At 36.7% G+C, this 72089-nt stretch overlaps 2 protein-coding genes across 2 annotated transcripts; one reads left to right on the forward strand and one right to left on the reverse strand.

Annotated features, from left to right (window-relative positions):
• Positions 1–44977: 44977 nt before the first annotated feature.
• Positions 44978–46179, reverse strand: LOC145002662 (uncharacterized). The gene is made up of 2 exons (XM_078961885.1): positions 45304–46179; positions 44978–45226 (listed from the first exon to the last, which is right to left on the reverse strand). The coding sequence occupies exons 1-2, from the start codon at positions 46177–46179 to the stop codon at positions 44978–44980; spliced, it is 1125 nt and encodes a 374-aa protein (XP_078818011.1).
• Positions 46180–49616: 3437 nt separating this feature from the next.
• On the forward strand, positions 49617–51050 carry LOC145001070 (NAC domain-containing protein 67-like). The gene is made up of 3 exons (XM_078960404.1): positions 49617–49969; positions 50062–50354; positions 50461–51050. Exons 1-3 carry the CDS (start codon positions 49750–49752, stop codon positions 50905–50907), a joined length of 960 nt encoding a protein of 319 aa, XP_078816530.1. The 5' UTR covers positions 49617–49749; the 3' UTR covers positions 50908–51050.
• The last annotated feature ends 21039 nt before the right edge of the window (positions 51051–72089 follow it).

The raw sequence follows: 72089 nt of genomic DNA on the forward strand, positions 1-72089 counted from the left end.
TGAAAATTCTACCAAAGGTAAATGTTGATCCCAATTACCTAGGAATTCCAAGGTACATGCTCTCAGCATATCTTCAAGTGTTTGTATCGTCCATTCGCTCTGATCATCAGTCTGCGGATGGTAAGCTGTACTTAAACACAACTTGGTACCCAATTCCTCTTGTAGACTTTTCCAAAATCTCGAGGTGAAATGACTATCACGATCCGATACAATCGTTAACGGAACACCGTGAAGCCTCACAATTTCCTTCACGTAAGAATTCGCAAGCCTTTCTATAGACCATTTCTCCTTGGCTTCTATGAAATGTGCACTCTTAGTGAATCGATCAACGACCACCCAAATCATGTCGTGACCATTCTTTGTTCTGGGCAGTTTAGTGAAAAAATCCATAGCAATGTCTTCCCACTTACCCATAGGCACAGGCAATGGTTCTAAACTCCCGTATGGTTTCTGATGTTGTGTCTTGACTCTTGCACAAGTCACACACTCAGCCACATACTTTGCAACATCAGGCTTCATCGTCGGCCACCAGTAGTAGGGTTTCAGGTCCCTATACATTTTAGTGCTACCAGGATGAATCGAGTACATGGTCTTGTGAGCTTCTTCCATCAGAAGATCTCTGACTCCTCCTGTCTTCGGTATCCAAATCCGATCTTGGATCACCTTCAGTCCATGAATGTTTATAACGAACACCAACGTTTTGCCCAAACGTTCCTCCTTTCGGTCATTCTTCTCAGAAGCTTCCTCTTAAGCTTTCTTTATACTTTCCACAATGGTCGAGACAACTTCAATTCTCAACGCTCTTGGCCTTTTTCTTTCAAGATTAACTTTCCGACTGAGAGTATTAGCAACAACATTTGCTTTACCAGGGTGGTAAAGTATCTCACAGTCGTAGTCCTTAAGTAATTCTAGCCAACATCGTTGACTCATATTCAATTCCTTCTGATTAAAGAGATATTAGAGACTCTTATGATCAGTGAAAAGTTTGCACTTCGTGCCATAGAGGTAATACCTCCATATTTTCAAAGCGAAAACTACCGCTGCCAACTCCAAATCATCAGTCGGATAGTTCCTTTCATGCTCTTTTAGCTGTCGAGATGCATACGCGATCACCTTATCTCTTTGGGTCAAAACACAACCCAATCCAACACCAGACGCATCGCTATAAACAACGAAGTTTCTTCTTTAGCTTCTTGAACGCTTCTTTATGCTTATCACTCCAAGCATAAGTAGCTCCTTTGTGGTTCAAAGCTGTTAATGGACTAGCGATCGAAGAAAAGCATTGGATAAACCTTCGGTAATATCCGGCTAATCCTAAAAACCTTCGGATCTCCATGGGACTTTTCGGTTGTTCCCACTTCATCACAGCTTCGATCTTCGTTGGATCAACCATTATCCCTTCTTGGTTGACCACGTGACCCAAGAATTGGACTTCACGAATCCAAAAATCACATTTGGAGAACTTTGCATACAACTTCTCCTTCTTCAGAACTTCTAACACTTCTCTCAAGTGTCTGCCATGCTCCTCTTGGCTTTTTGAATAAATCAGAATGTCATCTATGAATACTATCACAGATTTATCAAGGAACGGATTACAAACCCTGTTCATTAAATCCATGAATGCTGCTGGAGCATTAGTTAGTCCAAATGATATAACCAAGAACACGTAGTGTCCATAACGCGTTTTGAATGCAATCTTCTCTATATCCTGCTCTCTTACTTTTAGCTGATGATATCCTGACCTAAGATCGATCTTCGAGAAATAGCTCGAACCTTGAAGTTGATCGAACAGGTCATCAATCCTCGGCAACGGATACCTATTCTTTATCGTTGCCTTATTCAACTCTCTATAATCAATGCACATTCTCATACTTCCATATTTCTTCTTCACGAATAACACCGGAACTCCCCAGGGTGATGAACTAGGTCTAATGAAACCTTTGTCCAATAACTCCTAAAGTTGCATCATCAGCTCCTTCATCTCCGTCGGTGCTAATCGATAAGGTGATTTTGCTATTGGCATCGTCTGTAACAGCCCGGATTCCCATGTATTATTCATTCTTATATTTTTGGCATTTTGTGAGGAGACTCGGCGAGTTGGAGCTCAAACTCGCCGAGTAGGATCGCGATTTTGGATGCGGGTTCGCGTCTGGACTCGGCGAGTCCAAGGAGTGGACTCGGCGAGTCCATGCTATTTAATGAAACCCTAATTCTCCGGGTTTGAAGCCTAATTAAGGGCACTTATAGCCTCCCATTGTGGCTACCAGTCCCTTGAGAGAACCCTAAGAGAGCTAATTCATTTTGGGAGAGAGGAAGTCACTTTTGGGCCTTTGTATTCCTTGTTTAGCAAGAGGAAGGTGGCAAGAGCAAGGAGGAGGTGAGATTCCAGCAGATCCAGAGTCCAGAGGCTTCATTTTGAGGTAATGGTTGGAATCTCCTTCAGTTTTAGGGTTGATCTTTAGAGTTAGGGTTTTATAACCCCTTTGGAGAGTGATTATGTGAAGCAAATGGTCCCTCTTCGAGTTTGTGCCTTGGATCTGGACTCAAAGAGGTTTAGAGACCATAACCATTGGAGCTTTTTGGGTTATTATGGAGTCATTGGACGTAGGTGGTTATTTTTGGGACCAAATCTCCTTTTGATGCCTTGTGGGGGTTATACAAGCATCAAGCTTCGAACTTTACGTGACATTCATGCTTGGGAAGGCCAGATCTATGGTTTGGGAAAGCAGATCTGACCTCAGAAGGTCAATAGAGTTTGTGCATGGCATGAACTCGCCGAGTTGTTCTTGAGACTCGGCGAGTAGGGTTGGGGTTTCACGTAAAGTGTTCAGCAAGTAGACTCGCCGGGTTGGGGGATGACCCAGTGAGTCAGGGAGAGTCAATATGGGGCTGAGTCAAGCAGGAACTCGCCGAGTTGTTCTTAAGACTCGGCGAGTTAAGTCGTGGTTGCCCCGCGATTCATGCCAGGTGGAACTCGTCGAGTTAGGGAAGTACTCGACGTGCCAAGAGAGGATCCGAGGGAGTCAGTGAACGCGTATAGACTCGCCGAGTCACTTTGGTGCACTCGCCGAGTCCGGTCAAAGTTGACCGTTGACCAGAGTTGACCAGTGTTGACTTGATAGGGTTAGTCAACCTTAGTTGTAAAAGTGTTAATTAGAGATATATTGTATTATAGGAAGATTATACCTCGGGGGATCGAGCACGAGTAATTATAGGGATTCGCAAGTTATCGAGATACATGAGGTGAGTCTTCTCACTATACTTTATCTTGAGTAGGTAACCAGAGTTATGTGACAGAGTATTTTTTTGCTATGTATGTTATGTTTTGTACTGCATTATTTATATGTTATTTATGTTGTGCATGTTTACAGAGTTAGAACCGGAAGGTTCCCAGAGTTAGAACCTGAGGGTTCACAGAGTTTGGGTGCACGGACCCACAAAGTTATAGCCTCGAGTGGCTAATATGTGTTATGTGTGGTATTTTGGGGAACTCACTAAGCTTCGTGCTTACAGTTTTTTGTGTTATGTGTTTCAGGTTTCCTTCAGGATCACGAAACGGCACCGTCTTGATTGTACACAACAGCGAAAGAGTCATATTTTGAGGATCTTGGTTTATTATGCAAGTGAAAACGGAGTTATGTTTTGTAATTTGATTATGAATGAGATTTTAAGAAAAGTGTTTTTAAAAGTTAAACCATTGTGTTTAAATGAAAAATTGTTTTGAAATTTACGGTGTTACATCGTCTCTGGTAACAAGTCTATTCTAAACTCCACTTGTCTATTAGGCGGTAATACGGGAAGATCTTCGGGAAATACTTCCGGATAATCACATACAACATGAATTTTTTGCCTCACCTTTTTCTCCTTCTTAGCATCGATCACGAATGCTAAGTATGATGTACACCCCTTGGTCAAACATTTTCTAGCTTTCATTAGAGAAATGATTCCAGAACTTACTCTGCGTTTATCTCCATACACCATAAACGATTCCTTCCCAGGCGGGTTTACTTTCACTATTTTCTTCTTGCATAAAATTTCAGCATCATTGGCGCTAAGCCAATCCATTCCCAAAACGATGTCGAAACCATTAAGTTCGATAGGCAAGAATTCTTCGTGGAACTTATTCTCATTCAGATCAATTAAGATGTTTTTCATACGATGGCTAACAGGTACAAACTTGCCACTAGCAACTTCGACTAATAAAGCATTATCTAGTCTATCAACAGGCAAAGCTAGTTTTCTACCAAATTAATGCGAAATAAAGGAGTAGTTGGCTCTAGAATCAAATAAAATTTAGGCAGGAAAATTGTTAATGAGAAAGGTACCTGAAGCGACATCAGCTTAATCTTTAGCAGCATCCAGTGTCATCTGGAATGCTCTCGCCTTCAGCTTTGGCGGAATGTTGGGTCTACCTGCCTCCTTCTTCTTCGGGCAGTCCCTCGACATGTGTCCCTCCTCACCACAATCATAGCAGACTTTCTTAAAGAGGGTGCATTCATTGGCATAGTGCCTTGGCTTTCCACATTTGTAGCATGTGGCCACTACCTCACATTTTCCATGATGCTTCTTCTTACATATGCCGCACCACTTGGCTTCACCTCCACCTCCCCTCAAACCAGACTTCGAGAACTTGTTTTTCTTGTTGGACCCTGAAGTTCCATCGAACTTCCTCTTTTCACCAACATCTATCCTTTCCAGACCCTTTTATTTCTGTTGGGCCTCCACATTCTTAGCTGCTCGAACAGCTGTTTTCAGAGTGGTTGCCACTTGACTGTCGGGACAAAGTTGGCAGGCAGTCCATTAGCAAACCTCTCAATCTTGGAGAGTTCTGTTGGCACTAGGTATGGAAATAAATTCATTTTCTCAGTGAATGCAGTAGCATAGTCATCTATGCTCATCCTCCCCTTCTTCAGGTTTTGGAACTCATTGTTCAGATCAATCAGATCTATCTCTGAACAAGACTGCACCCTTAGTTGTTCCAAGAACTCCTCCCACGACATTTTCAGGGCTTCCCCTCGTGGCATAGTATCTGCCAACAGCTTCCACCAACTCAAGACTCTAGTCTTCAGTTGTTTAACTGCAAAAATAGTCTTCTGTTTGTTGCTATAGTTGCAACTTTCAAATACCATCTCCATTTCGGAGATCCAATCCATAATTTCAACAGGCTTTGGGCTTCAAGAAAGACTTGGCGGCTTGGCGCCCAAGAAATTCTTGTACATTCGCCCATCCTTGTTGTTTCTCCTTTCCGGGTCATTCCTTCGTTCTCCTTGAGTCCCAACTTGACTCATAATGCGACTATTGTTCCCTTCCTCCGATTGCTCGGGAATCCATTTAGGTTCCTCAATAGGTATGATAGGTGCGTCCCTATTATCATGCAACATCTGTCGCATTTCAGGGCTTCCCCTCGTGGCATAGTATCTGCCAACAGCTTCCACCAACTCAAGACTCCAGTCTTCAGTTGTTTAACTGAAAAAATAGTCTTCTGTTTGTTGCTATAGTTGCAACTTTCAAATACCATCTCCATTTCAGAGATCCAATCCATAATTTCAACAGGCTTTGGGCTTCCAGAAAGACTTGGCGGCTTGGCGCCCAAGAAATTCTTGTACATTCGCCCATCCTTGTTGTTTCTCCTTTCCGGGTCGTTCCTTCGTTCTCCTTGAGTCCAACTTGACTCATAACGCGACTATTGTTCCCTTCCTCCGATTGCTCGGGAATCCATTCAGGTTCCTCAATAGGTATGATAGGTGCGTCCCTATTATCATGCAACATCTGTCGCATTTCATCCCTTTGTTCGGCTAACATAGCCCGAATCATGGCTTGCACCCCAGCCATCGTTATTGGTTTTGGTGCTGCTGCTATAACAGGTGCTTGCTCAATTACTGGCGGTTGATTCCTGTTTTCATCCGCGTTTCCAACACCGCTTCTTGTTCTCACCATTTTTGATCTATACACCGAATAAGATTAATTAGATCCTCATTCACGATCGATATTCAAATCATCCTTATCACTCTGAAACGTTTACATGTTAGTTCTAATACTGTAGACATACGCTTAGAATCCTACACACATAAGGTTTCCAGATCCGGTCGACAACAGACCATAGATCCGAACAAATAATATCATATATGGCAACATATAACATTTAGCACATAAAAGCATTTTAGGCAACTTTCCTAAAATAAACTAGTGCTTGTGTCCAAAATTTAATAGATACACACCTCACAATCTCCACTTAGCATTCTGAGTTTAAGTCTAGAAATCTACAAATTCCTATTTCGCTTAAACTAATGCTCTGATACCAACTGTGACATCCCCAAAATCACGGACAGAAAAAGACCGATTTCATTTATGCTTTTAAAATAATTTCGGAGTAAATCCTTTTGATTTAAAAGAGTTGCGGAATTTGTTCCCAAAAACAAAATATGATAAAAGTAATATTTATCAAATCATTTCATCAAGAGATGCATTTGATGGGTTTTAGTCATAAGAACATCCTATGTGCTCATACAAACCCTAATACTTGGATCTAGGTTTCTCTATTGTACATGTAATTTATCCAAGACTATAAACCCTAATTCTAGCATATGATAATCGATATTAACATAATAATGGGTTTACGATATTACCTTGATTGTTATGTAGCAATAATAATCACAATTCCTTCTTATAATTACTTTAGAAAGCTTAGAGTCACAAATGTCACTCCTCTAATGGTTCAGAAACACCAAGAGCAAGAGGATGAAGAGGAGAAGAGAAAGAGGTTGCCCAAAACCGTCCAAAACCCTAGAAGGAAGCTTGTCCACGTTTTTGGGGCTTAAGGGTGCTATTTATACATGTAGGCTATTAGGGATTTAAACTAGGAAACCCTAATCTGACTGCTTAAGCCCTAAGCAGCCCATGGATTCCTTTCTTAAATGCCTTGGACGATTTCTAATGGGTTTCCCCATAGAATTCGTCCAACCTTATAATATAAGGTAATCCATAGCCCAATTGCAATTATCATATAATTACAATTCCATTCCCTTAAGTTTAATTAATCTCTTTTAGTCACAAACTTAATTCTTATTAATTCTTGACTAATATTAATTAAACAATATGATTTGTCCTTTAGTATATTAATCTCATAATATATTAATAAATCATATTTAATCCTTTCTCTCCATAATTCATCCTATCAAGTTGCTTTGGTGAAGGCAACCCAAAAGGACCATGCACCATCGGGTCAAGTACATACCAAAATATTTATGGACTTAGACACTAATCCAACAGTCTCCCAGTTGGATAAGTCTAATAACTATTCTGCGTATGACTTTAGATCCTGATCTGCAATCGTAGCTTTCCAAAGCCGCTGTCAACTCTGATCCTATCAGATATGTGTGTCCTTTATATAAGGGATCATATATTCCTCCATTCTAGATATCGTATGAGACGTGATTTCTAATCATTCTCTCTGTACTATTTCTCGACTTCCGATTTATGATGACTGACTAATTGAACAAATCAAATTCGCCCTAGCCCGGCCGAGCATTTACGTTTGTCATCACTAAATCATCGAGGGGCCCAATGATATCGCTTTTATCATACTTTGGATAAAAGGAACAGATAAACTTTGATGCAATGCTTGCTTGCACTTACTCACCGAATCACACACAACAATATGTTTTATAACACCAAGTTACTGGTGCGTTTACATATCATCAATATGTAACCAACTAGCAAGATACAACTCACACATCTCGGTTTCAAGAATATAAGATGTTATCGTCTCACCAATCACTCGTGATAAAATTCATGAAGTGATCCAAGCGAGCGTGGGTTTAATCCAATGCTCAAATCATATTCATAAGCACTCATGAACGTTGCAGCAAACATTTGCTTATGTCTAATAATCTTTAGACAATCCACACACCAATTCACGACAGTCTTCATTCATAACTATTTCCAACATATGAACGACTGTGGCCCGTTTGAATAATTTGACTGTTCTTAACCAATTAAATTATTCAGGATGTCAAAACATGCAAAGTGAAACACAAGGATAATACTAATCCCATATGGCCTCAAACCTTTGAGTATAAATAAAACACATTTTATTTATCACCATATCGATTACTCATTATTTGTTGTTTCGGATAATCAACTTCTTACTTGAATTATAACACTTGTCCCATGCTCTCAGCATGCATACAATGTTTACCTATGGTTCTTACTTTTGTGAAATAGATCAAATGAACACATTTCCAATCATACTCATTTCACAACTTTAAATCCTTTTTCATAAGTAAAAGAATATCAAATTCTTGCCACTTATAGAATATGTTAGATTCTAACATTTTATGCAATGATCTTTTTCGTAATTTCATAGCACAAAAAGTCACAAAGACTATTACCAATGATATTACAAAGTCCTCTATAGGAGATTGTTACAATACAATTCCTTAGATATGATGTCTCTCACTCAAAGTACATTCCTTTGAACATCCTTTGCATAAAAGTTTCTAATCTAGACATAGATTTTCAATATTCAATTCCCAATATGGACACGTTTCCATATTTTCCATATGACAACTCATTCTTAATAGAATCTTATTTATTCATCATAATGTCGATATACTCCATCCAATACTATACTTCCAACTACTCACAAGCGACCAATCCTCGGCGAACTTTGGATTGTCCTTTGATAGTTGTTTAATTGTCTTAGTCAAAACCAATTCTTGTCCTTTTTCCCTCTAAATGCGCTAGACATTTGGAAAATTTTAGAATGGTCAAATATTATAGCATTTGCAATCGATCCTATACCCGAAGCGTATGGGACACGATGCATAATGTCTTACATAAAGATTCGATACTTTATCAATCTTCTGCCATAATATTTTATGTGCTACATTCTCACAATTTGAATTATGAAGAGGAATGGCGTAATCGAAATTTGAGAACACACTATGTATCCTTGACTAAATTATTAACATTCCACAACCTAAGCCTTTAGATTTTAAATGAAGCATAATATTCTCTCCCTTAATTATAGCAAAACAACTATTCAACCCTTACAACTTTGCAAAGTATGACTCTTGTTTTCTATAATTAATATTGCTATCTTGCAATACTTGCCTTAATATTCATACAATCATAACATTTATGCTCCCACTATCATGATGATTATTATAAACATAACACGTATGCTCCCACTAGCTTTGACATGTATTCAGAAACCAGCTTAACTTCCAGAAAAACAATACTTATTGAATTTCTTAAGTTCATGTTTCTAATACCTAATACTTTGATAATCCTTTATCTAAGCTTATACACATTTCCCTTAGATAGCTTATATGTGTGTCTAAACAATTCAGACTAATTGTCAAATCTCACAATTCGAATCAAGGAAAGGGATACAGTAACCATAATCGAATTCGAGAATACAATTTCACAATCACTATTTTCTTAAAATCTCTATTAGTGAAAGCATTTCCTCACAGTCATTTTCACGAAGGAGGAAATCTTATGACACTTAGATTTTAATGGTGTATGTGTTCCTATCCATGTGAATTTGTCAAAACCAAAGTTTGCGACAAATCCAAACTCATATGGACTGAACATTCTCAATCTTGATTTCTTGCCTTATGGTAACACGGCTGCCCACCATGTCTTCCAAGTAGTCAACCAACTCACCTTTTCCTATCAATGTACTTTTCATTGATCAAGGTCCTTGCCTTTTATGCATTCAAATGAGAACTCATAGGGCTCACATGCATAATTAACTCAATTGGAATAGCACAGAAACAATATAGTGTCAACACAATAGGTTGTAAACCTCAACTCGTGTGCTAGTGATGATTAATGAGGTTTAATTTGATTTGTTCTTGAAACCTTTCAAGACCATTAAGACTCCCACTAACTCCTCAACATATAAGATTCTCTTGTCAATAAACATTTCTTGACAAACAAATATTCAAGAGTTAGTGCAGTTTTTATCAAAACACTGCATAAATAGGTCCTAGTTGGTCTTTGTCTTATCCAAGACATCACAACTTTCCTCATTTGATGAATGTTATAAACCTTCTTAATACTTATCACTCAATGTCACAATCTTAACTCTAAGACTTGTTTTGGAACGAAGTATGATTGACTTCTTGATTTAACCATTTCTTCAATTCTTGATTCCTCTTCTTAGACATACAATTGTACTAAGACTCACTTAGAGGATCAATTGAGATATGGTTTTTAATCATTAAGACCTATCATAAAGCGTAAAAGATACTCTCCCTTCTTCTTAGAATGGAGAAACTTTTATATTTCTGCCTACTTTATTCTTCTTATTCGTTGTGCTATTGATTTAAACCTTTTCAATCAATTCAGAATTACACTTAATCTAATAAGTATAATCATATTTACTAAACCTTTAGTGAATCATGATGAATATCTTTGTTATTCTTATGGTGGACATTGATCAACACACAACTTTGTGTACTCGATCTCCTAGTCCTTCACATGACACTTTGTCAATGAATTAGTCTAATTTCCAAATATGAAATTTCTCATTCATCATGCAACCAAATTGCGTGATTCCAAATTTCTGTCCAACTGAAACTTGGGTGATGAGAAACTCTCCTTATTTGGTAAATTTTCTACATTTCCATAATTAAGAATCAAATCCATTATTGCTAATAATAGAAAAATTCAAACATCAATTTTTTCATACACGCCATTGCAAGGATAAATAAATAATATAAAATCAAAATTTATTTTATTGCGGAAAAATTTGTCCTTACAATGCAATTCATTGAAAAACTATGCTAATACATATTTCTTAGCAATCTAATTCTAACTCTAAGTAGTAGCTCAAGAATCTAATCTTCAAGTAATGTGATCGAAATCCATTTCTTCACGGTTAGATTCTGCTCACTTCTTCCCTTAAGCTTCCTCTTCGTTCTTCGATCCTACAAAACATCAATTGTAATCTTATCACATTATGTATAAAGAATCTAGAATAGGAGCTTAAAAGAGTTAGTCAATGGATTTTACCTAAAGTGGAGCCATACGTTTTGACTCTCCCATCTCTTAGATCTCGTAGGTAAATAGGGCAGCTTCGTCTCCAATGCCCCTTCTCTTGGCAATAAAAGCAAATTGACTCTTTTGGAACAAGACATGGAACTACTTCATACATTTCCTTTTTCTTATGATCAAACTTTTTGATCATAGCATGTCTTCCGTTGCCATTGTCTATATCCATAGAGGTCTTGAATGCAAATTCACCAATCAACTTTGCTTTTCTATTGCGCCAAACCATTGCTGATTCAGTAACAATAAGCATATAGGTGAGATCTACAAGGGTCACGTCGCAGTTCATCATATAGTACTCTCCTACGAACCCACTATACGAGTTAGGAAGTGACTGAAGAACCCAATCAATAGCCATCTCTTCACAGACAACGGATCCCAACATTCTTAACCTATCAATGTGTGACTTCATCCCTAGGACGTGTGCACACACGGACTTTCCCTCTTCATGTTTACTTGCCAAAAGGGCTTGAGTGAGCTTGAACTTTTCAAGCCTTCGAATTTGTGGGTTAGGGAGAATCATTGGATGAGGTGGAGGAAGTGAAGCATGATTTCTCGTTCCTCGATCGAATCGTGGAATATCATCTTCATGTGGAAAGCTTGTTCCCTGGGATTTGGGAAGACCATAGTTGTCGTACTTTGACATCTACAAAATGGGAGAAAACAAATTCAAGTTAGTTGCTTGATTGAGTCCTTAGTAAATCACCCAAATTAGATACTAAGGCTAGGATCCAACACAATACGCTACAACCTAGAAAAGGGATGTCGTAATCTATTTGCAGAATATTTGAAGGTAAGTGAATGACGATTCACTAATTTCCACCATTAAAAAACGAAAAAGAAATTTAAGTTTTAAATCTATGAAAACTCCTAGATCCTTGAGATTCATTGAACATTTCAATGGCATGTTTAAATCTCGATATGCCCCTCTTGTTTGTGACTGGGATGCCGAGGATCACAAAGCGGGTGTGAATAACCATGCAAACTTACATGGTGCCCTCACATGTTACGATCACCTCTTCGATGTGCCGGTAAATCACACACGCTCCACAGAACTATGACAAACATTGAGTCACCCTTTGTCACCTTTGCTTAGAACCATTTAGTGTGCCAGTAAACCACACACGCTCCACTAACGTCTTCGCAAGGGCACAAAGTGTAATTTCATGGAATTGCATCAATTCACTTTTGCCTAAGTAACTAAGATTGGGAATTTGTAAAACATTTAGTTACTTATGTACTTCATTATACTTATAATGGAAGGTTTTGTCCTATCCTATCCGTTCGGCTAACGACCCTCCACTAGTCAAGAGTGCGGTGGGTAAGAGTGGATACCCATTCAATCGTCATTTTATAGGCAAATTCCTTAAACACACCTTATAGACCAGCTTCGTGAATGAGGCCTACTAACGGTAAAACTGACTTTCACTCATACATATATATAATGTTAGACTTTTAATGTTATATATAGTATAGGGTGTATTTTACACTTTTTAAAATACTAGGTGGTCAAATTTAATGATTATACTTTTAATTCAATTAAATGTAAACCAAAACTTTTATGGATTTATTAAACATCTTTTAATTATACACCTTAATTAATTAATAAAACCATAAGGGTGTGATTTGAACTTTTCAAAACAATACTAGGGTTTTAGAATTTAACATTTCCACGTTAAACTTTTAATCAACTTTTAAATTCCAAAAACTTGAGGGCAAGTTTTGAAACATTTCAAAACATTAGGGTTTTAACTATTTAAATTTCAAAACTAAACTTTTGAGTTTAAATTTAGACTATAAAACCTAAGGGGAAAATTGAAACTTTTCATAACACAAGGATCAAATAACAAATAATATAAATTAAACAATTAATTTTATCACTATCTATATTTGACCTAATTTCAATTACTTGCAAAATAAGTTACCCAATTAATACAAATAATTCAATCTTTATCATATAAGGAAGTTATTATCTAATCAATTGGTAATTATCTTTTGTTTAATCAAGGATATACTCATAAAATTGATTAAAATCGGATTTTATTGATCTAAAATAGATAAGGCAATTATCCATGAGAAAAACAGCAAGAAATCCCGAAATCCCCTCTTTCTGACGCTCGAACTCGCCGAGTACCCATATGGACTCGCCGAGTAGGGGCCTACTCGCCGAGTCCATAATGGGACTCGCCGAGTTCATCAGCCAGTTTCACAAAAATCGAATTTTTTAACTTGAAAAAACATACAAGGCATCAATACAATAGAAACCAATCAAGGCTCTGATACCACTGATGGGTTTTAGTCATAAGAACATCGTATGTGCTCATACAAACCCTAATGCTTGGATCTAGGTTTCTCTATTATACATGCAATTTATCCAAGACTATAAACCCTAATTCTAGCATATGATAATCGATATTAACATAATAATGGGTTTAAGATATTACCTTGATTGTTATGTAGCAATAACAATCACAATTCCTTCTTATAATAACATTAGAAAGCTTAGAGTCACAAATGTCACTCCTCTAATGGTTCACAAACACCAAGAGCAAGAGGATGAAGAGGAGAAGAGAAGGAGGCTACCCAAAACCGTCCAAAACCCTAGAGGGAGGCTTGTCCATGTTTTTGGGGCTTAAGGGTGCTATTTATACATGTAGGCTATTAGGGATTTAAACTAGGAAACCCTAATCTGACTGCTTAAGCCCTAAGCAGCCCATGGATTCCTTTCTTAAAGGCCTTGGACGATTTCTAATGGGTTTCCCCATAGAATTCGTCCAACCTTATAATATAAGGTAATCCATAGCCCAATTGCAATTATCTTATAATTACAATTGCAGTCCCTTAAGTTTAATTAATCTCTTTTAGTCGCAAACTTAATTCTTATTAATTCTTGACTAATATTAATTAAACAATATGATCTCTCCTTTAGTATATTATTCCCATAATATATTAATAAATCATATTTAACCCTTTCTCTCCATAATTCATCCTATCAAGTTGCTTTGGTGAAGGCAACCCAAAAGGACCATGCACCATCGGGTCAAGAACATACCAAAATAGTTATGGACTTAGACACTAATCCAACAACATTTTCATTATATAATCAAAACTCGGGATGTCATGTTCCGATACAGACCATAAAGCATAAACGCTAACATTACAAGTCATTCAACAAATATATACATATACAGACTTGTAAACAAAACAAAACAACTCGATGGTTAATCCACCTTATGCCCTTGCGCCACCTCCTGTAATACAAATAAAACTGAGTGGGTCAGGCTTGGGAGCCTGGTGAGCATATAGGGTTTTCAACCCACAATAAATAAATTATATTTAATTTCACCAACTAACAATAACCCGATTACCCATTCCCGTTATCCTCACTTTACGTCCCTAAAACAACATCTATCTCAAGGGACCTAATCTAGGATTTTCATCGAGATGGACATTACTGCTTAGGGGTTTCCTCAACAATAGATATCATAAAGGCAACCATGAGGGGGATAGAGTACACCAGTGAACACATCGTTCACAACACCTACAGGTTATGAACGTGCTAGCGTTCCACTGGACTGTCTAGAAAGAGTCTGTGGTCGTCATCCATACTCTGCTAGATGACTAGGTCAACATCAACAACATCGAGGCCTCTCATCTGTTTCTCACACATCAACTATCTACCCATGTTCTACCCAACATATTAGTAGATAAAAATATATATTTTTATACATAGTTTAAAACCTGTATAGCATGTTCAATCAATACATATTCCACATAACAGATGAGGCACACACACATAATACATATTTCATAGAGAATAAATCGGATCTATGAGATAGAAGAAAGTAAATATACATTCACGTATATAACAACCAAACATACACCTAACACGTATTTCGTATAAAATACTTTATAATTATGCGTTAGAAGAAGGTAACTACACACTCACTTGATCAGAAGATGATCGGGCAGCACTACGACTTGTAGAAGTAGTATTTCTCCGTAGCTCTGGAAGATCTTCACAAAACCGGGTTCATTGCGGGCAGAGCTTCGGCTCAGGAATCGCACTTCTTGGGATCTTCGGGGCTTCGGGACTTGCTTCGGGGCTCGGGAACATTATCGGGGCTTCGGGGTATAAACGGCACACTAAACGACGCAAAAGATGAGAGAAAAAGGAAGAGTTGGTAAAAGAAAGGAGCTGGCTTCGCATCCCCTTTTATAGGGCTGATCCTCGGTAGTACGTTGGGCGTACGGGAGTTTTACGCGGGGCGTACTCCTCCGGAGGTGTCACTGCGTACGTCATCGGCCCTCTTAGTCATCGCATACGAACTTCGAACACTCGAGTGGTACGCTGGGCGTACTTCGGATGAGTCCGGTGACTCCCCTTCGGATAATATCGGTTATAATAAATAAATATAAATATTAATTATTTAATAAACTTTGAAAATTCATATCTTATTCATACGAACTCCGTTTTCGACGTTCTTTATATCCACGCGTAGGTGAGACTACGCTCTATAACTTTTGTTTAGACTCCGTAGGCTAATTTTGAATTTATTTTTATTATTTATTTTTAGGAGGCCGGGACAGAAAAACTTTGTTATAAATTCATAACTTCTTCGTCCGACGTCCGTTCTCGCCTAACTTTTTATCTTTTCGCTACTAACAACGAGATCTTCGATTCTCGTTTAGACTGTTTCGGCTAAAAAACTCTCGATCTCCAATCGAGTATTCGGGTTGCATACTACCAAGTCGAAATTTCAGAAAATCATAACTTCCTCATACGAAGTCAGATTTGGGCATTCTATATATATTCGGAAACCTCATTTCAACTACTACAACATTATCCAAAGATATCGAGTTTATTTTACACTTAAATTTTGACGCTCATTTTATTCTTAATTAATCATATCACATAATTAAGCAATTAAGCAAGAAACACATAATACTCAAATAATACGTTCTTATTATTTCAAATTGGGTTACAAGGGTTAACCTAGACTATTACATTGCTAAAAATGGCAAGCCCAGAAACACAGGCGCCACATAGTGTGTCTAAGAAGAGGAATCAAGAATTGAATAAATGGTTAAAATCAAGAAGTTAATCATACTTAGTTCCAAAACAAGTCTTAAGAGTTAAGATTGTGATATTGAGTGACAAGTCTTAAGAAGGTTTATAACACTCATCAAATGTAGAATATGGGAAAACTTTTTCTTATTCTTGCACATTTGAAATTGGAAAGTTGTGTTGTCTTGGGTAAGACAAAGACCAACTAGAACCAATTTTATCTTTTGTTTTGATAAAAACTACACTAACTCTTGAATATTTGTTTGTCAATAAATGTTTTATTGACAAGAGAATCTTATATGTCAAGGAGTAAGTGGGAGTCTTAATGGTCTTGAAACGTTTCAAGAACAAATCAAAATAACCCATATCGAACATCACTAGCACACGACTTGAGGTTTACAACCTATCGTGTTGACATTATCTTGTTTCTTTGTCATTCCAATTGAGTTAATTATGCATGTGAGTTCTATAAGTTCTCATTTGAATGCATAAAAGGAAAGGACGTTGATCAATGAATAGTACATTGATAAGATAGGGTGAGTTGCTTAACTACTTGGAAGACATGGTGGGCAGCCGTGTTACCATAAGGCAAGAAATCAAGATTGAGAAAGTTCGGTCCATATGATTTTGAATTTGTCGTAAACTTTGTTTTTGACAAATTCACATGGATAGGAACACATACACCATTAAAATCTAAGTTTCATAAGATTTCCTCCTTCACGAAAATGACTGTAAGGAAATGCTTTCACTGAAAAGAAATTTTAAAAAAGATAGTGATTGTGAAATTGTATTCTCACATTCGATTATGGTTACGGTATCCCTTTCCAAGATTCAAATTGTGAGGTTTGGCAATTAGTCTTAATTGTTTAGACACACATATGAGCTATCTAAAGGAAAGGTGTATAAGCTTAGATAAATGATTATAAAAGCATTAGATATTAGAAACATGAACTTAAGAAATTCAATAGGTATTGTTTTTTTTCTGAAAGTTAAGTTGTTTCTAAATACATATCAAAGCTAGTGGGAGCATAAGTGTTATGTTTATAATAATCATCATGATAGTGGGAGCATAAATGTTATGATTGTATGATTATTAAGGCAAGTATTGCAAGTTAGCAATATTAATTATAGAAAACAAGAGTCATACTTTGCAAAGTTGTAAGGGTTGAATAGTTGTTTTGGTATAATTAAGGGAGAGAATATTATGCTTCATTTCAAATCTAAAGGCTTAGGTTGTGGAATGTTAATAAATTTAGTCAAGAGTAAATAGTACGTTCTCAAAATTTCGATTATGATTGTGGCATCCCTCTTCAGAATTCGAATTGTGAGAATGTGATACGTAAAATATTATGACAAAAGATTGATAAAGTATCATATCTTTATGTAAGACATTATGCATTGTGTCCTATACGCTTTGGGTAAAGGATCGATTGCAAGTGCTATAATATTTAACCATTCGAAAATTTTCCAAATGTCTAGCACATTTAGAGGCAAAAGGACAAGAATCGGTTTTGAATAAGACAATTAAACAACTAGCAAAGGACAATCCAAAGTTCGTCGAGGACTGGTCGCTTGTGAGTAGTTGGAAGTATAGTATTGGATGGAGCATATCGACATTATTATGAATAGATAAGATTCTATTAAGAATGAGTTGTGATATGGTAAGTATGGAAAGGTTTCCATATTGTGAGTTAGATATTGAGAATCTGTGTCTAGATTAGAAAAACTTTATGCAAAAGGACGTTCAAAGAAATGTACTTTGAGTGAGAGACATCATATTTATGGAATTATCTTATAACAATCTCCGATAGAGGACTTTGTAATTTCATTGGCAATAGTCTGTGTGACTTTAGTGCAGTGATATTAGGAAAGGATCATTGCATAAAATGTTAGAATCTAGCATATTCTATAAGTGGAAAGAATTTGATATTCTTTCACTTGTAGAAAGGATTGGGAGTTGTGAAATGAGTATGATTGGTAATGTGTTCATTTGATCAATTTCACAAAGTAAGAACCATAGGTAAAAATTGTGTGCATGCTAAGAGCATGGGACAAGTGTGGTAATAATTCAAGTAAGAAGTTGATTACCCGAAACGACAAATAATGAATAATCGATATGGTGATAAATAAAAGGTGTTTTATTTATACTCAAATGTTAAGGCCATATGGAATTAGTATTATTCTTGTGTTTCACTTTGCATGTTTTGACTTCCTGAATAATTTAATTGGTTAAGAACAGTCAAATTATTCAAACGGGTCACAGTCGTTCATATGTTGGAAGTAGGTATGAATGAAGACTTTCGTGAATTGGTGTGTGGATTATCTAAAGAGCATTAGACATAAGAAAATGTTTGCTGCAACGTTCATGAGTACTTATGAATATGATTTGAGCATTGGATTAAACCCACGCTCACTGGAATCACTTCATGGATTTTATCACGAGTGATTGGTGAGATGATAATATCTTATATTCTTGAAACCGAGATGTGTGAGTTGTATCTTGTGAGTCAGTTGCACATTGATAATATGCAAACGCACCAGTAACTTGGTGTTACAAAACATATTGTTGTGTGCGCATTGGTGAGTGAGTGCAAGCAAGCATGGAGTCAAAGTTTATCCGTTCCTTATATCCAAAGTAGGATGAAAGCGATATATGTGGGCCCCTTGATGATTTACTGATGACACCTAAGCGCTTGGCCAAGCCTGGACTAAATTGATGTGTTCAATTGTAGTCTGTTGTCAGTCGTCATAAATATGAATTCAGGAAACAGCACATAGATAGATAGAATGATTTAGATCCATGTCTCAGTCTATACGATAATATCTAGAATGGAGGAATATATGATCCCTTATCTAAAGGACACGCATATCTGATAAGATCAGAGTTGATAGCGGCTTTAGAAAGCTACGATTGCAGATCAGGATCTGAAGACATATGCGGAATAATTAATAGACTTATCCAAGTGGGAGACTGTTGGATTAGTGTCTAACTCCATAACTATATTGGTATGTACTTGACCCGATGGTGCATGGTCCTTTTGGGTTGCCTTCACCAAAGCAACTTGATAGGATGAATTATGGAGAGAAAGGATTAAATATGATTTATTAATATACTATGTAAATAATATATTAAAGTAGAAATCATATTGTTTAATTAATATTAGTCAAGAATGAATAAGAATTAAGTTTGTGGCTAAAAGAGATTAATTAAACTTAAGGGACTAGAACTGTCAATTCTATGATAGTTGAATATTGAGCTAATGGACTTCATATTAAAGGGGTGGACGAATTCTATGGGGAAACCCATTAGAAATCGTCCTAGGGCCTTTAAGGAAGGAGTCCACGGGTTGCTTAGGGCTTAAGCATCCAAATTAGGGTTTCCTTGTTAGATAACCCTAATAGCTTCACTATTTAAGTATACCTAGAGCACCAAAAAAGTGGAAAAGTAACTCCTTAGGGTTTTGTACGGTTTTGGGTGTCTCCTTCTCTTCTCCTCTTCATCCTTTTGTTCTTGGTGTTTGTGAACCATTAGAGGAGTGACATTTGTGACTCTAAGCTTTCTAAAGTCAATACAAGAAGGATTTGAGATTGTTATTGCTACATAACAATCCAGGTATGATCTAAACCCTAATTCATATGTTATATTAACTATCATATATTAGATCTAGGGTTTATAGTCTTGGATGAATTGCATGTACAATAGAGAAACCTAGATCCAAGCATTAGGGTTTATATGAGCACATAGGATGTTCTTATGGCTAAAACCCAACACTGACATATACACATGACTCATCCTCGCTTCTCGAAATGTCAAACTCTTTGACTTTCTCATCGAAACAAAGATTACATCTTTGAGATGCTTGTTTCAATCCATAAATGGATTTCTCAAGCTTACACACTCTATTAGTGTACTTTGCATTGACAAAACCCTCTAGCTGATTCATGTAAACATCCTCAGCCAACTTTCCATTAAGGAAAGCGATTTTGACATCCATTTTCCATATTTCATATTCATGAAATGCAGCAATGGCTAGCATAACCCTAATAGACTTAATCTTCGCTACTGGTGAGAAGGTCTCATCATAGTCAACCCCCATAATTTAGTGAAGCCATTCGCAACCAGTTGCGCTTTATAAGTGTGTACTTTCCCATCCATGTTGGTCTTCTTCTTGAAGATCCATTATCACCCAACTGTCTTACGACCCGGTACATTGTCAACCAAGTTCCAAACTTGATTGTCATACATGGACTAAATCTCGCTGCCCATAGACTCTTTCCACTTCGCAGACTCAAGGCCTGCCATGGCTTCCTTATAGCTGTTAGGTTCATCCAAATTTACCAGTGTGCTATCACTGATAAATGTATCACTTTCTGTAGTAATATGGAAACCATAAAACTCAGGTGTATTCCTAACTCTTGTGGAACGCCTCAGAGGTACAAACTCGCCAATCGGCTCAACAGGAGTTTCCTCCTTAGGTTGATTGCTAGTGTTTGAGGTTCCTTTACCGCTTGACTCTTGAAGCTCTTCAAGGTCAATTTTCCTCCAACTTTTTCCTTGGCTTATGAATTCTCTCTCACGAAAGACTCCTCTCCTTGAAATGAAGACAACATTGTCACTCGGTCTGTAGAAGAGATAACCAAATGATTTCTATGGGTAGCCGATGAAAATACACCGCTCACTCAAAGGTTCGAGCTTTTTGTGAGTCTTGCGTATCACGAAAGCCTCGCAACCCCAAACCTTAATGCGTGCCAACGAGGGAACCTTCACTGTCCACATCTTGTGAGGTGTATTGTCAACCTTCTTGGTAGGGACTAGATTAAGGATCTAGGAGGCAGACTCTAAGGCATACCCCCAAAATCAGATAAGTAATGAAGCTTGACTCGTCAAGGAACCAACCATGTCTAACACGGTTCGATTACACCTCTCAACCACACCATTGAGTTGTGGTGTCCTAGGAAGTGTCAATTGTGAAATAATTCCACACTTCTGAAGATAGTCTAGGAACTCGATACTAAGATACTCTCCACCTCGATCGGATCAGAGCATCTTTATCTTCCTGCCCAGCTGACTCTCCTCTTCTTGCTTAAACTCTTTGAATCTTTCAAAGGTTTCTGACTTATGCTTGATTAAGTAGACATAACCATATCTAATGTAATCATCAGTAAAAGTCACATAGAAGTAGTTAGCATCCCTTGTGGCGGTTCTGAAGGGTCCACGCACATCTATATGTATGAGGTCCAACAAACCTTCACCCCTCTCACAAGTACCAGTGAAGGGTGACTTAGTCATCTTTCCAAGCAAACAAGATTCGCAACTATCACCTCACCTTAAGTCAAATTATTGCAAGACTCCAACCTTTTGGATTGGCCTATGCACTTCTTATGACATGACCAAGACAACAATGCCAAAAAGGATGTTTTATCCAAACTAGTGGAAGAATCAATATGCAATACAATATTTCCTAGGTTGTCTACAACCATCACAGTTTCATATACACCATTACAAGGTAATGCTCTAAAATAAAAAAAACACCATTATAATAAGCATTTATTGCACCAATTTCATTATCAAATGAAAATGTGAAACCTTGTTTGTACAAACCATGAAAAGAAATAACTTTTCTCTCCATTTCAGACGAGTAACAGCAATATTCAAATCTAATTTTAACCCACTACAAAGAAATAAAGAATAAACTCCAATCTTAGTGATAGGTGAAGCTTTCCTATTCCCCATGATTAAGTTTATCTTCCTGTGCTCCACATCCTCACTTCTTTTTAGTCCCTGCAAATTAGAACATATATGAATACCACAACCTGTATCAAGGACCCAAGAATTAGTATGCGGTGAGTTATTAGACAATATAATGTAAATACATGCATGGGTGGTTTTTACTTTCCTATCCTTAAGATCCTGCAAGTACTTCGGGCAGCTTCGCTTCCAGTGCCCCTTGTCATGATAATAGAATCACTCTGATTCTTTTGGGTTTAAGGAGGGAGTAGCAGGATCGGCTTTAGTCTTCATAGAAGAGGATCCATCAAGAGACTTTCCCTTGTGACCCTTGGAATGGGTCTTCCTCTTCTTTCCCTTGCCTTGCCCGATTGCCAAGACTGGAGCAGTAGTAGGAGTGGTAAAAACATTTTTACCTTTGAGACTACTTTCAGCAGTCCTCAAAATCCCTGAAGTTTGCTAAGTGTGACCTCCTCCTTGTTCATATGATAGGTCATGTAGAACTGATCATAACATGGAGGTAAGGAGTGTAGAAGAATATATATAGCAAGTTCCCCATCAAAGTTCACATTCAACTTAAGCAAACAGTCCACAAATCTTTGCATTTTCTACAAGTGAGCCATGATAGACTCTCCATCCTTTATTTTTGTTGTTATCATGGAGGTGATGATTTCATACCTCTCTTGACTTGCACTCTAATGGTATCTTTCCATCAGGTCTTGGAGCATTTCAAAAGGGTAGAAGTCCTCATAGGACTTTTGGAGTTTTGTTGTCCTACTTGCCAGCATGATACAAGATACCTTAGTGGCATCCTTCTCATAGGTAGTGTACTTAGCAATCTCCTCGGGAGTAGCAGAAGACTCATCAATGACCTTAAGCTCCTTTTCAAGGATATATTCCTTGTCCTCGTAGCGCGCGACCATCCTGATGTTCAAATCCAATCATTGAAATTAGTTCCATCGAAGATGACTTTCCCACAAAGGTTCATGAGAGAGAAGGAGCCGGTATGGTTTGAGCCAAAAGCATTGTTGGAAGACATCTAAAAAAGAAGAAAGACAAAGTTTAGATTTGATATAGAGTCCTTAATATAACACCCAAAAAGAAATATTAAGGCTAGGACCCAACACAATATTTTAGAATTTTGGAAGAGGGATGTCGTAATCCAAGTTGCAAAATATTTGAAGGTAGGTAAATGACGATTTACCAATTTCCACCATTAAAATCAAAATTTATTATTAGGTTTTAGATGAATTGAAATTCCTAGATTCTTTTGAGATTCATTGAACTTTTCAATGGCATGTTTAAATCTCGATTATGCCCTTCAAGTTTGTGATTGGGATACCGAGGATCACAAACAATGTGTGAATAACCATACAAATATAGTTGGTGCTCTTAATGTCATTTATCACCTAATTGATGTTCCGGTTAACCACACACGCTCCATCGATCTATGATAAACATTAAGCTTCCCTTTGCCACCCTTACTAGTCCATGTTAGTGTGTCGATTAACCACACACGCTCCACTAATGATTTGGTAAGGTGCAAAGTGTAATTTCATGGGTTAGCATCAATTTCACATTTTCCTAAAGTAACTAAGATTGGGATTTTATAAAACATTTAGTTACTTTATAAATATCATTATAATTAATGAGAATTAATGTCCTATCTTACCCGTTCGGCTAACGACCCTCCACCAGTCAAGGAATCGGTGGGTGAGAGTGGACACCCATTAAACCACCATTTTATAGGCGGTAACCTTATAGACCGGCTTCGGGAATGAGGCCTACTAACGGTAAGATTGACTTTACTTATACACACACACACACACACACACACATATATATATATATATATATATATATGTATGTATATATATATATATATATATATATATTATTAAACTTATAATATTATAATAGTATAAGGGTAGAATTTTAAACTTTTAAAACTCTAGGGTTTGGAATTAAAGTATTAATGTGATACTTTACAAATTCCAAAATTTGAGGGCAGGGTTTGAAACTCTTCAAAACTTTTCAACTTCATAATGTATGAGTTTAATGGTTCTTTAAAATGAGAATCTTCATTTTTCAATAACCTATGACTTTTAATGATACATTTAAAAGAAAAACTTTTGGAATTCCATAACTTAAGGACAAGTTATGGAGTCCATTTAAATCATCAAGAACAACAATTCAACTAACAAGTATGTTCAAGTTCTAGATTAAACTCATATGCATAAGATAATTTAAATCAAACAAATTCCATGTAATTAGACTAATCATATAAACTAATACAAAACATGAATTTTTGATAAATATCTATTGAATTGGATAAACATGATCATTACCACATCAAAAAAAAGGGTTTATAAGTTCAAAAACAGTTTAGGGTAATGATCCACGTCCAATTCCAACCTTAAAACTCAAAAAACTGCATTCAAGGGCCCTGACTCATCGAGTGTATGAACCAACTCGGTGAGTTGTCAGTTTTGTGAAGGGACTGGGCAAGTCCACTGCCTAGACAGTAGATTTTTTATTTTTAAAGCATTTCCAAGCATGTAGCATCAAGTATAAATGAAAACAAGCCTAGGCTCCGATACCACTGAAGGGTTTTGAGCATTCTAACACTCCTAAGGTGTACATGCAACCCTAAATACCTTGAATTTATTTTTTCTCTATTATACATGCAAACTTTCATTTTCCAAGGTATTACCCTAACTAGCATACAAAACATTGATACATAGGTAACAAAACAAGTTAGATAACATACCGGAAATTGACGGTTGTCATAGATTTTTCACGTATAGTTGTACCTCTCACAAGTCTTACACAAAAGGAAGCAAAGTTTGAATGCGGTGAAGCCAAAGAAAAAGCTTTCTCAACTTTAAAATATCTTTTGCCTAATGCTCCGATCTTATCACTCCCAGAAGGTGATAATGATTTTTCTATGTATAGCGATGCTTCAAGGTTGGGACTTGGTTATGTGTTGATGCAACATGATAGAGTAATAGACTATGCCTCAAGAAAACTGAAAGATTATGAAAAGACTATCCCACCCATGACCTCGAACTCGCTGCAGTAGTATTTGCCCTAAAACTTTGGAGACATTATCTTTCGGTACAAAATGCCAATTTTTTACTGACCACAAAAGTCTCAAGTATATATCCAGTCAACAAACTTTGAAGATGAGACAACAATGAGCCATGGAGCTGATCAAAGACTATGATTGTGAAATCATGTATCATCCTAGAAAGGCCAATGTAGTTGCCAATGCACTTAGCAGAAAGGTTTATTATAATAGTGTGTGTTATGTTATTACTCATGCTATAGTAAAGTTCACTATTCTTGATGAACTAGAAAAAAAGCAAGTAGAGGCTTTAAAGCCAGAAAATGTGAAGAATGAAGGGATGGTACATTATGCTGATATTTTACTTGATGATCCACGTAGCTTGAAAGTATTTAAGAATGGGCTATGGATTCTAGAGATTGATGGAATAAAATAGAAGATTTTAGATGAAGCCTATAAGTCTAAGTTGTCAATACATCCTGGTACAAGTAAAATGTACTATGATCTACGGGTTGATTATTGGTGGCCTGGATTAATGAAAGACATTGGAAGATCCGTGCAGGAATGCTTAGTATGCTTACAAGTCAAAGTGGAAACACCATCGAGGCCCAAATTATACTTAAGAAAATAAGAATGAGATAAGAGTGAAATATCCCCATTTGTTTTAATCATTGTAATTTCGGGTACGAAATCCTCAAAATGAGGATGTATTTGTAACATACACGTTAATAACCTAGTATAATTATTGTGTTTTGTAAGTTTCATTGCTTAAAAGTGAATATTATTAAATATTATATGATTTTAAGCATTGAGTTCTAACAAGATAGTTTTATGAGATTTGAAGTAAAACTATGTTTAGAATTATTTGGAAAATATTAGAAGTGATGGGAAGTCTTATGAGATTTCGATCAAAAAGTCAATTAACGAAATTAACGAAAATAACATTTAAGTTGGAAATAAGTAAAACTAATGTTATTAAAAGCTTTAAATTATCTCGTTAGAAACGTTTAGGCGAAAACCTCATCGAAATCCAAGATATAACGAAGATGTATGACTTATCAAAGTTTCACGACAAAACCGGCATGAAGCCGTATGACGTAAAAAGTGAGTTTTCAATAAACTAGTTTTTAGCTTTAGTAATCTAAATGAAAGTTGTCGTATTCGTTAAACCGATAACTTTCATAAGAAGAATGTCAAAATCTTACTACGTATGAGGAAGTTAAATTTTTTCTAAGATTCAGCATAGCAGTGTGCAGCTCGAAATTCGAATTATAGATCGAGCAATTTTTAGCTGACACAATCTAAACGAGAATCGAAGGTCTCGTCAATAGTAGTTCAAAGGTAAAAAGACAGACAAAACAGATGTCAGATGAAGAAGTTATGAATTATTAACGGACTTTTCCTGTCCCGGCCTGTTAAAAATATAATATAAAAAATGAAGTCAAAATTAGCTGACGGAGTGTAAATGAAAGTTGTAGAGTATAATGTCACTTATGTGTGGATATAAAGAACGTCAAAAATGGAGCTCTTATGCGAAGGACATTATTTTTTGAAGTTCGGAGCACAATCTTCGAGACCTGACCAAGCTCACGACATGAGGTAGTCCATCAACACCTATCAAGCTTAGAAAACACACGGCAAGCCTACACGTTGATCAGGACAAACTCACGACGTGAGCTTGTATGGCTTACAACGTGAGGGTCGAAATTCCGAACTATAAATAGAGGTCCTGCCGTATTTGTTCCATTTACATGAAAACACAACCCTCTCTCTCGTATTGCTGATTTTGAGCCATTTTCCCGAGCCGGCGATTGTTAAATGTTGACAGTGTTTAGTCAGATTCTACCAACAAAAACACACTTAAGGGGTAATTTCATCGCAACATTCGGTTATTTCATGGTGAGTTTAATATAGGGACAATTGTATCTTATGTGTTACATGTGCAATGTGCTTTCATGTGTTACTCTAGTATTGGTTTTATACCGTTGATCATGTATAGCATGTCTCGTATCACTTTTGGTATTGGATTTGAGCCTTTAGCGATGTAGAGCATGTCTCGTATTATTCTGGTATTGGATTTATGCCTTTGGCCATGTAGAGCATGTCGCATATCACTTCTGGTATTGGCTTTGTGCATTTGGCCATGTAGAGCATGACTCGTATCACTTCTGATATTGGCATAGGGCTAGGTAGGGTTGAAAGCATGTATATTCTAGCAAAATGATAATAAGAAATTGTTTATTTTCTGTGCCACTTGGGTTGGAGTTTTATGATGTATATCATGTTGAAATTGTTATATCTCATTGATTGTAAATCTTTGAAGCAAATCATATGTTGATATGGAAATCCTGACATATGATACACATATGCCTTTGTTGTTCTTTGTCCCTATTTGCTTCTGTCATATTGTTATATATATATATATATATATATATATATATATATATATATATATATATATATATATATATATATATATATGGCATAGCGTTATATTGTATCTAATGTTGAACTCACTAAGCGTCACCTGCTTATCCCTCTCAGTGTTTAACTATTGCATGTGATAAGCATCCAGTATAGTCATGTACTATTGGAATATTTGAATAGTTAATATTATTACTTTTGTACTTAGTGTTCCTATATGTATATGAATTATAAATTCCTGAGTAGTTATGTAATATATTAAACTTTGTAAAAACCTTAATAGTTGGTTTGTATCCAGACTTTTGTAATTAGACCACTGATGTAAATTATAATTATGAATATGCATGTAGCATGTTTGGAGTAATAGTGTAAAGCTTAGAGAAGGGATTCTCTCATAATTATTAGTGGCTAGTGAAAGGTTCCCTTCCTTTTTGTCGGTTTGTAACATTCAGCGTAATTTTGGGTAGTGATCGAGGATGAGGTGAGTTCAGTAGTTGTGCTTGGGTTGGCTTTTGGACATGTGTTATGAAACTAGTTATAAATGCCAAGGATTTGGTTTAACAAAAAGAAAACTTAAAAGCCCACCATTTTCATGCAAAAGAAGGATTTTCTAGCAAAAATGGTCATGACTAGGTTATGGTACTAATTTTGGGGGTTTTGACCAAAAATATATTGTTTTAAACATATAAAGTTAACTTGACTGAAATATCACAAAAAGGTGAAAATAAAATTTACAAGGCTTTCAATCTAATTTTTTACCAGTTAGTGACGTTAAAAATGCGAAAAACTAGAAAATTTGGCTTTATCATACAAAAAGTTCTTATACTTGTGTTAGATGTAAATTATATGATATAATCTTTTAAAACATCTAAACATGCAAACATATATTTATATATATATATATATATATATATATATATATATATATATATGTGTGTGTGTGTGTGTGTGTAAAACCCCGATTTCTTGAATGTGGAACTTAGAATTTTATGAACATCATAGGGCCTACTCGATGATTTGGTTTGTCCCAACTTTTCGTGTAGGAGTTGGTCATGATGCGCGGGTTATGAAGTCTACTCGTCGAGTCGGAGGGCTGGACTCGACGAGTTGAGGCTATTTAGTGAAAACCCTAATTTTCGGGTCTTTGCACCCTATTTAAAGAACTTATCCTCCATTGTAGCGTCCTCATAGTCATTTCATCCAGAGAAAACCCTATAATGAGCTTGGTATCCTCTTGTGTGTTTGAGAGCTTAAAAGGTGACTTTTGGGTAGTTTTAGAATGAGACTTGAAGATTTAGAAGTATGGGTCACGAAGGAGGTTGTAGATCCATCATCTTATATGTATTGGAGACCAAATTGAGGTATAAAGCTAATACCTTGACCGATTTTTACTTAGCTCTTCTTTTGGGAGTGTTAATGGCCATTTTGGGGCATAATGGAGTCACTTTCGGGTTTGAGCTTGTCACAAGGACATGATTTCAGATCTGGACTCCTTTAGGCCCTAGAGTCGTAAAGCCATCAACTTTATTAAGCTTGGGCCTTTCTCCATGCCCTAAATCCCTTCTTGAGCATAGTTTTGGGTGTTCTAGCATTGTGAGGCCTTGCATGCACGTAAACTGAGAAACTTTACGTGGTAACTTCATATAGGAGGTAAAATCTAGAGTTTGGATCACTAAAATAGACTGAAATGAGAAATGGATGTTGGATTTGAAGAGTTAGAGGACCCAACTCGACGAGTTGAGTCGGTTGTACCCGTCCGGAGATTCAGAATGAACTCGACAAGTAGAGGGGACAAATCAACAAGTAGCTAGGGCCATCTTCGTTGTTCTGGACTCTTCATGGACTCGATGAGTTGGTAAGACAACTCGGCGAGTTGACCCAAGATTTCTTTATTTCTGAGAGTATAGGGAACTCGATGAGTTGCATAGATGCACTCGACGAGTTGAGTCAACATTGGTTTGTTGACTTGAGTGCTGACTTCCATTGACTTTTAGGGTTTGGTCAACTGTGGACCTTGGAGACCATGGAAGGGTAAAATGGTCTTTTCACCCTTTCGGAGATTTAGTAGAGGAGTTAGCTTAACATTTATATAATTTTTAAGTAGAGATAATTCTGATACATGTAGGAGGAGTCTAGACCAGGAGTTCGAGTTTGGGTTACACTGCTTTATTCTACGAGGTGAGTCTTCTCATTATACTTATCTTAGTGGTAATACTATGTGACCGAAGGGTCTTATCTGAGTTATCGGTCGGAGGGTCTTGTATGCTTATAATGAGTTATTCGATATCATGCATCATGTCTTTTTAATTTATGGTGTATATTATTCTGTGCTTTATTAAGTTAGGACCGGAGGTCCAACTCGAGTTGTGAGACAGAGGGTCATCACTGAGACACATTGACTGGAGGGTCTTTATCGAGATATATCCATGAGATGCTAATGATATGTGTGCGGTAATTTGGGGAGCTCACTAAGCTTCGTGCTTACCGTGTTGTGTGATATGTGTTTCAGGTACTTCTCAAGATCGCGGGAAGGCACCGGATTGATTGTACACAGCTTTTCGAGATTATGAATGAGGATTCTGGGATATTATCAGTTATTTTATTTGAGTTGTGTCTTGACAATTGATACATTTTGGTTTTAAGAAAATGTGATATTGAGGTTTATGTGATTTAAAAATGAAAATTTTGTTTGAAAATTTACAGTGTTACAAGTTGGTATCAGAGCCTTGGTTTGAGGGATTCAAATGTACCCTCGAGTATGTCTGGACTCAAACTGAGGATTTGAGAAAGTTTTCTGAAAAGAAATGATTTTTCTAAAATAAGTAAGAGTTTTAAAGAGAAAACGAGACAGAGCAGTGTGTACAATCAGGCATATCCTGAATGGTGATTTCCCAAAATACCATTACTTGTTTACATTATGAGATATTTATGAGATATTATAGTTGCATGCTAGCGGATAGGCTAGGTATTTCAGAAATTAGGGCTAGGGTTGCCTGATTCATGATGCCTTAACCTAGGTAATGTTATTGATTGATATTATTTACTATTTGATTTGTGTATGTGCTGAGTAAGAGTACCTAGCAGGAATATTTTAGAGAGCTTTGAGTAGAGGAGTAATCTAGGAGAGATACCTAGATGTGCATTTGAGGAATCTAGTGATAGAGTAGTTAGATATTGCCTGAGTTCGGTGATGCCTTTTGAGTTGTGGATAGAGAGAGTAGAGTTGTATGCTAGATTGATTTTATGTGTTGGTAGAGGTGATTTGATGCCCGAATGTTGCTTTCTTTGTGCTTTGTGGAACACTGGATGATGGGAGATAGCTACTAAGTGAATATGACAATATTCAGGAGGTCTATGGTTGACATCATGAGGAGTTCTTCATTAGCTGATGGCAGAGAAGTGTGAGAACCTAGAAAGAGCCTAGGGAGTGACCTTATTTAGATGAGTATGTTGATAAAAGAGAGTATTCGCTAGAGAGCGAACATGTGTAACGGGATTGGTGATAGAGGAGGTTGAGCAGTTACTTAGGAAATCTATGACGATCCGTGTGGAAAGTATGGGTAGATGGGGCAGGTAGTATGGGCCCGTACTACTAAAAGCAGAGGACCCACACTCGAAACAGGGAGAATTCTAGAGGTTCTAAATGGAAGATTGAGGGGAGATAACATGGTTCGGTACCATGATTCATAGCTCAGTGTGTTTCCTCCCTTACCAATTATCCTGATGTGGTTGTTAAGACTGAGAGTAGATATGGTAGATTGTGGGGCCAGAGTGCCATGTCGGTCGAGCTTTAATGGATTGTACCTTCCAAGGAAAATTGAGTTTAGATCCCAAGGGATTTGACTAGGGAGGTTCCAGTTGGAGTCGCAGGGCTCAAGGAACAATAGAGATGATGTTTTGTAGAGGATTGCGGTTTAGGTTGAGTAATCGGTCGATGGTTGAGATGTCACTTACTGTGGCGAGAATTACACTATGTACGCATTACTTATAGAGCGAAAAAGATAACGAGTTTTCGGTTTCAGAGTTTGGAGGTAAACCCCATGGGGTAGCATAGAGTAATTGAAGTATGTCTGCTGCGAAGTATTTCTTATACCATAAGAGAGCCATCAGTGGGGACTGATATGGATGACGACAAGGATATGCCATACTTGAGTATAGTAAGGTACATTGTAGCAGTAGTTCCAAGAGTACATCAAGGCGACGGCCTTCATCATTTACGTTGTATATCGACTGTGTGAGTAAGGTCCCTTGCTTTTATGATAACTCACACGATGGAATGTTGGTTGAGGAATCAGGAGATGCGGTGTGTGTAATAGCTCATTGTTTTTAGGAAAAGAGTCGTAATTTGGCACGGTCGAGATGTCTAGTGAAGGGTTGGTATGAAATTTTGGGGTGACCAGAGGCAGTCACATTGAGAGAGTTTCGAGGTCATCATCCGAGATTAAGAACGCTTGGAGTTAATTGGTTATTTTCTTGGAAGTCATCAAGTGTTGCATAGTACGTCCCAGGGGCAAGGATAGTATAACTGGTGAGCCAGTTCGTAGTGAGGTCTGCGTGACATGCCAAGTGGCGATGGTTCGAACCCTAAGTGGGGGAGAACTTGGTATTTACATTGGGAGGATTCTAAATCTGTTAAAGTTGCAGCTCCGAGGATTGAGTTATAGGGATTTGCAGTCCTGACATATGAGACTTGGGGTTTGAGATAATCAAGGTGAGGTGCAGAGTGAGATGATTAATATTATATGTGTTCAGGGATTAATGAGTATTTTCACGGCAGGCCCCCGTTAATCGGGAATCTTCTGCCATCAGTGTTCCTTTTGGGCTCGCCGATATTCGGGTTTTGAGACGATTAGATCATTGAGGCAAATTTTTGATTGTTAACAGATTTGTTAGTTCGAGGTGTAGATTGATATCTACACACTAGGAGGGGCAACTGTTGAATTGTCAATCAACTTCAAAGTCGGTATGAGTAGTTTTGCATGGACTTAGTCAATAGAGAATGGGGCCTTGGATTTTCAGCAACGAGTTCTCAGTCGTTGACGATTCCTCCATACTTCAAATCGTCAGCTAGATGTACTTCAACGTTTCAAATTGTGAAAATGGGAGATCAGTGGTCATGGCGAGACATCATGAGATTCTGTGATGGTGTATCAAGGTATCCGAGTATGATGCCCTAAATTGTTGGATTACTATGAGATCTGGCTTTGTCAAATGGCAAGTGGAACGTCAAACGACTATATTTATGAATATGAGATCAACAATAATTATCTCTAGAAGGGGATTTTCCAAGGGTGTAATTGGGCTGAGGAAAGTGCCTTATCCACAAGAATTTTCATCAAGAGTAGTGGTGCATAATCTGGGTAGGTGTGTGCACCTATCTATGTTGGGCCGCAGAGTATGAGTTAGTGAACTCAGTGTAGTGACGACTTAAGGATGAGGTTGTGAGGTGACAAGAGAGCAAACGGATCCGGGTGGGAGTAACCACTTAGGACAGTCAGGGTAAACCATCGGGTGAGCCCATAGCGAGCAAGAGAGAGGGTATTGTAAAACTGCGGGGAGCCATAGCATGCATGAGTCGGAGAGAGAGGGTATTGTAAGACTGCGGGGAGTCGTAACATCCATGAATCAGTGAGAGAGGGTCTTGTAAGACTGCGGGGAGCCATAGCATCCATGAGTTAGTAAGAGAGGGTATTGTAAGACTGCGGGGAGCTGTAGCATCCATGATTCAGTGAGAGAGTGTATTGTAAGACTAGGGGAGCCGTAGCATCCATGAGTCAGTGAGAGAGGGTGTTTTAATACTACGAGGATCCATAGCATTCACTAGTCTGTGAGGAGTATCATGATACCACGGCGAGTCGTAATATTCACTAGTCAGCGAGAGAGTGTCGTAGGACTGCGGGGAGCTATAGTACACACTAGTCAGTGAGAGAGTGTCATGAGACTGTGGGGAGCAGTAACATTCACTAGACAGCGTGTGACATAGAAGGTGTTCATAGGCTTACTTAGCCTTGTCATTTGAGACTTTGAGGGTTTGGTGGCCAGATCAGGTGAGAGACTGGGGTCTCAGTGAGGTTCGGGAACCATTACGTCCCGATTTAGGGAAGGTGTTGTTGGAAGTCAGAAGGATTAAAGTGTAACGTACGAAGTAGATCCTCAGATCACGGGGCATGAGTTAAGTGTCAGATGGAATTTGAGCGAGTTCAATTCTGCGGTAGAACAAGACTCTTGTGTTTGAGTTTAACTTTGTCCGTGAGAAAGGTAGGTAGTTGGGGATTTCAGTTTCATATGGATTTCATTCAAGTGGTCATGGGTTCTATTTGATGACTTAGACCTAGGTGGGTTGGCTCGTTGGCATGGGGACGACCACAACACACATGGAGAGTAGTGAGGGGTAGATGACAGAGGTCGAAAGTGTGAGTGACTACACATCACTTGTAATATTTGCTTGGGATTAAGCGAACTTAGCGATTGCGTGTATAATGTAATTAAGTGAGATAGTTTCGTTGGATGGAACGGTTGTGGAATCGTATTGCCAAAGGTGTTAAGAGTTGCATGTGGCTATTCCATTTCTAAGTTGGGAGTCGATCTTGTCTTCGATATTGATGTTACACATTGGAGATAGTTGGAGCTTATGTTCCGGATATCAAAGGATAGTTCCAGCCGGGTATGATCATTCAGTTTGGGACTGGAGCTAAATTGACTTGGGATGGTGGCAGAGTGGTTCTGTCCTACGGGAGGTCAGACCTAGTGTAGAGATCGATTCCATGTATATTAGTAGGTCATTCTTGTAGTGACCAAGGGCTTAGTATTAAGGTTTATTCTTCAAACGGGTTCTGATAGTGGTATCGGTAATTTAGTCTTTGGTGTGAAGACTCCTTCGTTTCTTTTGGGTTATGGATCAGTATCGGCTGGTTTGTCAGACATAAGTGTTCAACAGCTGATTATGGTCAACAAATCATTTTCATCAAGTCGCCTCAAGATAGTCTGGGTAGGAAGTGTGATCGGACAGAGAGCGATGGGGACCACTGAGATAGTGCTCAAGACGATAGAGCTACCTGAGAAGTTGAGCTAGATTTATAACACTTTCCAAGTATCCCAGTTGAGGAAGTGTAAGGCCAACGAGATGGCAGTAGATCCTTATTGGAAAATTCAGGCTAATGATCATCCAAAACTTTCTTAAGAGGCCATTCGCAATTTTGGATAGGAAATTAAGGACCTTGAGAAACAAGAGGAGCTCCTGATTAAGGTGCAGTGGCAGAACGCAGAGCTTCAGATTGCACTCGGAAGCCGGAGTCCGTGGTGCATGAGACGTACCCATAGCTGCTTCTAGAAAATGACTTCGAGTGCGAAGTCTGATTTTAGTGGGGGAGAATTGTAACATCCTGATTTACTGAATGTGGAACTAGAGAATTTTATGCACATCATAGGACCTACTCTACGAGTCGGTTGGTCCCAACTCGTCGTGTAGGATTTGGTTAGGATGTGCGGGTTATGAAGTCTACTCATTTAGTTGAAGGGTTGGACTCCATGAGTTGAGGTTGTTTAGTGAAAACCCTAATTTTTGGGTCTTTGCACCCTATTTAAATAACTTATCCTCCATTGTAGCCTCCCTCATCATCATTTCATCCAAAGAAAACCCTAGAACGAGCTTGGTATCCTCTTGTGTGTTTGAGATCTTAAAAGGTGACTTTTGGGGAGTTTTGGAATAAGACTTGAAGATTTAGAACCTTGGGTCATGAAGGAGGTTGTAGATCTATCATCTTCTATGTATTGGCGACCAAACTGAGGTATAAAGCTAATACCTTGACCTCTTTTTACTTAGATCTTCTTTTGGGAGTGTTAATGGCCATTTTGGGGCATAATGGAGTCACTTTCGGGTTTCAGCTTGTCACAAGGACATCGTTTCATATCTAGACACCTTTAGGTCCCTAGACATAAAGCCTTCAACTTTCTTAAGCTTGGGCCCTTCTCCATGCCCTAAAACACTTCTTGAGCATAGTTTGGGTGTTCTAGCCTTGTGAGGCCTTACATGCACGTAAAGTGAGCAATTTTACGTGGTAACTTCATCTTGGAGGTTAGATCTGGAGTTTGGAGCACTAGAATCGACTGAAATGAGAAATGGATGTTGGATTCGACGAGTTAGAGGACCCAAATCAACGAGTTAAGTCGGTTGTACCCGTCCGGAGATTTAGAAAGAACTCGACGAGTTGAGGGGACAACTCGACGAGTAGCTGGAGCCTTCTTCGATGTTTTGGACTCTTCATCGACTCGACGAGTTGGTAAGACAACTTGGTGAGTTGCCCAAGATTTCTTGATTTCCAAGAGCATAGGGAACCCGACGAGTCGTCCAGATGCACTCGACGAGTTGAGTCAACATTGGGTTGTAGACTTGAGTGCTGACTTATGTTGACTTATTGGGTTTGGTCAACTATGGACCTTGGAAACCATGGATGGGTAAAATGGCCTTTTCACCCTTTCTGAGATTTAGTAGAGAGTTAGCTTAACATTTATATAAGTTTTAAGTAGAGATAATTATGATACATGTAGACAGATTCTAGACCGGGAGCTCGAGTCTTGGTTACATTGCTTTATTCGGCGAGGTAAGTCTTCTCACTATACTTACCTAAGTGGTAATACTGTGTGACCGGTGGGTCTTATCTGAGTTATCGATCGGAGGATCTTGTATGCTTATAATGAGTTATGCAATATCATGCATCATGTCTTTTTTATATATGTTGTATATTATTTTGTGCTTTATTAAGTTAGGACCGGAGGTCCAACTCGAGTTGTGAGACCGGAGGGTCTTCACTGAGACACATTGACCGGAGGGTCTTTATCAAGATATAGCCATGAGAGGCTAATGATATCTGTGCGATATTTTGGGGAACTCACTAAGCTTCATGCTTACCCTATTGTGTGATATGTGTTTCAGGTACTTCTCAAGATCGCGGGAAGGCGTTGACTTGATTGTACACACCTGTTCGAGATCATGAATGAGGTTTCTAGGATATTATCAGTTGTTTTCTTTGAGTTGTGTTTTAACAATTGATACATTGTTGTTTTGAGAAATGTGATATTGAGTTTTATGTGATTTACAAAAAAAAAAAATCTTTGAATATATATATATATATATCTATATATATATATATATATATATATATATATATATATATATATATATGGACTCAACAAAACATTTATGATAAACTATAATGAGTGTAGTTTATGGGTCATTATCACTATTTTACCATTTTTGGGCAAACAAATAATTATTTAAAGGTATAATTATTTTTAGGGGTGAAATTGATACGGTACCGAGTTTTTTTTTTCTCCAAACCGTGTACCGTACCAACTATAGCTGGTATAAGATTTTTGCTACCAGTACTGTACCATGTATACTTGGTACCAATTAATTTGGCTACCAACAATTTTGATTGGTATATATTGGTATTTAGTATATACCAAAGCTTTTTAACTAATATGTAATATACATGAATATAAGTTAAATTTGTGAACATTTGGTTGTTGCTTCACTCGCTTCTGGTAGTATTTTTTTTTGGAAACCACTAAAATGATTAAAAGAGGTCCACCCCTAGCAAGTTGCTAGAGGAAACAAATGGTAACAGTACAAGTAAAAGGAATGAGAAGTTAGTATTCCTTTTTAAGTTTTAGTGTATGTATCACTGATCTCATGCACATCAAACAATAAGTATCAAAAAATTTGTCAGTCAATGTGTTAATTTAGTAATTTTAAGACTTGTTAGTTGTTATTCTAATTAAAACATGAAGATATGAGAACTCATATATTCTTTGTATTTATGAATTGATATATATATATATATATATATATATATATGTATGTATGTATGTATGTATGTGTATATATATATATATATATATATATATATATATATTGGTTGGTATGGTACAACTATGGTATTCAAAAGTTCATACCATTACCGTACCAAGACTATTTAATTGGTTCGGTTGGTAACATGTTGGTTGATTCTCTATGGTACATATTTGTTGGCCCTAATTATTTTACACCATGTGATACTATGGAAATGTAATATTTCCACTTACAAAGGGGTTTTCATTACACTATACGTAAACCTGTTAATATAATTTTATGAGACATAGTCTTCACTGTACCTACCAGAGTACCTACAAAAGTCATGTATTATAACCAGAATCTCCCGTAAGAGAGTGTGATACTTATGTATAGATTTATACAGGACTGATAATCTCGTATCTAAGCTGTTAGCTACAGCTAGATCGGTAGGTCTGGGGTGACATTATCATAATATTTTGATGCCTGAAGAACATCGTAGCAGGCCAACTATAGTTTTAGAATGGTTGTAATAACTCACATGAGGTATTAACAATACATTTGGTTTACGGGGATAACATACATTCATATGGTTTTATATAAGAATAAAACTACATAATACTACTTTCGAGTACAACAATACTTACATATATTTGGTCTTATGGTTTAAGACTACAGTTCATTTTTAAGAAAATATTGGATTTTCTGGAAACATACACTATCATTTTACAAGGAAAAGTTACAGATTCTTCACATACAAAACTCTTATGAACTCACAAACTTAATTGTTGACACTTTTTTAAACTACTTGTATTCTCAAGGAATCGTTAAGCAAGGTAATTACAAAGCTGTGAGGATGGACGTTACAGCATCACACTATTCATTTTTTTTTTTTGTAATTTAATTGGAATTGAAACAAACAACATTCGGATACAATGTAATTTTCCCAATTATAATTATGATTGTTGTGTTGCTTTGATCACTATTATTCATTATGTTATGATATTGTTCATGAAATCACCCACCCTCAGGTGTTTTTGCCATCCTGGTTCGGGGTGTGACAGATTGGTATCAGAGCATTGTTTATAGTGAACTAAGTATATCAAACCATGTAAGATATACAATTATAAATACAATGAGACTAAAACTCTCTGACTAAACATTTTCATACAAGTATACTTTTAAAATATAATGATATTTTTATAAAAAGTATAAGTACATACATACATACTATAACGGTGTCATAACAAGAATGATACAAAAGTAAAAAAGATAAGTTGAACACTACGATTAAGCCTAGATAGTTATGTAATCATATCTGAGATAAATATAGTCTGATCAACTATATTTATGTGAGATATGACTAACATGTGTTCGGGAATAGTCGTTGTAAACAACAAGTCTAAAACTTACCAACACCCTAAACGAATAAATCCTAGAATCAAACATAAAATTTAAAATACTATAGGAGTATTTTATGATATTATAGAACCATACACCTAGATTTTTTTATGTGTCTCTTATAAATAAACCAGTGAGACTTATCATCATCATCAAGAGGATGACCAATAGCAGAAAGTTGATCACATATGCCTTTAAATTTGCGAGAAAATTCATTGGTAGTAGATGTACCTTTCTTGAGATGGCGAAGAAAATCCCTAAGAGTGTGGGTGCGCTCAAGAGAATCATGTTGATAGGTAGCCTCAAGAGCAGTGCAAACAACATGAGAAGTGTTATGGCCTAGAGTTTCAACAATGGATTCCTGAGAGGGGGAGATTGGAGAAAAATAAATGTTAATTGATCAGCAACAATCCATGTGACATAAGTTGGATTCGAGGTTGTGGCTTCATTGGTAGTAATGGTGGGTGGAGGTTGAGGAACAGACCCATCGACATAACCAGTGAGCTTTTGATATGATAGGAAGGGAAGCATTTGTTTGTTCCATAGGAGATAAATGGATTAAGACAATTTGATGGTGAACATGTGAAGAATGGTGGAAAGAAGAAGAGGAGAGTCATCATTTTTGGAGGATTCACCAATCATGAAGAAGGGGACGAAGAAGAGAGATGACGGCCAAGAAGATTTGTTAGGTTATACCATATTACGTTAAGTAAATCACCCTTGATTTGGTGACATTAATCAATATATAATAGTTAGAGTACAACAATCTAGAGAGAGAGAGAGAGGCCCTTTATTTATTTCTTAAAAACAAAATTACAAATATACTTAAAAAAATCATAATTACAAAAAAATATATAAATAAAATAAAATGATATAAAAATCACTTTATAAACGAAAATGACCTACCAAGTATAGTTATATTGATGAAACTATAATAACCAAACATATAAGACTTTTATAGAAATGTTGAATCAATTTGTTTTGTCAAGTCACGTGAAAAGATCTATTCTTATTTAGTTAATATAAAGAACACTTGCATAAAAACCTAAGAAAACAAAATATAATTGCTTCAAAAAGCAGAAGATACAATGAATGAACATTTACGTAAAACTGAAAAAACCTTAACAAAGCTTTCAATGGGTATGTCAAACAAAAAGAATTGATATTGACCTTGATAATGATAATATTAACTGACGTACGCAAATACGTCATCAAATTCATTCTCAGGGAGTTGGAAACACATAAAACGTCAGCAGTTGCGTATGGAGCGAGCTGCTCTTTTTGAAGTCAAGATATAATTTTTTTAAGTCAAAGTCAAAATACTAAAAAGATTCTCAATTCATTATTCATTATATGGAATCTGAAACAGTTATTTTAAATACATTTCAGTTCTTTATTCAATATATAATATTTCTTTTTTTCTTCTTCTTATCAATTGGGTTTGTAGCGATTATTTATCTCATATAATAATAAATAAAATATGTCTTTGAAAACTTCCAATTTAGACCTGATGAGTTGCATGATTAAACTCAGTCAAAAAATGATAAAATTTAATATTTAAAACGACAAGTAACTTTACAACAATCATTAATATATGCACTGAATCTTATATTAAATTCTAACTGGTTATGACTAAAGTGTTTTTGTTAAATTATAAATAATTTTCATTGGTTACAATCATTGGTATGTAAAGCAACATCGCCCTTGAACAAATAGTAAAATATCGTTTGACCCCTTTGAAAGATCAACAGGTAAGAAGTAAGAAGTAAGAACCTTTACGAATATATCCAATTAATATTGTAATAGAAAAATGGTCCCAATTCAACTACAGTTGTGAAGAAGGTTCTCACACAACCTCCCTTAATAAATAAGTTCAAAGACAATAATAATAATAATAATAATAATAATAATAATAATAATAATAATAAATAATGTTATGTGTATTCAAGAAAACTCTGCATTTAATACCACGCATATTTGCTAAAAATGGAAACCGTTCACAAACTTTCGTCACATTATAATACAATTCGATAATGGGTTAAATGCATCAATACTTGGTCTCCTTTTTATTTGTTGGTGCTTGGTGTCAACAATAATTAAAAACGTGTGACGCGATTCTTTTGGTTTTTTTAATAACATATGAACCAATACTATAGGCATAATACTATATAAGGAAAATTACTATAAACCAAGAGAATCTCATTGACCTAATCTTAATATTTATATATTAGAGAAGTTAAATATTCTTCTATATTTTATTCTTACTTGTCTTCTTACCATATGAAATATTTACAAATATTACATTTGGATAAAACGTATCATCATTTAATATAGATAGGAAGATAATTAGGAGGAAAAAGTATGAAGATATTTAATTTTTCTTTATAATAAGTAATGATTTTGCTGAACGAATGTCACCGTTAGCAAACCTTTAAAAATTAGGGTTAATGTCTAAAATATTATTTTATGTAGCGAATTTGCTAAATGAATATCACTGTTACTATCCTTTGATGATTCACATATATCATCCCAATGAAGAAGGCTTGACCGAAAAGAGAAGGATGATTTAGGATATATCAAAGTTGATCCACCATATTTTGAAGGCTCATCAAACCTTGAAACTATCTCGAATAGGTTTAAACCATGGATAGAATCATTGAGGTTAAAGGAGATGACGAGAGGAAAAGGTTAAAGCTTTGTGTGATCAAACTTAAGAAGTGTGTTTTATTCTGATACGAAGCATGAAGCGTAAAAGAGAGGTTGAAGGAAAGAATAAAAAGTTCAAGACACGGTCCAAACTCAAATCTTGCATGCAAAAGATGTTCATCCCTCATGCTAACAAATAGGATCTTAATTTACATTTGGCTGAGTAGCGTAGGGCAAGGAACTAAGGAAGTGAAGGAAATTTGAAGTCTCTTGCAAACTTACCATCGAAGTAGAGAACATGTGTAGAATAAGACTCCATATAATCCTTTGACTAGATCTACCATCCCCATAAAGGATAATAAAAGAAGGAGATCGTCTTGGTTCGAAGATCGTATAAGGGTAAGGAGAAGATGAGAGATGTATTCGAAGAACCGAAAGGAAATAAGTGTTTTAAATGTCTAGTTTCAGAAATTTCAGTCTCAGTGTCCCAATCTAACAACTCTCACACTAAAAGAAGTTAAAGAATTTCAAAAGGATTATGAAGCAGAAGAAGAATCTACTTATGATGAGTCCAAAGAAGTTGTATGAGCTGACTAATGAAAAATGTTAATGGTTTGTAGTTTCAGTGTCCCAATCTACTTACTATAAGAAACTTCAAAGTTTCCATTATTACTATGTATACTAAAGAAAAAAAAATTAAGATGCAAAATAAATATTTTGTTAATATTAGTTCTTTTCCTGCGACATAAAAAGGTCAATGGCAATTTTTTACATCAAGTGGATTTTGTATTACCGAAGTATTTTTTTTTATATTTATATATTGGCGTGTTTTGATATTTATAGAAATATAATGAAAAATATTAACAATAATATTTACACGAGATGGAAAATAAATACAAAGTAGGAAATAAGATAAAAAAATAATATAAAATGGCAGTGTGGTGTAAAAAAAGCTGGAAAGTTAACAGGAATAAAAAAAAAGGATAAATGTCACTCTGACACAACCATCTTTCTAGTTATGGTTTAAATGGTTCCTATTGTTTTTTTTACGCACTTGAGAGGAACCAAGTTTTACTTTACCGGCTAAAATGGTCCAGTTACCTGTTTTAACAAGTAAACCATACACGTAATAAGCATAGTCAGCAAGTGAGTTGAGTCTGAGTTAACTCATGTACATGTCACTGAGTTGTGACCGGTTCCTTGCTTGGGGCCTAAGGGTCACTGTGGACCCATCAGTCCATAAAAGCAGTGGCTTATTCGATGAAACCCTAAATCTTCAATACCCTTTTCCACTAAAGGTTACCGACAATCTGACATAACCTCGATACTTCGCATTCACGTGAGTCACGATGGCGACCCCACCACCACTTTCACCGGAGTCAATATCTATAAGTTCACGAGACCGTCTCAACTTCGGCGATTTGCATACGTATTATTGTGATTGTGGAGCAAAAATTGCAGAGCAGAAAATGGAAGTCGCTCGGTTCAAAGAAGAAATGGGTCGATATTTGGTGTTAAGTAGGGTTCAGTCACTCGCATTACATCGTCGGATTGAGCGCATGGAGAAAAAGGTGACTTCGTTGACTGTATTGGTGATTGGACTTGTGATTGTGACTTTTGGTTTTATGGTGGAGAAGTTTCTTTGTATCGTGAACCCCTGATTTATTGGTGTTTATGTTGGTGGTTCGTAGTGTTTGTGTTGATAAGGTATGGATGTGTCTTCATTTGGTAGTATAATGTTGTGTATTAGGGTTTATGTGTTTGTTTTGGCGAAGGTGATTGAACACCTGTCTAAGCACAGGCAATTTTGTATAAACTAAACTTTGTAACCGGGTTTATTTAATGGAAAAATAGTAGTTAATGGAAATTATAGTTAATTAGAGTGAAAGAGGGTAATTTCGTCCTTTCACAATTTACCCTTACATATACTCATGTTTCAGACACATATGTGGGCTTAATAAGCTTTCTTTTGCTCTCATATTCTTCTTACCGTTCAAGTGACCTAACTGAAATGAAGGGTTCGATGAAATCAGTTCAATGCTCGTGTGGATGTGAAGCAATATTACGAACGTCAACTACTAAATACAACCCTAGCCAACTCTTTTATGTTTGCCCTAAAAAGGTAAATGTAAATTGCATGTTAACTGTTGACCTAGATTTTGATAATTTGTTTCTGGGTTTGGTAACTTAATCTATAACAAATAATAACTTCCATTGTAGGGGCCTCGTGATGGCTTCATATGTTGGGCAGATGAAGTGGAGAGTACTGACACGACTGCTGATACAACTTTGGTTACAAATTTGGTTCTGGCAAATAAGAAGCTTCAATCTGATGTTAGAAAGATGAAGTTATGGTTATTTCTAAGTTGGGCTGTTTGTTTTTGTGGTATTAGTCTACAAGTTGTAATGGGTATGTAAAGGGTTTGTAATCCCATTCGTATTAAATATGGTTTCCTTTCCTATTAAGATGAAGTTATGGTTATTTCTAATATGGTTTCCTTTCATGTTTACCAATGTATTTGTAATGGTTATGTAATGGATTTGTAATCCCTTTCCTATTAGTGCCCTGCTATTGTGTGTCATCGTTTTGTTCGTGTTACTATTGTACATAAAAAAACATTCAACAAACACATACCATAATAATACTATGGGTACCCTAATACTATTACGAAACAAAGTTAAATAACACATCAAACAACAAACACACATCAAACAACCAACCTAGTCTTAACACAATAGCAAATAACAGTTATGTCTATTCAATATTCATTGGATTATCACCAGAATTTCCTTCTCCATTTTCCCCTTCAACCCTTTTTGCCAATTTTTTCTTTATAATCCTCTCTGATTGCTTCCGTTTACGTGAAACTGTTGTTTTTGAACCACTTCCTTCCTCTTCATTACCACCTTGAGATTGCTTCTGTTTATGTCCAACAATTGTTTTTGAACCACTTCCTTCCTCTTCATTACCACCTTTAGTAGTTGATCTCTTTCTCTTCACCTTGAGTTTTTTGGGCTTCTCAACTTTCGGACATGTAGCCTTGTTGTGACCAACTTGTTTACACACACTACATAGAATTTTCTTCCCAACCTTTGGCACGGTGTGTCTAGTACTCTTTTCTCCTGGGTCCTTCCTTCTATTGACTTTAGGCCTGCTTGGCATTTTCCTTTTCAAAGGTGGTATGAAATTGGTACTTGGCCACATATTACTGCCATTCATCCCTCTCAGTGGATACTTGTAAGCATTTCTATAAAAAGCTCCAAAGAACATGGGATCCACATAACTTCCGACATCCCTGTTTAGGTAACTAATAGTTGCAACTGAGTGCACACACCCATACCCATTTAGTTGCCAAACTCTACAAGAACATGTCTTCTTGTCTAAGTCAACGACATAAGACTCTGCTAAGCTTCTTGTCTCAAATTGGTTCAACCCACTTGGTAAAACCTGCCAATATCTAATAACATTGTCTAAAAGTTAGTGTAAGTTTAGTATTATCTATGATGTTAACAAACACAAACTAAGTTTACCTTTGAGCTTTTTTCAGTTGATTCAACAAGGATCTAATTGATGGACATGGTTCAAAATATGGCCATGAACTGCCTTTCATGCTCAAATGAAACTGCCTTTCCATAACATACAATCTAATCTCTTCAAGCATTGTGATGATTGGTTTCTTCCTTGCATCTCTTATAACGTTGTTAAAGCTCTCCGACAACCCATTCTCTACAGCATCACACATCTTGCCCTCCTCAAAAAAAAGCTCTACACCATGATCGTGGGTTCTTTTCTGTTAGATACTCAAAGGCTGAAGGATTGAGAAGTTGTATTTCCTTCATTGCTGCATTGTGTAAAGGATCAGTAGATGCCTTGCATGCCTTCCAAAACATTTTCTCATACATTACTCCGGGGAATCTTTTCCTAAAGTTGGCAACAACATGCCTTGCACACTGTCTGTGTTCAACAGTAGGCAAAATCTCCTTCACAACTTCCAATAGTCCCTTCACATTAACAATTTAAACTGTAAAATAGTATAGGAAAATTTCATTAATAAATAAAATACAACTAAGAAACATACCTTATGCTGATCTGACATCAATGCAATTCCAAAAGCATTGTCCATTCCTAAGTCATCTTTTAAATTTTCCAAAAACCATTTCCAATTCTCTTTGTTTTCAACACACACAACTGCCCATGCAATTGGAAATATATGATTATTAGCATCCCTTCCAACAACAGTTATTAACTCTCCAGTACATAGCCCCTTAAGGAAACAACCATCCAGGTTAATTACTTTTCTACAACTGCCCCTCCACCCTTGCTTTAGTCCCTCAAAACATACATAAAACTTACTAAAATAATTTTTCCCATCAGGCATAGTAGTGACATCAATTTTCACAGTTGATCCTGGGTTTGATCTCCTTATCTCCTCACCATATGACAAAAGCTTTGAATAGTGCTCAACCAATGTGCCTTCAATTAGCTCGATAGCATGCTTTTTCGCTCTCCTGCATTGACCCATACTTACATCTATACCAAAAGCCTGTTTCACCTCTTCCTTAAGCATCCTAACACTCATTTTCTGTTTTTGTAAGAACTCAGTTGTAAAATGGCTACCAATCCAAGCATAGCTAACAATTGATCCAAGTTTAAAGTTTCTAGCACAATTATGCTCATCTATAAAGGGCTTAATCTGGAAAGACTTTTCTTCACTCATCCATGAAGCCCATAGCCTAAACTTACACTGCCCAGAACAACATTTAACTAATAGTCTTCTACTGTCATTTTTTTTGTAGAACAACTGATACCCATTAGCAACAGCATAATTACATAACATAAGCTTTAACTGTTTTGGACTATGAAATCGCATTCCTAACATAGGTTTTTGTTTTTTCCAATGCACATTTTCATTGTATGTAGTAACCTCTTCAAAATTTACCTCATTTTCTTCCATTTGAAGATATGGATCCTCATGAGGTGGACTATTTGGAGTTGACTGGACTTTTGGGCATAGCTTGCTCAAAAAACTCATCGTTAATGGTCTTATTCATTGGATTGCCATCTACGTGTTCAAGGTCATCGTGTACATTACCTTGCAGTTCATCTGGGCCATCCTGCACAAATCCATCATAATGATTGTCTTCCACAACGCTCTCATCAACTTGCTCATCAATAATCCACTGTTGGACATTCATACCTAGATGATCCATGTATACATCCACGACACAACCAGCAGCATACCCAGCTTCGATGAAGTCCTGGTAATCTATTTTAGTAGCCAAGATCCTCAATCCATCAGGAAAATCTTTTCCAGGCATGCAATAAAAAACATTTACACACATTTCATTTGCAAATCTTTGTACGAAGTTAACAAACTCGTTCCTGTCCATTCCAGCAAAATCAACATCTTCGAACCTTTGTTCTGCTCCATCCGTATAACTAATTTCGGGGTACCTTGTAAAAAACCCAGCAAAGTGAAGATCGATCTTCATATAAACCGCCATAAGATTTTGCAGACAAAAAATATGACAAAAAGGGGAAGAAGAAAGTGAGGGTTGTTATATAATATGTCTTGTAGGGCAAGCTCAGTAAACGAGCAGGTTACATGGCAGCTTAGGTGGATTAATTTCGATGACGTGTGTACCTTATATGATGACTAGGATAATGTTAACTGGTTCAACCCTTCCACTTTGAACAAAATGGCTTTAAAAACTATTTTCTAAGTCTTGGTTCCTCTCAAGTGCGAAAAAAAAAACAATAGGGACCATTTAAACCATAACTAGAAAGATGGTTGTGTCAGAGTGACATTTACCCTAAAAAAATAAATAATTTGGTAGTTTAAAAAATATGGTCTTTAACTGGTTTTGGTTTGCTGTTAAAGTTACTAATTAGAAAGCAAAAAAAATAGGGAGGCCATGCCCCCTAGGCCTCATTTGAGTTCCCCAATTGACCACAACAGCTTCTAAGAGGTTCATGGTTTGAGGAGTTAAATAGAGCCCAGAAGTGTTTCTTACTCAAGCTCCTAACTATTAGTTACATTTCTAACTAAATGATTATTCAATGTGTCCATTATTTTACACACAACAGATATAGTCATACATTATGAATATAACTAGTTTGTTCTCTTTTTATTAATGAGTTTATAGAAATAATAATTTCTAAATTAGTTCTTAAAATATTATTTTCATAAAATACAAGTATTGATTATATTTATTAATAATCAAATTATTCTAATAAATAATCAATTAGTAGTAACTTCCTGTAAGGTGTGACCTTATAGGATCATATGTCATTAGCAAATATCATTTTAAGAAGACACTTGGGCATAAAGATCTTTCAATCTCCTACTTGCATAAGACTCGTCATAGATTGATATAAACAGTGGTGAGCGTCTAGCAAAATTTCACTGCTCTCAATAACACACGAGGAAGAATGTCATTCATCAACATCCAATTTCCAAAAGCTCAAAGCTACAATTGATATATAAGATAATTTTACTCAGTTATCCCTTTGTTACAAACATCATGCTAAAAATGAGACTTTGATCACAATCAATCTCATTTGGTGTTCAACTTTGAGTGATGTGTATTAGATGTCTAACTCTTAACACATAAGAGGAATAAATCTTATATTGACTATATAAGCCTCTTGTATAGTTGACACCACACCTAATAATTGCCTTTATAACTGCTCAATTAAGTATCAGCAGTTGACCACATTGAAGTATAACACTCCATACACTTAAGTCTCATTATGTATCTCTGGTATTAATGATACAAAGATAATATTTTTTTTTATCAAGTCTCACTCATGATAGTGATCTATGAGGTGATCTTGATGCAGGTTAGTTTAATACCAGTTCTCTAACAAATACATATGAATCTTGATTACAGCTCATTGTTACTTTCATATAATAAGAGTCAATCAATCAAATTCGTATTATATGAACAATTTCAATAAGTTGGATGGTCGAATGTGAACAAAAAATATGAATAAAAAAATGTCTAGATGTAAACAAAATCAATAGTTCATTAACCTTGTAGATAATTATCTTTGTCACGTATATGTCACGTATACATCACGTAAGTTGTAACTTATTATAGTTGATAATAATCAGGGATGACTCAACCAGGTTGGAGGCTCTAAGCGGACCAGAAATATGGGGCCCTTTGCCATTAACTAGTCTTTTTAGATTCAAATTCTCTAATGAAAATTTCATAATCAATTTCATTTACTAAATCTTTTTAATTGGCAAAATAGTTAATCTTTTTTGTGATTTTTGATAATTTAATTAACAATAACTATCACCAAGACAATAAAAAGTAAACTGAAAGTAAATAGTAATGAATTACAGATTTATAGATTGAAAATACCTATTTTATCTGCTTGACAAAGTAAGTTCTTAACAACAACCTTGACCTGGAGGGCTTGACTCCTTGAGAAAACTGAAATGGAAATATAAAATTGTAAAACTGGAATTCGTTCCAACCAAAATCGTTCCTTCCAATGGCCAAACTCCAAACATGATTTTTTGATTCCAATATCCAAAATCCAAACCTGATTCCAAAATCAAACTTCACAGGGTGAAGATTAAAAAAAATAATAATAAGCGCTATTAAGTATTAACCCTAATAGATAGTCTAATCAAAAAAGAAGAATCATCAATTGAGTTTGATTTTTAAATTGATAGAGAATCAAAGAATCGGAAAGGATGAATAATATCGTTTGATTTTGAATCGATGTTCAGACTTGTGACTTTAGACTCATTGATGAAGTGATGGCAATCGATCTTTTGAACAATCAAGAATCAAGAATCGATTTTTTGATTTTATTTTTTTAACGATCCAAATGATTACAGTTAAGAGTTCAAAGAGCCACCAGGAAAAAGAAGAATGGAGAAGACGAGAAGAAGAACAGTCGGTCGGCAAAAGAGTTGGCAAAAGAGTTTCTCAGTTTCAATCGTGCGTGGGATGGGAAAATCCGAAATCAGTAGCAAAATTTAATTAATAAAATTTAATTAATGGACTTTTAGGTTAAAGGGCCCTTTAAAAATAGGACCCTAAACTCTTGCTTACTTTGTATACATGTAAAGCCAGCCCTATAATAATAATTATTTGTAAATAAAATTATCCAAATATAAAGAAATCGAAAACATAACTACCTTCCTCCATCAATTTCCTTATGTTTTATTTACTCTATTTTTTATGTTTCATTTTTTGTAATTTTTATAATTTGCACGAGCATTAAATCCGAGGCGCCAACACATGAGGTGGGGCCCTAATGTCGAGTCCACACGAGACACGTCTGTCTTACGGTCTTTACCATGTCATCCTCCAAATAACTCCCTCATCTCCAAATCCAATTCAAAAGCACGTATAAAACACTACCATGGGGTTCCTCAATTCTCCTCATCTTCAAATTCCAGATTCCGACTTCAATTCTCACACGTTTCAGCTTCAATCGGATATAAGATTACCAGATAGAGATTCGATTCAAGTCAACCTTGGTTCAATCGCATTAGAAGATGAGATCGCCGTCGAAATCCGTAACAAAAAGAGTAAGAGATGCTGAAGCTGAGTTGAATTTGCCTCCCGGTTTCCGATTTCACCCAACAGACGAGGAGCTCATTGTTCATTATCTCTGCCGCAAGTCCCAATCGACGGCGGAATTCGTTGGTGTCGCTTCACCACCGTCAATCATCGCCGATGTCGATCTCTACAAACACGATCCATGGGAGCTTCCTGGTAACTTTCTTTTTCAACTCCATACATCTTACTTCGCAATTTACAGGTTATTCAACTCTGATTACTGATGAATTTTCCCAAAATCTCTTCAGAAATGGCTCTGTTTGGAACAAATGAATGGTACTTCTTCACACCAAGAGACAGGAAATACCCTAACGGATCAAGACCAAACCGGGTCACGAGAAACGGGTACTGGAAGGCTACCGGAGCTGATAAGCCCATAAAACGAAAATCCGATCCGAATACAATCGTTGGGATCAAGAAAGCTTTGGTTTTTTACGCAGGAAAAGGGACTAAAGGGATCAAGACGAATTGGATCATGCATGAATATAGACCAAATCCTACACCTTCTAATCACACCAAATCCCATTCAACCATTTCCAAGGTGCGTTGACATTTAATTTTGCGTAATTTGATCGATTGGTGACTTCTGGTTGAAATGTTATGTAAATACCATTGAGGTTGACATGCGTATGTTCTAATAACTGTAGTTGGATGATTGGGTTTTGTGTCGTCTTTACAACAAAAAGAACAATCCGTTAGAGAAGATCATACCAGAAGACAATAAGTTGCATCATAGCTGTGATCTTCATCCTGCATCACCATTAGATGAATCACAAAGTAACAACAGCGATAGTAATCATAGTATGAATTCAATTGAAGATTCAGAAGGTGATTTTGGTGGTAACTTTGAAGGTGATGTCATGTTCTTAAGCGACTTGCCACGTGGATATTTGACCAAAGTCAAAGGTACAAGCGAGCAAAGCAGCATAGAAGAAATGGAAAAATTGATGCAAAGAGGTGATGATGGGAATGAGTGGCTTGACAGCTTGAGTTTGGAAGATTTGAATCATTGGTTGGAAGTAATGCCTCCTAATCATGATGTTTATCAAACGCCAATCATTTATAACTCAAATCAACAGTATTTTTTGAATTAGTGTTTTGACTATTTTAGGAATTTTTAAGTATTCCAGTATTTAGATAAGATGTAAAATTTTGCAGATGTATCATGTAAGTAGTTGAGTTACGTTTTTTTTTTTTGGTATCAAAATTTTTATCCAATAAATTCTTTTCATACAAATCCTGGACTTCTTCTCGCTGTTAAATATTTCAGTCAAGATCTAAATAAATCGTGCTATAAAATGCAAAAGCAAGGTATTTAATTTGTTGTATCAGCGATGATTGAATTTAATCTTTTATTGGAAATATTGAGAAAAAATTTACAAAATATAATGTAATGTGGTTTGGATCTCGAAAGGGTCATTCTCAAAAAATTATGTTTGAAAATTTTAATAGGTTGGTTAAAAAGACACCCTATATTACAATATGGACACTCTATTTAATTTTTTGAATTTTTTTATTGACTAAAATTGCATTTTTTTTCGAAAAAACTGATTATAGACAGTTAATTATTGGTTGATTTTTTATAAAAATGTCAATAAGGTGTCTAAAGGGTGTCTGGTTTGAGTCCTTTAAACAAAACGTATGTACCTTTAACAAGAAGATATTTGACTTTGTTTTACTATAAGACAAAGAACTCCTTCATTTTCGTTTTTAAATTTGGAGGAAAAAAAATATATAGTATCTTACAGAAACCAATATATTCTTAAAATTAAAGTATTAATACTTGAAAACTTATTAAATTTTTTTTTTTTTTTTTGGAAAGGGAACTTCCCTAACAAAGGTTTCCGGGCCAGCTTTCGCGCACCGACTAATCTCCCGCTGCAAACATAAAGCTTTGTCTCATACCCTGGAGTCACTGCAGGCGAACCTCCATGGCCACAAGGGCTGAGTGGTGTCAGGATAGAAAACTTATTAAAATTTTATTTTGTTACAAGAGTAAAAGTATCCCTTAAATTTATATGGTTTTTTTTTTTTTTTTTTTTTTTTTTTTTTTTTTTTTTTGTAAAAAGAAAATATATATATATATATATATATATATATATATATATATATATATATATATATATATATATATATATATATATATATATATATATATATATATATATATATATATATATATATATATATTAATTTCATGACAATTCCTCATTTTATAGAAAATTAAATTGTAAGAATTTGATTTTTTTCAGATTTTCTTTTAAAAAAAATATTGACAAAAAAAAAGTGAGAGAAAATATCACCACCAAATACTTAGAGCATCTCCAACCCACTCTTATTCTCCATTTTTCCTCTATTTCTTCACTCATTCTTCTCCAACCCTCTCTCATTTATTCCTTCATTTTAGAAGATATGAACAGTATTACACCAAATATGGTGTTATACTATTCATTTCTCCCAAAATGGGAGTGAACTTTGTTTTATCGGTTTTAGTCCCTCTGTTATATATTTTTACATTTTCTAGTTCATTTTTACATACTAATTATAATTTTAATATAATATTTAATACTTTTAATATTTTGTTATATATTAAATTATATTAATTAATTATAACTATAAAGTTTGTTTTTTGTTCATCAAATTCATATAAAAATTTAAATACATATTGAAATTTTAAAAAACGATAACGTATTTTACAAAAACTTATAATTAAAATATGTATTACAAACACAATAACTTATGATATTAAACTTGTAATTAACCTATATGTTACAATAATAATCTAATAAAAACCAACAAGTGACAATACTATTATTTATTTATTTAATGTTTATTTAAAAGTGTGTATGTGTAATATTTTTATAAATGCTTGAATAATATTTAGTTATAAGTTTATTATAAATATAATCGTTTGTAATTAATATTAATGCAATGAAAAAAACATAGATTAAATATTTGTTAAAATTAAATTAGTAAAGGGGTGTGTTTGACAATCTATGTAAGTTGGAATAATGGAATATGCTAGGAATATACTTTTTGGGAGTAAAAATAAGGTAAAAAATAGAGTAGGGTTGGAAATAAAACACTATTTGCTCTATTTTTTACTCCATTTTTTGGGAAAAAAATGAAAGTTAGTTGGAGATGATTTTACATTACACGTCAACTTGTAAGTGGGTTTGAAGAGTCCTCTCTACATATTAAATGGTCATTTTTGGAAAAGTTTTTTTTTGTAATTCTTTTTTTAAATTTTTCTTGAAATTAAACAAAAAATATATATAATTAAAAAAGTTATACACATGTAACCTACAAAAAGGTCATTGATATAGGAATGACAACGGGGCAGGTTCGGAGCGGGGCATGGTTTCCCAAACCCGCCCCGATATTTTTCGGGTATCTTATCGGGGCGTCCAATTGGGTTTCGTGTTTTCCCGTCGGATTTCGGGTATCTTATCGGGTTTTTAACAATTTATAACAAAATTTTTATTCCGTTTTAGGGTACCCCGATGTCTTATAAAAAATAATGTTCTAGCCTCCATTTTAAATTAAAAATATGATACATCACTTTAATAAAATAAACTAGATGTTATATTAAAAATTATTTGTTTCAAGTTTAGTATAATACATCAAAACATAAATAATTGTTAGTAACTAAAAAGATTATTTGATTTAAGTTTAATGTAATATTGAAAACATAAAAAATGATCGTTCACACCATATTTTTAAAAACTAAAAAAGATTGTCCACGGTAAGTATTTTATTTTTGAATGAGTAAAATTAGCATCAAAATGATTTGTGTGTATGTGTCTGTGTGTGTGTATATATATATATATATATATATATATATATATATATATATATATATATATATATATATATATATATATATATATACATATATAATCGGGGCGGAGCGGATCGGGGCAATGATGATCCACTCCCTGCCCCGAACCCGATAAAAAACTCGATAACGATCCGTTACCCGACCCGAAATGATCGGGTTTCCTCGTCGGGTTTGGGTTTTTTTGTCATCCCTACATTGATATAATGTTTAGAAGATTGTGGTAACTAAGGGAGGGATGAATGGATGATGTTCAGTTGCACTTCCTCAACATTTTTCATGGGCAATCCTTTGGGCATACCATGCACCCTTAGGCAAAGGGCAAAATTTTGTCCCTAGCCGTTCATTAATGCAAATAACAAATGTCAATACATTATATACACCTTTGAAAAATGATATTCGCTATCACATTTACTTTATTAGATACTTACAGTTACCAAACCGAGTGGCCAGTTTGGCAAATATGGCAACATGATAAAACTTGAAAAAACCAAAACTATTTGATCCTTCCATATCATCTACCATACAATATACAGAGTGATAACACCAGCTAAAAACAATTTAAACCAATTCTTTCCTTCTTTTTCGTATGTAATATTCTCCTAATGTTGTAGCTTTTATTATTTTTTCCACCTTTAACCTAGTAACATCTACAAGAAATATATACAAGAAAGGGTTTCACCTAACATTACTCTGATGCAAACGATACACACACACCCACCCTCTCTCCTTCCCTTTCTCAATCGTCACCAACAAGGCAACAACACCTTCAACAACTCCCCCGCCTCCTCCTTCCCCGAACACTCCAAATTCGTCTGAAATAGCGGCAACGACGTCGGCGGGTTATACCACCGCTGCTTCCCACCACCACCTCGGTTCACATTCTGTCTCACCACCACCACATCCGAACTACTCCCGACTATATGCACCACCTCCTCATCAACATCCACATGAATCACACTGTCCAACCGTATCTCCACTTCAATCACCCAATCAGGATCCGCCGGGACGCCTTTGAACTTCGGTTTCCCCAAGTTTACCAGACTGGTGGATGTCACGATCAGGATGAGTCGTTCGGTGATAATGACGAATTTACCCCCTAGTTTGAGAAATTTGGATAGAACTAGGGTTTCGTCTTTTAGCATTAAGTTGTCGTCGGAATCGGAACCGGTGATTACGGAGATGCCGATGGATTGTTCCCATGAGTAGGGTTTTAAGGGGTAGTTTGGGGATAATTGTCTTGGGTGACGAACTCGGAGGCGTTGGTGATTGGAGAAGACCAGTCAGCCCCTCCAAAACTTCATTTATTACACCTTTGCCATGAGACGACATCCCCTTTTGTTGCCTTTCCATTTCTGATGCAGATGGGTCATCCATTGTTACATTACCTTCATGAAGCTCCTGACTGGAACCCATGGGATTTCATAATAAGCTTCAAGCCTTGAACTCATGTTAGTTGTATCAAAAAATTATGTAGCAGTTTTCCAATCTATCTCATCTAATCTGCAAAGTACAACAGTAGTCTCTTCATCACCTTGCTTTAGAGCAAATGGAAGTTCTAGATAATCAAAAGCTTCTAGAATTAACTCAACATTTTCTAAGAACACTTCTTCTGCATTAAAGGGAGCGTAAAAAGTCAATAGCATAGATTGTGATCAAAAAGTTCGACACATACAAATGACATTATAGTATAAGAAATTCATTGCATATTGACATGATACGCCACAATATACAAGGAGATGCTAAAGCGATCAAAAATGTTCATGGAGGGAGTCCAAGTTACAAATAAAATAGAATGAGAAATGGGCATTAAAAAATATGAATCACGAATGGCATATTGGTGTCAACCATTAATGTGGTAACAATGGTATGAGTATTCTACTTATGTTGTTATACTCTTCAAACTACGTAAATGTAAATGAATAAAAAGTAAAACTATTGTGCTGATAATAGTGAAAGCAGCAAGCCATTATAACTAAATCAAAAAAAGGTCATGATAGACACTGGTGACTTACCATTCCACAGTGTGATCTTGAGTTGTTCTCTGTGTATATCTTTAATATATTGGCCAAGATAACCTAATATCAACTGCCTTACTAAACCTTCAAACATTTCCTATACCAATTATCAACTCGGAACATAAATAGTTTGTAAAACTGCAATGTTAGCGCAATAAGCAGGGATAATTACTTGATAATTTCAAATGGTTGTAATGATTTTTATTCACACACTAAAAATACATGGAGAGCGAGTCTAACATACAACAGAAAAGAAAAAGGAAACACCTAAAATCAAGGTGTAAAACAAGGAAAGGGGAATAGGAAGAAGGAAAGGTGACGGTAATTAGGGACCAAAATCAATCATTTCCAATACTCTCCCTCAAGTTGGAGTGTGGAGGTTACAAACACCCAAGTTGCCAAGAAGTAATTGAAGTTGCCATGTTCCCAGGGCCTTTGTGAAAAGGTCAGCAATTTGAAGCTTTAAATCAATGTGTAGCGGTTCCACCTCCCCAGACGCAACACATTTCCTAATGAAATAACAATCCATCTCAACGTGCTTAGTTCGTTCGTGAAAAACATGATTGTTAGCAATGTGCTTAGCAGCTAGATTGTCACAAAAAGTTGAGTCGGGCTTTTCTGTTCAAGGTTTAATTCCTTTAAGAGCCACCTCAGCCATAAAGTTTCACTAATAGCAGTAGCCATGGCCCGGTATTCGGCCTCCGCTGAAGAGCGTGACACCACTGACTATTTCTTTGATTTCCAAGATATAGGGGCTCCTCCTAAAAGCACCAAATACCCACTTCTTGATCTCCTTGTGTTGGGACACCCTCACCCAGTCCGAGTCGGTGTAGGTGACTAGATTGCTTCTGCCTTCTTTGGGAAGTAAAATTTCTAATTCGGGCGTAGTTTTGAGGTAACGAAGAACCCTTTTGACTGCTTCCATGTGGCTTTCTTGTGGTTCGGCAACAAATTTACTTAGGACGTTAAATGAGTAGGTGATATTCGGTCTTGTTGCTTGCAAGTATAGGAGATGTCCAACAAGACGTCGGTATTTACTCGCATCAATGAGAGGATCTTCATCGTTTTTCCCTAGCTTCATGTTTGTTCCATGGGAAAGGCACTTGGCCGACATCCTAACTGTTGGATTAGTGTTTAAGGCTGTAACTATATTTGGTAAGTACTTGACCCGATTGTGCATGGTCCTTTTGGGTTGCCTTCACCATAGCAACTTGACAGGGTGATTTATATAGAGAGAAGAGATATTATTATTAATGTATTATAAGAATAATATGTTAAAGGAATAATGATATTAATTTGATTAATATAAGTCATAAATTAATTAGAAGTTAATTTGGTGACTTAAAGAGATTAATTGAAGAAAAGGGTATAAACTGTCAAGTGTGTGATAGTTGTATTTTGAGCTAAGAATCCTTATGGATATGGGTTGGACGATTTTAGGGATGTGGATCACCTAGAAATCATCCAAGGCTTATCTAGGAGGGATATTGAATTACTTTGAGGCTAAGTTATCCAATTAGGGTTTTAAGGTGAAACCCTAGGAGCTCACAGTATAAATAGACCCTTGGGGTTGTGGAAATCGTGGCCTTTGTTATTGGAGTAACCCTAGGGCCGATTTCTATCTTCCTTACCTCTCTCAAATCATCTTCTTGCTAGTTGGTGTTTGTAAGCCATTAGAGGAGTGACAATTGTGACTCTAAGCTCCAAGGAGAAGAAAGTTTCAAGCAAGTAATTCAAGGTATGATTCTAGATCTGTTTTCATATATTTTGATTGTTAGTTTACATTAGATCTAGCCATGAAAGTCTTGGATACATAATGCATGTTCAATTAGAGAAACCTAGATCCAAGCAATTAGGGTTTGCATGTGTACATAGGAAAGTTCTTATGGCTCAAACTCATCAGTGGTATCAGAGCTTTGATTGATTTCTATTGAATTGATGCATTGGTTAATTGTTTGTTGCTTGAAAAATTCGATTTTTAGTCATCTGCCTGATGAACTCAACGAGTTCCACTGTGGACTCGACAAGTCCAAAGCTTGACTCGGCGAGTTCCAGCGTCAGACAGAGGGAAATTCGGGATTTTGTTGCTGTTTTTGTCTTGGATTGATACCTAAATCGTTTTATTAAGTATAAATCCGAATTTTAACCTAATTTAATGATTATCCTTGACATAATAATAGATAATTTCAAATCTTGTGAATATTAATTATTTATACGATAAATATGGACTATTTAAAATTATTTGGTAATTATCTAATGACTAAATTTGGATTAGGTCAAATATAGATAATTATGAAATTAATTGTTTAATTTGAATTATTTGTTATTTGATCCCTATTGTTTTGAAAAGTTCAATATTAATCCCGATAGTTTTTGAAATTTGAATTTGGTGATTAATAGTTTAATTTAGAAGAATTTAAATTTCAACCCCTGGAATTTTACAAGTTTAAAATTCAACCCTATACTATTATATTATTAAGAGCTTAATAAATATATGAGTAAAATTAAAATGTTAGTCTTACCGTTAGTAGGCCTCATTCACGAAGTCGATCTATAAGGTGGGTATAAGGTTGCTGCCTATAAAATGGCACTTAATGGGTGTACACTCACACCCATCGCTTGCTTGACTGGTGGAGGATCGTTAGCCGAACGGGTAAGATAGGGCAACTCCCTCTCCTCATTAATAAGTATAATTAATATATAAACTAACTAAACTATTTTATAAAATTCCCAATCTTAGCTACTTAAGGAAAAGTGAATTGATGCAATCCCATGAAATTGCACTTTGCACCCTTGCTAAGAAGTTAAGGGAGCGTGTGTGGTTTACTAGCACACTAATTGGTTCTAAGCAAAGGTGACAAAGGGTGATTCATTGTTTATCATAGTTCGATGGAGCGTGTGTGGTTTACCGGCACATCGAATAGGTGATTGTAACAATGAAGCCACCATGTAGATTTGCATGGTTATTCACACCCGCTTTGTGATCCTCGGCATCCCAATCACAAACTAGAGGGGCATATCGAGATTTAAACATGCCATTGAAAAGTTCAATGAATCTCAAAATCTAGGAATTCTCAATAAAACTTAAGGTTATGTTTTCAAGGTGAAGAATTAGTGAATTGTCATTCACTTACCTCCAAATTATTTGCGTGTTGGATTACTGCATCCCTTTTCTAATATGTAAATAATGTTATTGGGTCCTAGCCCTAATTTTTCATTTTGGGTGTTTAATTAGGGATCCAATTCTAATCAAACTTTGTTCTTTCTAATTGTAGATGTCGAACGCAAACAACACTGCTGCTAACTCATTTACGTTAATGAGTCTTTGCCAAAAGGTGACCTTCGATGGCACGAACTTTAGCGAATGGATAAGATACATTCGCACTATTACACGCTACGAGGACAAAGAGTATGTCATCGACGAAAAGCTCGAGAAGGTCAAACCGGAAATCGCTACTCTCGAAGAGATGGCTGTCTTTGAGATACACGAACGTGATGCAACGAAGGTCCATTGCATCATGATAGCCACTATGAACCAAGAATTCCAAAAGTCCTATGAGTACATTTATCCTTATGAAATGCATCAAGACTTGATGGAGAGGTACCACCAAAGCGCGAGGCAAGAGCGCTACGAGATCATCACCAACATGATCACCGCCAAGATGGGAAGTGGAGAATCGTTAACCGTACACTTGCAAAAGATGCAAAGATATGTTGATCGTCTTCGCAAGTTAAATGTTAACTTTGGGGAGGATTTGGCCATTGACATTGTTCTTCACTCCTTGCCTTCATGCTACAACCAATTTAGGATGACCTACCACATGAACAAGGAAGAGGTCACCCTAAGCAAACTCCAAGGACTCCTAAGGACTGCTGAGAGCAACCTTAAGGACAAGTCTGTTGCACCAACTCCCGCACCAACCGTTGCTCTTGTTTTGGCTATAGGGAAAGTCCCATCAAAGAGCCACCGCAAGGGAAGGTCCCAAGATGGTTCCTCTTCTAGCGGGACCAAGGTTGATCCTGCTAAGCCGAACCCTAACCCGAAGGAGGCAGAGTGCCATCATTGCCACAAAATAGGTCCTTGGAAGAGAAGCTGCCCGGAATATCTGCAAGCCATCAAGGATGGAAAGATCAAGCCATCTTTTGCAGGTATATACACAATTAAATCTAATGATTCATATCATACTATTTCTTGGGTTCTTGATACAGGATGTGGTTACCACATTTGTTCTGATTTGCAGGGACTAAGAAGAGATAGAGATGTGGAGCGAGGAAGAATAAATCTAATCATGGGAAACAGAAGATCGTCGTCTATCACCAATATTGGAGTGTATTCTTTAGCGCTTAGTAATGGATTAGGTTTAGATTTAAATAATTGTTTCTACTCGCCAGATATGTCAAGAAACATCATTTCATTTCATGGTTTGTTTAGACAAGGATTTAGATATTCGTTTAATAATATGAATGGTTCTATTTATGCTTATCTAAATGGTGTTTTATACTTTGAAGCAATGCCTTGTAATGGAATTTATGAAACTTTTATGGTTGTAGATAACCTAGGAAATGATGTGTTATGTATAGATTCTTCCAATAGTATGGATAAAGCATCTTTGTGGCATTGTCGTCTTGGACATGTCAACAAGAAGCGCATAGCCCAACTCCAAAAGGATGGAGTGTTGGAGTTATTCGACCTTAACGTGTGAATCTTGTTTACTTGGAAAGATAACCAAGTCACCCTTCTCTGGCACTTGTGAGAGGGGTGAGGGTTTATTGGATCTCATACATACCGATGTATGTGGGCCCTTTAGATCTACCACAAAGGATGGGAACCACTTCTATGTGACTTTTACCGATGATTATAGTAAGTATGGGTATATCTGTTTAATCAAGCACAAGTCAAAAACGTTTGAATAATTCAAAGAATTCAAACATGAAATGGAGAATCAATTGGGCAGGAAAATCAAGATGCTTCGATCCGATCGAGGAGGAGAGTACCTAAGTCTTGAATTCCACGACTATCTCAAGGAATGCGGAATAGTTTCGCAATTGACGCCACCTAGGACACCGCAGTTGAATGGTGTGGCAGAAAGGAGCAATCGAACCTTGTTAGACATGGTTCATTCTATGATGAGTCGTGCTTCGCTACCTATCTCATTTTGGGGGTATGCCTTAGAGACTGTCGCCCATATCCTTAACCGAGTCCCTACAAAGAAGGTTGCCAAAACACCTCAGGAGATGTGGATAGGGAAAGCTCCCTCGTTAGCACACATCAAGGTCTGGGGTTGTGAAGTTTTCGTAAGACGAGAGACTCACGACAGCTCGAACCTCGTAGTGAGTGATGTATTTTCATCGTCTACCAGCAGAAATCCTTTGGATATCTCTTCTATAGACCGAGTGACAATGTAGTCTTCGTAGCAAGGAGAGGGGTTTTCCGAGAACGAGAACTCATAAACCAAGGAGACAGTGGGAAGCAGATCGATCTTGAAGAGATTCAAGAATTGAGTGATGAAGGAACTGTTGGATAAGGTGTCTAAGTCCATAACTATTTCTGGTATGTACTTGACCCGACCCGGCATGGTCTATTTGGGTTGCATGGCACCATGCAATTGGATAGACTAAATGAGAGAAATAACACTTGGAGATTATTAATATATTATAAGTTCTAATATATTAATAATATTATTTGATTAGTTTGATCAAGAATTAATTTAGAATTAATTATGTGATCAAAAGATAACTAATTAAATATATGGGTTGATTATGTAAATCATCCATATCTTGTATAGTGGGCTAAGAGGCTCCATGGATTATCAAGTTGGGTTCCACCCATAGGATGCTCCATGGATGCTCCATGGGAGTTACAAACCCATGGGTCATGGAAATGAAGAGTCATGACACATTAGGGTTTAACCCTAGATGTGTCAACACTATATAAGAAACATGTTCTCCACCAAAATCGGTTACACTAAGAAACAAGAGGGCTTGGCCGTTTTTTTGAGAAGTGTGTGTTCTCTCATAAGTTCTTCCAATAGCATTTGGTGTTGTGTGAAGCATTTGAGGCATCACACTTGGGGTGCTACGCTCACAAGGTTTCAAGGAACACAAACAACAACAAGGTAAGTTATTCTATCTATACTTTAAGTTAAAATTGTTCCCCATGTATGCTAGATAAGAATATAACCTTGGAATTCAACTTTGCATGATAATTAGACAAACATAGATCTAAGGTTATTAGGGTTGCATGTACACTTAGGAAGTGTTAGAATGCTCAAAACCCATCAGTGGTATCAGAGCCTAGGCTTGTTTGTTTTTTATTTGTGCTTAGAAGTTGAAAAAAAAAGTCGAAAATCTTGTTGTCTGCGAGTGGACTCGTCGAGTCTATAGGGGGGACTCGTCGAGTTCATGTGTATCTTCAACCAACTCGGCGAGTGAGTTCATGCACTCGGCGAGTAGGGTCGACTGATTGCAGAATTTCGAGTTAGTTGCTGGAAATGAATTAGAAACATTACCCTAAACTGTTTTGGTAATTGAAAACTTGTTTTTGGTGGTGTAATGTCTTTGCTAATTCATTTACAACAACTAGTTATCAAAATTACAAAGTTTTAAGTGTAATTTATGAATGTGTTCATATTCATGTTCTTGTTCTTATGATGTTTTAGATGATCATAGGAATTATTTGTAACCTATGTTGTAGATTAATTCTTGATCATAATGTGTTTTAATGGAGTCCATAACTTGTCCTCGAGTTATGGAAAACCAAAAGTCACACTTGAATTAAAACCATTAAAACAAACACAAGAGTTAGAAAAATGAAGAGTCTTCATTTTATTACTCTATTAAACTCATAAGTTACAAGAAATGAAAAGTTTTGAAAGTTACAAAACTTGCCCTCAAGTTTTGGAACAAGTAAAGTTAAGTTAAAACTTTAAGTTCCAACCCCTAGAATTTTAAAAGTTAAAATTCAACCCTTATACTTATATTATGATGATTTAATAATTATATATATATATATATATATATATATATATATATATATATATATATATATATATATATATATATATGTATAAGAATAAAGTCGTCTTACCGCTAGTACGCCTCATTCACGAAGCCGGTCTATAAGGTGGGTATAAGGTTGTTGCCTATAAAATGGTGACTTAATGGGTGTCTACTCTCACCCACCGCTTGCTTGACTGGTGGAGGGTCGTTAGCCGAACGGGTAAGACAAGGACTTATAAACTCTCATTCAAGGTATGATGAATATTATAAAGTAACTAAATGTTTTATTTAATTCCCAATCTTAGTTACTTTAGGAAAATGTGAATAAGGTGCTAATCCATGAAATTACACTTTACACTCTGTCTAAGTCGTTGGTGGAGCGTGTGTGGTTAACCGGCACACTAACTTGGACTTAACAAGGTAGGTAAAGGGTGACTTAAGGTTTATTATAGTATCGGTGGAGCGTGTGTGGTTTACCAGCACATCGATTGAGTGATAAACTTTAAGGGTACCAAGTGATTTGCATGGTTACTTCACACCTCGTTTTGTGATCCTCGGTATCCCAGTCACAAAACTTGGAGGGCACTCTCGAGATTGAAACATGCCTCTAAAAAGTTCATTGAATCTCAAAGAATCTAGGAATTTCTAAAAAACCAATAAAACCTAATATCTAATATTTCGGTTTTCGTGGTGGAAATTGGTGAATCGTCATTCACCTACCTTTCAAATATGGTATAGCTTAGATTACGGCATACCTCTTCTAAGTTATATTATATTGTGATTGGATCCTAGCCTTAATATTACATTTGGGTGTTTTATTAAGGACTCTCTTAAATCTATACTAAACTTGTTCTCCTCTTTCAGATGTCTTCAAATAATGCTTCTGGCTCGAATCCTAATGGCTCCTTTACTCTTATGAGTTTGTGTAGGAAAGTCACCTTTGATGGATCCAACTTCAATGAATGGATCAGAAACATCAGGATGATTACCCGCTACGAGGACAAAGAATATGTCCTTGACAAGGAGCTTAAGGAGATTGATGAGACCACTGCAACTCCTCAGGAGATCGCTGACTTTCAGGCACATGAAAGGGATGCTACGAAAGTAGCATGCATCATGATGGCCACAATGACAGCAGAACTCCAAAAGTCCTATGAGGATTTCTACCCTTATGAAATGCACCAAGATTTGATGGAAAGATACCATCAAAGTGCACGACAAGAGAGGTACGAAATCATCTGCTCCATGATAACAACCATGATGAAGGACGGGGATTCCGTCACGAGCCACATGCAGAAAATGCAAAGGTATGTGGATCGATTGCTGAAGCTTAATGTGAACTTCCCGGAGGAGCTTGCAATAGATATAATTTTGCGCTCCTTACCATCGTGCTATGATCAATTCCGCATGACATATCACATGAATAAGGAAGAGGTCACACTCAGCAAACTTCAGGGACTTCTCAAGACTGCAGAATCAGGTCTTAAGGGGAAGTCGGTTGCTATCACTCCTACTCTAAACTCAACTCCAGTTTTGGCAATCGGGAAAAGTCGAGGGAGGAAGAGAAAGAGATCTTCGAAGGGTACCAAGGCTCGGACCCTTGATGGCTCTTCTTCAAGTGGAACCAAGAAAGGTTTCATTACTCCTTCTTCTGACCCAAAAGAGGCTGGATGCTTCTATTGTCATGAAAAAGCTCATTGGAAGCAAAACTGCCCAAAGTACCAGCAGGATGTGAAGGATGGGAAAGTCAAACCCAACCATGCAGGTATTTACACTATCATTTCTAATAACTCACCCCATTCTAATTCTTGGGTCCTTGATACCGGTTGTGGTATTCATATTTGTTGTGACTTGCAGGGACTAAGAAGAAGTGAGAATGTGGAGCAAGGAAGAATAAACTTGATCATGGGGAACAGGAAAGCTTCACCTGTCACTAAGATTGGAGTTTATACTTTATCGCTAAGTAGTGGGTTTAGTTTAGATTTGAATAAATGTTGTTACTCGCCAGGAATGGCAAGAAATATTATTTCCTTTCATGCATTGTACAAACAAGGTTTCACCTTTTCATTTGATAATGAAGTTGGTTCGATTAATGCTTTCTTTAATAATGTTCTTTATTTTAAAGCATTACCTTGTGATGGTGTGTATGAAGTTGTGTCTGTTGTAGATAACTTAGGAAATAATGTTTTGTGTATTGATTCTACTAATAATAATAACTTGGATAAAGCATCATTATGGCATTGTCGGCTTGGACATATAAGCAAGAAACGCATAGGCCAACTCCAAAAGGATGGAGTCTTGGAACCGTTTGACCTAAAGTCAGATGATAGTTGCGAATCATGCTTACTTGGAAAAATGACAAAGTCACCCTTCACAGGCTCGTGTGAAAGAGGTGAAGGTTTGTTGGACCTTATACACACGGATGTGTGTGGACCATTTAAACATGCCACAAGGGATGCTAATCGTTATTATTTGACTTTTACTGATGATTACAGTAGATATGGATATGTCTACTTAATCAAGCATAAGTCAGAGACTTTCGAGAAGTTTAAGGAATTTAAACAGGAAGTCGAGAATCAATTGGGCAGGAACATTAAGATGCTTCGATCCGATCGGGGTGGTGAGTATCTTAGTTCAGAGTTCCTCGACTATCTAAGGGAATGTGGGATTGTCTCACAATTGACACCTCCCAGGACACCACAGTTGAATGGTGTGGCTGAGAGGCGTAATCGAACCTTGTTGGACATGGTTCGTTCCATGATGAGTCGAGCTTCGCTACCAATCTCATTCTGGGGGTATGCCTTAGAGACTGCCGCCCATATCCTTAATCTAGTTCCTACAAAGAAAGTTGCCAAAACTCCTCACGAGATGTGGACTGGTAAAGTACCTAAACTAGACCACATCAAGATTTGGGGTTGCGAGGCTTTCGTGAGACGCGAGACTCATGATAAGCTCGAACCTCGAAGCGAGAGGTGTATTTTCATCGGCTACCCACAGCAATCCTTTGGTTACCTCTTCTACAGACCTAGTGACAATGTGGTCTTTGTAGCAAGAAGAGGAGTCTTTCGAGAAAGAGAGTTTATAAGCCAAGCAGACAGTGGGAGGCAAATTGATCTTGAAGAAATTCAAGAGTCAAGTGGTGATGGAACTTCAAACTCTAGCCCTCAACTTGAGGAGGAAACTCCTGTTGAGCCAATTGACGAATTTGTGCCTCTGAGGCGTTCCACGAGAGTTAGGAGTGCACCTGAGCATTACTATGGATTCCATATTACTGCAGAAGGTGAGACACTTATTAGTGATGGGACACTAGTAAGTCAAGATGACCCTAACAGCTACGAGGAAGCCATGGCAGGCCCCGAGTCTGCTAAATGGAAAGAGGCTATGGATAGCGAGATACAATCCATGTATGACAATCAAGTTTGGAACTTGGTTGAGAATGTACCAGGTCGAAAGACTGTAGGCTGCAAATGGGTCTTCAAGAAGAAGACCGACATGGATGGTAAAGTACACACTTATAAGGCTAGACTGGTTGCAAAGGGCTTCTCTCAAATTCCTGGAGTGGATTATGATGAGACCTTTTCTCCGGTAGCCAAGATTAAGTCTATTCGGGTTCTGTTAGCCATAGCCGCATTTCATGACTATGAAATTTGGCAAATGGATGTCAAAACTGCTTTCCTTAATGGAAAGTTGGCTGAAGATGTTTACATGAGTCAGCCAGAGGGTTTTGTCAGCAACGAGTACCCTAATAGAGTGTGTAAGCTTGAGAAATCCATTTATGGATTAAAGCAAGCACCTCGCAGATGGAATCTTTGCTTTGATGAAAAGGTCAAGGAATTTGGTTTTTCTAGGAGTGAAGATGAATCTTGTGTGTATGTCAAGGCTAGTGGGAGTATAGTTAGCTTCTTGGTATTATATGTGGATGACATACTACTCATAGGAAACGACATTCCAACCCTGCAGGAAGTAAAGTCCTGGCTTGGAAAGTGTTTCGCTATGAAGGACCTTGGTGAAGCTGCCTATATTTTAGGGATAAGGATCTTGAGAGATCGGAGTAAAAGACTAATTGGACTTAGTCAAAGTACCTACTTGGATAAGGTGCTGAAGAGATTCAACATGCAAGACTCCAAGAAAGGAGAGTTGCCCATCCATAGTAACGCCAAACTGAGTAAGACACAAAGCCCTAGCAGTGAGGCTGAGATAGCACAAATGAGTCGAGTACCTTATGCTTCGGCTGTAGGATCGATCATGTATGCTATGACGTGTACTCGACCTGATGTAGCTTTTGCCCTGAGCATGGTTAGCAGGTTTCAGGGGAACCCTGGCAAGGCACACTGGACTGCGGTAAAGAATATTCTCAAGTACCTACGAAGGACTAAGGACTGGGTCCTTACCCTCGGTGGGAGTGATGACTTGAGAGTTGTAGGGTATAGTGATGCTAGCTTCCAGACTGATAGGGATAACTTCCGCTCTCAGTCGGGCTGGATCTTTACCCTAAATGGAGGAGCAATTTCTTGGAAGAGTTCCAAGCAAGAGACAGTGGCAGATTCTACTTGTGAATCAGAGTATATTGCAGCTAGCGAGGCGGCAAAGGAGGCGTTATGGTTGAGGAACTTCATTGGAGACCTTGGAGTTGTACCAGCTATTAAAGAGCCAATGGAAATTTTCTGTGATAGTGAAAGTGCTGTTGCCTTAGCCAAGGAACCAAGGGATCACGGGAGATCCAGACACATCGACAGAAAATACCATTTCATCAGACATCGGATCGAAGAAGGACTCCTCGTGGCAAAGAGGGTATCATCAGATGAGAATCCGGCAGATCCCCTCATGAAGGGACTGAATCGGGTTAAGCATCTCCAGCATGCTCGGAGCATAGGGCTGAAGGATGATATTAGATTTAGTAGTAAGATAACCTCGAAATTTGTAAAGTGTAATTGACATCTGATGATGAATAAAAGTGTTTTATTTATGAGTAAAGTGTTGCTATCTCTTGTCGATCGTTTACTATATTTCTTTTGCATGTTTTGACTTCCAGAATAATTTTTGTTTGGTATAACATATTATTCAAACCTCCACAGTCGGTCATATGTCGGAAGTAGGTATGAATCAAGACTGTCATGTTTGGTTGTAGAGGTCTTGGACAAGGCTACAACAATCATGAGTGCTCATAAGTTCTGAGCATTGGACTCAACCCGCGCTCACTGGAATCACTTCATGGAATTCTATCTCGAGTGATCGTGAGACGGTAATATCGTATAAGTCTTCAAACCTAGAGATATGATTTGTTACTTACAAGTTGGTTATGCATTGATTGTACGAAAAACGCATTGGTAACTCGATGTTATAAATTGCGATCTTGTGTATAATTCAATGAGTGGTAGAACAAACATATGAGTCGAAGTTTATCTGTTCCTTCTTGGATTAGAAGCTGATATCTGGGCCCTCGATGATTTTGTTTTGACCTATGTGCCGGGCCCGGTCAGAACTAAGTTGATGTGTTCAATGAAGTTCTTTGTCAAACAAATCGGAAATCGGGAAACAAACTGTTGGACAATAAGTAAGACATTGTTCCATGTATTTGTCCGACTGATATCTAGAACAGAGGATTATATGATCACTTATCTTAAATGGCGTATCATCATCTTCTCAGTTCCGAGAAACCTTGAAAAGAGCTACGATTGCCGATCGGTTCCTGAAGTCATACTTGCAGTAATAGTTATTAGACTTATCCAAGTGGGAGACTGTTGGATAAGGTGTCTAAGTCCATAACTATTTCTGGTATGTACTTGACCCGACCCGGCATGGTCCATTTGGGTTGCATGGCACCATGCAATTGGATAGACTAAATGAGAGAAATAACACTTGGAGATTATTAATATATTATAAGTTCTAATATATTAATAATATTATTTGATTAGTTTGATCAAGAATTAATTTAGAATTAATTATGTGATCAAAAAATAACTAATTAAATATGTGGGTTGATTATGTAAATCATCTATATCTTGTATAGTGGGCTAAGAGGCTCCATGGATTATCAAGTTGGGTTCCACCCATAGGATGCTCCATGGGAGTTACAAACTCATGGGTCATGGAAATGAAGAGTCATGACACATTAGGGTTTAACCCTAGATGTGTCAACACTATATAAGAAACATGTTCTCCACCAAAATCGGTTACACTAAGAAACAAGAGGGCTTGGCCGTTTTTTGAGAAGTGTGTGTTCTCTCATAAGTTCTTCCAAGAGCATTTGGTGTTGTGTGAAGCATTTGAGGCATCACACTTGGGGTGCTAGGCTCACAAGGTTTCAAGGAACACAAACAACAACAAGGTAAGTTATTCTATCTATACTTAAGTTAAAATTGTTCCCCATGTATGCTAGATAAGAATATAACCTTGGAATTCAACTTTGCATGATAATTAGAAAAACATAGATCCAAGGTTATTAGGGTTGCATGTACACTTAGGAAGTGTTAGAATGCTCAAAACCCATCAGGAACCTCTACCGCTGGCATTCAACCCGAGGAGGAAACTCCGGTTGAACCGATTGACCAATCCTTACCTCTTAGACGTTCCGAAAAGAGTTAGAGTTCAACCCTAGTTATATGGATTTCATATTACTACCGAAGGGGACACGTATATTAGTGACAGTACACTAGTAAACGTAGATGAACCTAACAGTTCTAAGGAAGCCATGGCATGCTTGGAGTCTGCTAAATGGAAAGAGGCAATGGATAGAGAGATTCAGTCCATATATGACAACCAAGTTTGGAATTTGGTTGATAATGTGTCCGGACGTAAGATGATTGGGTGCAAATGGATCTTCAAGAAGAATACTGACGTGGATGGGAATGTGCACACGTATAAGGCACGACTAGTAGCGAAGGGCTTTACTCAAACTCCCAGAGTTGACTATGATGAGACATTCTCACCAGTTGCTAAGATAAAATCTATTAAGGTGATGCTAGCCATTTCCGCATTTCATGATTATGAGATATGGCAAATGGATGTCAAAACCGCTTTCCTTAATGGGAAGTTGGCTGAGGATGTTTACATGGCTCAGCCAGAGGGTTTTGTCGATTCGAATCATCCCAATAGAGTGTACAAGCTTGAGAAGTCCATTTATGGACTTAAGCAAGCATCTCGCAGATGGAATCTTTGCTTTGATCAGAAAGTCAAAGAGTTTGTATTTGTACGAAGCGAAGATGAAGCATGTGTATATGTCAAAGCCAGTGGGAGCATAGTTAGCTTTCTCGTTTTATATGTTGATGACATAATACTCATAGGAAACGACATCCCGACTCTGCAGGAGGTAAAGTCCTGGCTCGGGAAGTGCTTTTCTATGAAGGACCTCGGAGAGGCTTCCTATATATTGGGAATAAGGATAGTGAGAGAAAGAAGTAAGAGACTAATAGGACTTAGTTAGAATACTTACTTAGATAAAGTACTAAAACGTTTTAGTATGGAAAACTCGAAGAAGGGAGAACTACCGATACAAAGTAAGACAAAGTTGAGTAAGACTCAAAGTCCGAGTACCAAAGCCGAGATAGCTGAGATGAGCCGAGTACCTTACGCTTCCGCAGTTGGCTCAATCATGTATGCCATGACTTGTACTCTCCCTGATGTGGCCTTTGCTTTGAGCATGGTCAGTAGATATCAAGGGAATCCTGGAAGAGCACATTGGATTGCGGTCAAGAACAACCTTAAGTACCTTCGGAGGACCAAGGAATGGTTTCTAGTCCTAAGAGGGAGTGATGACTTAAAGGTGCGAGGATATAGTGACGCCAGTTTCCAGACCAATAGGGACAACTACCGTTCGCAGTCAGGATGGGTATTTACCCTTAATGGAGGAGCGATAACTTGGAAAAGTTCCAAACAGGAAACTATAACTGATTCAACGTGCGAATCAGAGTACATTGCAGCGAGTGAAGCGTCAAAAGAGGCAATATGGCTGAAGAACTTCATTAACGATCTTGAAGTTGTGCCTGCTATAAAGGAGCCTATGGAAATTTTCTGTGATAATGAAGGAGCGATTGCCTTGACCAAAGAATCGAGGGATCATGGTAGATCTCAGCATATCGATAGAAAATATCACTTTATTAGACATCGAGTGGAAGAAGTACACCTCGTAGTTAAGAGGATATCATCAGAAGATAACCCAACAGATCCGCTTACGAAGGGACTGAGGAGGGTTAAGCATTTGCAGCATGCTATGAGTATTGGGCTGAAGGATGATATTAGTTTAGATTAAATAGTTTTAGAAACGTGTAATAGGTAAATGTAATTGACATTTGATGATTAAATAAAAGAGTATTGTTTATAAGTAAAGTTACTATCTTATGTTAATTGTTTAGCTATTGTTTCACTTTGCATGTTTTGACTTCCTAAATAATTAAGTTATTAAGAATAATCGAGTTATTCGAATGGTCCATAATCGTTCATATATTGGAAGTAGGTATGAATGAAGATTGTCATGAATTGGTGTGTAGATTGTCTAAATGGTATTAGACATAGCAAAGGTTTGCTGCAACGTTCATGAATGCTTATGAACAAGTTTTGAGCATTAGAATAAACCCGCGCTTGCTAGAATCACTTTGGGGGTGATCGCAAGACGATAATATCATATGGTCTTAAAACTTAGATATATGGTTTATTATTTACTAATTGGTTGTACATTTATAATGCGAAACTGCATCAGTAAATTGATGTCATAAAACGCATTGTTGTGTATAGTTGATTAGTCGATAAGTAGATGCATATAATTCGAAGTTTATCTGTTACTTTTATCCTAAAAGCTTAAAAGCGATATCACGGCCGCTCGATGATTTGATTTGAATTATGTGTCTAGCCATGAAAGTCTTGGATACATAATGCATGTTCAATTAGAGAAACGTAGATCCAAGCAATTAGGGTTTGCATGTGCACATAGGAAAGTTCTTATGGCTCAAACCCATCACTAACATTTCGTTGTCTTCAAGTAAATCAAGAGTATACTTTCTTTGGTTGAGAACCATCCCTTTTCGTGTGTGCGTCACTTCTATACCTAGGAAATATTTCAAAGTCCCTTGGTCCTTGATGCTAAATTTGGTATCGAGAAACATCTTCGTCTCTTCAATTTTCTTAACGTCATTTCCCATGATAATGACATCGTCTACATATATAAGGGCAACGACGAACGATTCCTCCATGTTAAAAATGAATAATGAGTGATCAGCACGAAACTACTTGAAGCCGATCTCATGTAGGGATGAAGTGAATTTGTGATACCATTTTCTTGACGCTTGCTTCAAACCATAGAGGGATTTTTTTGAGGCGGAAAACTTTATTTTTTTTCCGTTCCCAAAACCTTGGGGAATCTTCATGTAATCTTCTTCGTTTAACTCTCCATTTAGAAAGGCGTTCTTTACGTCTAGTTGATTAATTA

The sequence above is a fragment of the Lactuca saligna genome, chromosome 6, assembly GCF_052625555.1.
Source record: "Lactuca saligna cultivar CGN05327 chromosome 6, ASM5262555v1, whole genome shotgun sequence".
Classification (NCBI taxonomy): Eukaryota; Viridiplantae; Streptophyta; class Magnoliopsida; order Asterales; family Asteraceae; genus Lactuca; species Lactuca saligna.

What these genes read in the sequence shown, in the direction of transcription:
- LOC145002662 (XM_078961885.1), bottom strand. Translation starts at nt 46,179, where the DNA reads ATGGAAGAAAATGAGGTAAATTTTGAAGAGGTTACTACATACAATGAA. An exon ending in TGATGTCAGATCAGCATAAG is followed by an intron (nt 45,227 to 45,303) that starts GTATGTTTCTTA and finishes GTTAATGTGAAG; the next exon opens with GGACTATTGGAAGTTGTGAA.
- LOC145001070 (XM_078960404.1), top strand. Translation starts at nt 49,750, where the DNA reads ATGAGATCGCCGTCGAAATCCGTAACAAAAAGAGTAAGAGATGCTGAA. An exon ending in CGATCCATGGGAGCTTCCTG is followed by an intron (nt 49,970 to 50,061) that starts GTAACTTTCTTT and finishes AAATCTCTTCAG; the next exon opens with AAATGGCTCTGTTTGGAACA. An exon ending in CCCATTCAACCATTTCCAAG is followed by an intron (nt 50,355 to 50,460) that starts GTGCGTTGACAT and finishes TAATAACTGTAG; the next exon opens with TTGGATGATTGGGTTTTGTG.